This window comes from Sorex araneus, chromosome 5 (genome assembly GCF_027595985.1).
Source record: "Sorex araneus isolate mSorAra2 chromosome 5, mSorAra2.pri, whole genome shotgun sequence".
In the NCBI taxonomy this organism is placed as follows: domain Eukaryota; kingdom Metazoa; phylum Chordata; class Mammalia; order Eulipotyphla; family Soricidae; genus Sorex; species Sorex araneus.
The window spans coordinates 88,242,083-88,314,171 of record NC_073306.1 but is presented as its reverse complement, the minus strand read 5'-3'; the positions used below and the strand labels follow the sequence as shown (position 1 = coordinate 88,314,171).

Below are 72,089 nucleotides of genomic sequence, written 5' to 3'. Positions count from 1 at the left end.
CCAGTATCCCTCCCACCCCCCTATCCCGTCCCCCCCACCCCACTCCGCCTCTATGGCAAAGCATTCCAATTTGTTCTCTCTCTCTCCTTTTGGGTGTTGTGGTTTGCAATAGGGGTATTGAGTGGCCATCATGTACAGTCTCTAGTCTACTTTCAGCGTGCATCTCCCTCCCCGCGCAGGATTTCCAATCACATTTTACTTGGTGCTCCCTTCTCTATCTGGAATGACTTTCCTCCAGCATGTGAGGCTAGCTTCCAAGCTATGGAGCCAACCTCCTGGTATTATAAACTACTATTTTCGGGTATTAGTCTCCTACTGTGCCATCTTATATTCCACAGATGAATGCAATCTTTCTATGTCTGTCCCTCTCTTTCTGGCTCATTTCACTTAGCATGATACTTTCCATGTTGATCCACTTATATGCAAAGTTCATGACTTCATTTTTTATAACAGCTGCATAGTATTCCACTGGGTAGATGTACCAAAGTTTCTTTAAACAGTCATCTGTTCTTGGGCACTCGGGTTTTTTCCAGATTCTGGCTATTGTAAACAGTGCCATGATGAACATATAAGTGCAGATGTCATTTCGACTGTACTTTTTTGCCTCTCCAGGATATAGTCCCAGAAGTGGTATTGCTGGATCAAATGGAAGTTCAATTTCTAATTTTTTGAGGTGTCCATATTGTTTTCCAAAGGGGCTGGACCAGTCGGCATTCCCATCAGCAGTGTAGAAGGGTCCCTTTCTCTCTACATCCTCTCCAACAGCGGTTGCTTTTGTTCTTTTGGATGTGTGCCGATAAATGGCAATTTTATTTTATTTCTTCATCCTGATTTTTTTGTACATGTCCTCCCGCCCTAGCTTAATTTATTTTATAATTTAAAATATTTATTTTATTATTTATTTTATAATTTTATATGTTTTAACAAACATAATTTTATTATGTTTGTTTTTTCTTTGGGGGCCATACACAAGCCGTGCTCAGGGCTTACTCATGGCTCTTCACTTAGGGATCACTTCTGGCTGGCTCTGAGAATCATATGGAGTGCTAGGGATTAAACCAGGCTTGGCTATGTGCTAGATAAACATTACTCACTATACTATCTCTCTGGCCACTTATTTTGGAAGATTCATCTGGATTGGTTCTTTTTTTCCCCTTTGTTTTTGGGGCCATATTTAGTGGTGCTCAGGGATTACTCCTGACTGAGGAACCACTCCTGCCAGGGCTCAGGGATTATATGTCATACCAGGGATGAAACCTAGGTCTATCATGTGCAAGGCAAACATCATATCCTCTGTGTTATCTCATTGTTTTATGAAACTGCATATACATCATCCATATATGACACTCTATAACATTCTACTTCATGATTATGCTATGATTCATTTATTGGTTGGCACTTGAGTGGTTTGATATTTGATGATCAGGAGTAATATGAGAAAGATTGTTCTAGTTGTGACTTTCAATAATCCATGAAGAAGTTGCTTATCCATTGACCTTTCATATATTCAGCTTCAGTAACTGCTGACAAAAGTGGATATACCATTTGGCACCCCCACAATAGCACTGACACCATGTATTCTGTCTTTTGGCTATTAGATGTTTCAGCATGTGTATTATATTCTAGTTAGGTTTTAATTTAATTCTTAAAAGTGAGCTCCCAGAAGAGAGCGATGCAGAGTCTCTTGCCAGCACACCTGGCTGTCTTCCTCGGGGCCCCTCGGAGGGGATGGGCTCTCCAGCTTCCCTCCCCACCCCGTGCAGAGCTCCCACAGCCAAAGACCACCAGAACCTAACTACAGCCATGCTCGAGGCCCCTCTCCACATGTTCGGGCGGGCCTCATGCATGAAGGTACCGGCAGAGGAACCCAGGTGTGTGTAATCGCATCAACAGCCAACATCCAGAGACTTAAAAGCGAGCTCCAAGAAGTGTGTGGCAGTCTCGCAATATCTTGTAGCCTACTTCTCCCTCTGGGAGAAACTGGCAAGTTTCTGAGAGTTTCCTGCCCACATGGGACAGCCTTGCAAGCTTCCCATGGTGTATTCATGTGGGGTCCCCCCTGGGGGCATCATCCTGTCCCGCAGGGAGAACCTTTCGTGGGGCTAAGGAGGGGACGCAACCGAACGAAGAGACGCAGAGCCAGAAGGAGGAGGAGAGAGAGAGAGTTTATTCACAGCAGTTACAATCCTTATACCTCTTGGTGGGAGGGGGCGGTACGCATGCTTGGACCCCCATAGGAACAATAGTAAAATGCAGATCAGGCATGGGCGTTGGGCAGATCAGGCATGGGCGTTAGCTAGTGAGAGAGGGATGGTGAACTGATAAGATCAGTAAGGTCAGCAGTGGTGACCTTGTTACAGGAATCCCAAGTAAGCCTCTGCTTGACTAGAGGATAAGAGCCAGGCTTGTAAAATGGCTCCCTACAAATTGTTTTTCATTTTATAACACAGAGTTCACATATACAAAGTTTACACACATTAAGTAATATTTCAGTTCCAATCCTGGTTCAGAGACACTTGTCAACGAAGACCAATTAGTCTCTAAACAAAAACAACACTTTCGTGCCATTTCTGGATGAACTTCACAGTCTAGGTTTTTCCACAATCAGCAACTGCCGAAGCACTCCCGTTATCAGATTCTTCTCTCATGGACAAAGAAGAATCACCGGCATCCATAAGTAAAATTAGAAACTTCCTCCTTCTTAAACTTCATACATGTCCCAATAAAATATGCATGGAATATCATCCAGTCTTATATAATAAACCTGTTATCTCTTAGAACTTATGTTTAGAACTAAATCAATACCTGTCGAACCTACTTTTATATACAATTATTTCATTTCTCTTTTTAACAACTCAATATAATGCAGATACAAACAAAAATTATAATACAAATATTTAGAGAGGAAAATGTACTAACATAATGAAAACTTGTATCATTTTTACAAAGCATGAGCAAAACATCTTTTTAATTATTATAATAGTACTTGTACTTTAGATATTTAAAATCGTGTACCAATCTTTATACCAATCTATATACCAATATTTAACAGTTTTCAACTTGGTTTCATGCTCTAATTTTACAATTCCTAAAAAGCTCCAAAAAACACTCAAATTTTTAAATTTTTTTGGAGTACATATTACTAACCTTTGTGATGGGGCTGTTTGCCCAGTTACAAGGATTTCCACTTCTGATTTCAATCTGACTTCGATAAACACTTAACACAGACAGACATACAGAAAGAAAACAAAATCACATGCATGTGCAGTCATACATACCTGATCCATCGATCTGACCCTCCAAGAACCAAGGAAGAAAAACTGATGGACAGAGAAAGAAAAGTCAGGACCCAGGGTAAAAATTTCCTGTCGGCAAATTGGGATTATCCCCCTGTTTCTCAGTCCAACTAGCCTGTTTCCTGCTTGTTAAAATTGGGTCAAAAAGAAGAGAAGCGCTTCTTTTTTTTTTTTTTTTTTTGAGTTTTAATTTTTATTTTATTGAATCACAGTGAAAAAAGTTGCAAAGCTTTCAGTTTAAGTCTCAGTCATATAATGATCAAACCCCCATCCCTTCACCAGTGCACATGTTCCACCACCAAGAACCCGATTATACCCCCCTCCCACACCTCCCCCCACCTGAATGGATAATGAGATGCGGGCGACACATGTGCTCGGGCGACATATGTCCTCGGTCACGAGGGCGCAAGCAGCACATGGGCTCAGGCAGCATATGGGCGCCCTTCCTTTGTTCAAGGTGTCCTTTATAGGGTTTCTTCAGCCTGCCCCCACGTGGGGCTTCTTTCCAGGTCAAAGTCCGTTGCTAAGGAGGTTACCAGGGAGGTTGGGAGTGGGGATGGCCTTCTTTGGGGAACTTCCTAGGGAGGGGTCCATTATAGGGTCTGCTGATGGTTTCCTCTGGATCTTTTGTTTTCTTGAATCTGCAAGTCTTAAGAGTCTCCTTCCCAGAGACTCTGTTAAATCTCCATTTCATTGCCAAGGGCCTTTCCCTGTCTACCTGCCTACATCAACAGGACTCCACATGTCTCCCTCCCCTTGGGGCCTGGGCTGCCCTGGGCTGGGTGGGGTGGCTAGGGGGTCCCCGACCAGGACCAGATTCACCCGCACAGCCCGTGTGCTGGGACCCTCCATGCAGGGGACTCAGAGGGCCGGTGGGGGTCACTGAGGCCCGGACTGGGTTCTTGTCCACAGTCTGTGTGCAGGGGTGGGGCTGAGGCTCTGTGACTTCCAGGTCCTCCCAGGACCACAAGCTCCATCTGTGACTGTGAGGGCCCGTGGGGCGGTTCCTGCCCCCCGAGGGGGCCTGAGACAGGGGGTCTCAGAGCCCTTTGGTCCCCTCACTGCCCCCATGTTGCCCGCCCCTTCTGTTCTGCCCCAGGGAGCAGCACCTTGGAGTGCTGTGCTGTGGCTGCTTGTGCCCCCAAACTCCAGAAGGTCAGACAGTGAGCCAGAAGGAAGCTGCACAGAACATGTTTATTTGGTCACACGGGGGGTGGCTCCCTGCTGGAGACAGAGCAGGGTCGTGGGCCAGGGCTCCCCAGGGGGTGTCCAGGGGCTCTGAGGGAGCAGCCCCGTCCTGCCGTGGTCTCACTGCAGGCCCAGGGGTCCTGAGCAGGCTCTCCAGCCCCACGTGCAGACCCTAGGGGCCACGAAGGAGTTCTCCCTGGAGGAGGGGGCAGCGTGGTGTGTAGTGGAGGAGCTGGGCTGGAGTGTGGAGGTCAGCAGCAACAGGGAGGGGGCCCACAGGACATGGGCTTGCAGAGCAGGGTGGGTCCACTGGGTGAGCTGCATGGGGAGGGCGACTGGGAGGAGGGCATCATGACCATCATGGGCTGACAGCTCATGGGTGGGCTGCAGGGAGGGGGCCCGCAGGACACGGGCTTGCAAAGCAGGGTGAGTCCACTGGGTGGGCTGCCCGATGAAGACGACTGGGAGGAGGGCATCATGACCATCATGGGCTGGAAGGTCATGGGTGGGCTGCAGGGAGGGGGCCCGCTGGACACGGGCTTGCAAAGCAGGGTGAGTCCACTGGGTGGGCTGCCCGATGAAGACGACTGGGAGGAGGGCACCATGACGATCATGGGCTGGAAGGTCATGGGTGGGCTGCAGGGAGGGGGCCCGCTGGACACAGGCTTGCAAAGCAGGGTGAGTCCACTGGGTGAGCCGCCCGATGAAGACGACTGGGAGGAGGGCATCATGACCATCATGGGCTGGAAGGTCATGGGCGGCGGGCCACAGGGAGAGGACCCGAAGGACACGGGCTCGCAGAGCAGGGTGAGTCCACTGGGTTGGCTGCACGAGGAGGACGACTGGGAGGAGGGCATCATGACCATCATAGGCTGGCAGTTCATGGGTGGTGGGCAGCAGGGGGAGCAGCCTGAGGAGCAGCTGGTCTGGCACATGGTGGGTGCTGAGGGCGTGCGGGGTGGTGTGTGGGTGCTGGCGGAGGGTGGATGTCTGTGCTCCCTTCCCCGGCAGCCTTTATACCTGGCTGTGGGCGTCCAGTGACACGGAAGCTTCCCCCTGGACTTCCTCTTGGCTCGCCCGGCACTTCCCCGAATCCCCCCAGGACATGCGTCCCCAGGTCCGCACCCACAAACAAGCCTGGCTGCAGGGCCTTCTCCCCTGGAAACTGGAAGTTCCGGTTTGAGGTCCCGTGGCTCGGGTGGGTCTCAGGCCCCTCTGTGCTGGCCGCCTGCTGGACACGGTGCTTCCTGGTCCTGTTTCAGCCTCCGTGAAGACTCTGGCCGTCTTGTGATGGGGCCACAATTTTTCCCTGCACAGGAGCTGGCCACCCAGGCTGAGGAGAACTGCTCGAGCCACTGTCAACAGTCGGAGGGACGCAGCCCACTCCTGGGTCCCCCAACACCCAGCGCGGCTGTTCAGGGCAGTGTGGGTTAGGGGTCAGTGAGTGTAGACAGGGTAGTGTGGGTTAGGGGTCAGTGGGCGTAGATGGGCAGTGTGGGTTTGGGGTCAGTGGGTGTAGACGGGCAGTGCTGGGTTAGGGGTCAGTGGGTGTAGACGGGCAGTGTGGGTCAGAGATTAGTGGGTGTAGACAGGCAGTGCTGGGTTATGGGTCAGTGGGTGTAGACGGGCAGTGTGGATTAGGGGTTAGTGGGTGTAGATGGGCAGTTCTGGGTTAGGGGTCAGTGCGTGTAGACGGGTAGTATGGCTTAGGGGTCAGTGGGTGTAGACAGGGCAGTGCTAGCTGGCAGAGAAGGACCCCATCACAGAGGGTATGTGCCAGGTCAAACACCTGTGCCGAGTCATAGGTCACCCACAGTGGACGAGCCACTGCGCACACTGCTGCCACGGTTCTATGCCCAGTGGTGCTGCAACTTGGCCGGGGCCAGGGCAGGCAGTGATGCTGCAGCTGCCGCCACTGCGGTTTCTCCGTGCCTTGCCAACGCCATTTCTTCCAAATCTTGCACAACAGCTGGTGATGTCCGTCAGGAATCATGCGTAGAGTTCCACCAGTACATAAAATATGTACCGAGTATTTTTTATAGAAACGGAATTGAATCTGTGTACTGCTTTGAGCAAGATTTTCATTTTGACAATGTTAATCTTCCCAATCCATGGACCAGGATCTCTTGTTTTCCTTGTGTCCTCTAATTTTATTGCTTTTAGTTCTAATTTATTGTTTTCTTTTTACAAGTCTTTCTTTCCTTTTGTTAAGCTGATTTCTAGATTTTTTATTTTCTGAGGCACAATTGTGAATGGGATTGGTTTTGTTTGTTTGTTTGTTTGTTTGTTTTGGTTTAGGGCCACATGGCTTCCTGGCTCTGCACTCAGGAATTATTCCTGGCAGGGCTCAGGAGACCATATGGGATGCTGGGGACTGGATCCAGGTTGTTGGTGTGCAAGGTAAAGGTCCTACATGCTGTACTATCACTCCGACTCCAGGATTAGTTTTCTCTATCTCTGTCTCTCTCTGTCTCTCTCTCTTTTATTCTTTTGCTATTGCTCCAGCCCTCTTTGCATGCAGAAAAGCCTGGGTTTCTGTCCATTAATTTTGTAGCCTGTCACTGCAAAGTAAAAGTCTATTGTTCATAGGAGCTCTTCTGTAGACTCATTAGGATTTTCTACATATAATATGCCACCTGCGAATCGTGAGAGGTTGGCTTATCCTATCTGGATGCCCTCCTGTGCTCCAGACTGTCTCTTTTGGGGGTTTGCTCCACTGGGGCTCTCACTTCTGTTATGACATTTAATTTTGCAGAATTCGTTTCCTTATCTGAGCTGTCAGAGAATTTGCCTCATGGAATTTAATGCCCTCATTTCTCTCAGAGAATTATCAATTCCCCTCACCCCCACCCCCAGACACAGTGGCAGTGCTCAGGGGATGGTACGGGGTGCCAGGATCAGACCCAGGTCAGCCAGGTGCAAGATAGTGAGTATCCTCTCTGTATCATCCCCCCTAGCGCCTTTCAGTAATTTTTTTTTAAAAAAAGAAAATAAAAGTAGTGGAGTCTAGAATGAATTCTGACGGACTTCAGAAGTGGGTAAGCTTTTGTGCTGACCCACTATGCATCTGGCTTCCATCCCATAAGTTATTGAAGGTTTCTTTGTAGAGCATGCTTTCCTCCTACTCTGTGTGTGCTCTTGCCTGTGCTAGCACTTGTCTCCGTGTCTTAGGACACAGTGTTTTAGGGACATCTGACATAGAGACACGCCTGTGCCTCTATGGCCAGTAGATGGTGCTGCTGGGAAAGGAAAAGGAGTCTCCGCCCTTCATAAGACAAGTCTGTCATCTTACTACTGACTAGGGAGCAGCTCAAGTGGGGAAGTTCAAGTGAAACAAAGCATGACTGACTTTGCTTCAAGACCTTTACGGGCATGAGGGAACTGTCAGTGAGAGAAAGCAGAGTAGCAATGCGGGAGTCCAAACTCATTGGCGGAGATACTCGAAGGCTATGAGGGATAGAGAAGGGAGCATGAGAATGTTCCCACTTCACATCTCTGGACTAGTTCACTCTTATGTGGAGATAGCCTAGTCACCTGCCATTTATCTAATGTTGCCCCTCATATGCGCGCATGCACACACACACACACACACACACACACACACACACACACAATAGGGGCATTGAATAATGAAGGTAGACTGTGAGCATGTAGCTTTCCAATAAGGTCTTTCTCTTCTAGCACTGGGCTGCAATTCTCCAGCATAACATAGCTCATTGACTTTCCTTCAATACCCACATGTTTTATATGTGCAGGTCCACAATTAAGATGACTCTGATTTGTCTCCATTTGTCTGGGACTGTCTCAATGTCAGCACCAAAGATTTTGCCTCCTGGAAACTATCTCAGTACTAGGCAATCCAAAATGGTTAGTCATCTTGTTAATGAAAAAGATTTCTCAGGTGACCCATAGACCAGGATGCTTCTTATCCTTGCCTCAGAGGGCATGCTGTTTGACCAACCCTGAGAATGTCTCAGACATGCTGTGATTTATTCTGAAAAGATAGGTATAAGACATAGCAAGGCACAAGAGCTATGACATGACAATATACCTAGAAAACCCAAAAGATTCTACAAAAATGCTTCTATGGACATTAGATTGGATTTATTTTTGTTTAATTTCATTTTTTTAAATTGAGTCATCATGAGATACACAGTTACAAAATGTTCATAATTAGATTTTAGTAATACAATGATCCAACACTCTTCCCTCCACCAGTGTTCATTTTCTACCACCAATGACTCCTGTTTCCCTCCTATCACCCTCTTCCCCCAGCCTGACCCTATGGCTCTATGGCAGCACTTTCCTTCTCTCGCTCCCTTTCTCTCTCCCTCTCCCTCTCCCTCTCCCTCTCCCTCTCCCTCTCCCTCTCCTTTTCTCTCTCTCTCCATCTCCTCAAGCAAAAGAAGAAGAATAAACTTTTACAGTAAAGCAGCAGACTAAAAAATCAATGAACAAAAATCCATGGATTTTCTATATTCAAGTAATGAAATAGAAGAGAGGCCTTGGTGAGTTGTTATGTGTGTATGCATGTGGAACAGCAGACACTCTGGTAGGAGTCAGTGGAGTACCAGAAGTCAAGGACTTGAGAATATAGGGTAGGAAAGGGATTTAGTCCAGACCATGAAGATTGGAGTTGGAAGACAGTGACAAATGACTATAAAGTAGCACTAAAGACTTTATTAGTGGGTCTGAAATATATATCTGAGAGCTGTAGGTAAAAAAATTTCTTAAACTATTGAGAAAAATCAATATTAGAGAGCCACTTCTTATCACTTATCTGTCCTCTTGATGATGATGACCATGATGATGCTATGATGATGATGATGATGTGGGGGAAAACTCACTTTTGTTCAGGGATCTTGGGTTTGGTACTCAGGTAAAACTGAGTTTGATATTGTATAACCAGGGCTATACCCAGCAGGGTGGGGGGTAGGGAGGAGTGGTATATTCTGTGTGGGTGATAGGGAGGAGTGGGAGGTGTCATATGGTACCCGGATCAACCTTGAGACTTCATGTACCCAAGATTTGTTATACCTCTCTGAGCTTCACACAACCCTCTTCCTCCTTTTTAGCCTCATATATGGGTTAGATATGCTGCTAGACTCAGGAGATAAGGAACCCAAAGATGCTCCTGGGAATTTTCTAGGGGTCAGCAAAACAGAGAGAAAAACATGACCAGGAAGCTTTAAGTCTCTGCTGACATGAGGAAAATTTATGATCTGAGTTAACATCTTGGGAAATCAGGATCCTAGTTATGCAGGACTGTGTATTATGCCTTGAATTTGGTTGTGTAGCTGTGAGTGTTTTTTTAGAGGAATATTAGAACAATGACTTCCTGTTTTTAAAAAGTTGTCTGGTAGAACTCGTGCCATCAGACACATCCTTGGTAATACACATTCTGTCTCTGTCCAGAAGGTCATAGTACAAACAAAAACAGCTGAGGATAGCCCATTGCTTGGTCCAAATTGTGATTTGTCCTCAGATGAGTGTCAGTAGGATTCAGGCCCCTGGGTATGAGCACAGGCAGGGGTGGGGTCAGAGCTTTGAGCACATGAGGACAGTGTGCCAGTTCCCGTGACAGCTTGAAGTCTTGCTGGCTCCTGGATGTCTGCTCCTATCTGCAATCTGCAGGCCTGTCTTCTTCCATCTACTGAGGCATCCCTGTGATCAGTGGGTGCCCTTCCTCTGATGACTGGACTTTCCCTGCTGATCAGGTCAGCAAGCATGTCTTCTCAGCCTCTGAGCATCTTATCTGCGCTCCAATCTGTGCACGCATTTAGTGTCAGAGAACAAAGACATTCCCTGGACTTGAGCCAGACCAGGAAAGTGTTCCTGAGCATTTCTCTACCCAGTCAAAAATTTCACTGATGGAATGCCCAGATGATTTATTTTAAAGTGGGAAATTGAAGAGAAAACATATTCTAACAAGAAGGGAGGTGAAAGAACTGTAACCCATACATCTCAAGATATTCTGGGTCTTGAGAGAGCTAGGATACAAAGGAAAAGTCTCCTTGACATGTAGGGCCAGTGGGGAATGGATCTGCACAGGGACACCACTTACTTATTTACTACCTGACATAGGGCCTGGCACTGGGGGGTGACCAGTGAGTCCTTGTTAGATGGATGGATAGATGAATTAATACATGAGTGAATTTGAATGAAAATAAGACAATTTTTAGGAATCACATTTTAGGTCTGGAGAGATAATATAATAGGCAAGGCACTTGTCTTGCACATTACTGACCTAGGTTCAATTGCTGCCATCTTGTTTTGTTCATCCAAGCACCACAAGGAGTGATCCCTGAGCACAGAGCCAGGAGTAAGCTCTGAGTACTGCTGAGTGTGGCCCCAAAACAAAATAACAACAACAACAAAAAAAACAAAAATAAATCATGCCTTTGCACCTTGGGTTCTTTCCTCCGACAAGTCAGAGTTCTGATTGTTGGTTTAAGAGAAACAATAGTTCTTTTTTTTTTATTAGTTTATTTTTAATTAGAGCGTCATCGTGAGGGTACAGTTACAGATCCATACATCTTTGTGCTCATGTTTCCCCCATACAAAGTTCGATAACCCATCCCTTCACCAGTGCCCATTCTCCACCACCAGTAAACCCAACATCCCTCCCCCCCTCCCCAGTCCCGTCTCCCCCCACCCCACCCTGCCACTATGGCAGGGAATTCCCTTTTGTTCTCTCTCTCTGATTAGGTGTTGTGGTTTGCAATAAAGGTGTTGAGTGGCCATTGTGTTCAGTCTCTAGTCTGTATTCGGCCCGCATCACCCTTCCCCCACATGACCTCCAACCACATTTTACTTGGTGGTCCCTTCTCTGAGTTACCCAGAATGAGAGACCAGCCTTCAAGCCATGGAAACAATCTCCTGGTACTTATTTCTACTATTCTTGGGCGTTATTCTTATAGTCTATTATTCTATATTCCACAGATGAGTGCAATCTTTCTATGTCTGTCTCTCTCTTTCTGACTCATTTCACTTAGCATGATACTTTCCATGTTGATCCACTTATATGCAAACATCATGACCTCATTTTTTCTAACAGCTGCATAGTATTCCATTGTATAGATGTACCAGAGTTTCTTCAACCAGTCATCTGTTCTAGGGCACTCGGGTTTTTTCCAGATTCTGGCTATGAAACAATAGTTCTTGCTGTTGGAATTTTCATGGATCAAGAGGAATGATAGCTCCTGCTGCTGTTTTGTTTATCTGTGGAGAATGTCATAGAACTCATTCCCAGTGCACATCAGCTGGAAACTCAGTGAGTGTATGAGGGTTCTTATTTTTTTAATTTTTAAAAAAAATTTTATTGAATCACCGTGAGATAGTTACAAGCTTTCATGTTACGGTCTTACAATGATCAAACACCTATCCCTCCACCAGTGCACATTCTCCACCACCGATATCCTGGTTATAACTCCCCCCTTTCCCACCCTCCCCCTGCCTCTATGGCAGACAATATTCCCCATACTCTATACTTTTGGGCATTATAGCTTGCAACACAGACACTGAGAGGTCATCATGTTTGTTCCATCATCTACTTTCAGCATGCATCTCCCATCCCAACTGGTTCCTCCAGCCATCATTTTCTTAGTGATCCCTTCTCTATTCCATCTGCCTTCTCCCCTCTGCTCATGAAGTAGTCTTCCAGCTATGTATGGGGCAATCCGTATGAGGGTTCTTGTTGCCTCTTGAAATCTCCCCCATATCATATCTCTGTTGTGTTTTTCATTAGATAATCTCTCATGCTGAGTAAAATGAATCAGAAGGAGAGGGGCAGACATAGAATGAGTGCATTCATTTGTGGGATATAAAAAAAACATAGTATGAGATTAACACTCAAGGACTAACACCCAAGGACCAGAAGTACTGGCCCACTGTTGAAAGCTTGACACAAGTGGCAAGGAGAGGGCAGTTAGAATAGAGAAGGGACCACTATGATAATGATAGTTGGAAATGATCACTCTGGACAAGAACTGATTGCTGAAAGTAGATAAACAGATATACATGATGACTTTTCAGTACCTGTATTGCAAACCATAATGCCTAAAAGGAGAGGGAGAGAGACAGAGACAGAGAGATAGAGAAAGGGAGGGAGGGAGGGAGGGAGGGAGGGAGGGAGGGAGGGAGGGAGGGAGGGAGGGAGAGAGAGAGAGAGAGAGAGAGAGAGGAAGAAGAAAAGTGCTTGCCATAGAGGAAGGCAAGGTGGTGGTAGCAGGAGGGTAATTGGGGAAATTGGTGGTGGGAAATGTACACTGGTGAAGGGATGGGTATTGAAACATTGTATGACTGAAACTCAATTATGAACATTTTGTACCTGTGTATCTCACAGTGATTCATTTTTTAAATTTTTAGTGATTCAATTTTTAAAATAGAAAAAGTCAATAATTTTTTTAAAATGAAAATCTCTCATAGTGAGAGATGGGTGGTCAGGAATCTAAGTGGATATCTCAGGCTCTGCATTGCCTTCAGGGAGATGCTGTCTGGGCCTATAAGATTCCAACCACATAGGTTGAGTAGAAGGGAAGCCCAAAGAATGAATAAGGAGGCTTTAACCTCTCATGAGACTGGTCCTTGACATAACTAGCTTGGGGCAGGTTACACATCAGGACCAGTTGAGGAAGCTTCCATTGCTTCTTTTCTGTGAGTGTGATACCTCTCCAACCTATTCATGCAGCTCCAGAGTCTATGGATTTGTGGACTAGGCTGTTTGACTTTACTAAAGTCTTGCCAAATGGGTGGGGTAGAGAATTTTGGCCCTTGAGTTCTTAGAGTCATGCTCAGCTCATCCTCTAACAGGGATTCTTGTGGTTTTCATGAATTGGCTGGAAACCCTTTCTTCCTTGTGATCCCCCTCTCCCTCATATTAGTCCTTTGTGGAAAGAATACAAGGCCTGGAGTTTTAAGTATGGGGCGGTCCCAGCTCCTGCTGGGTTTTCTCACATGTAAAGCATATGTTGAGTGAGCATATGATGTATTGTAGAAGGGAATGTGGTGGGCTATGTGCTCTCAGAAGTTCTCTCTCAGTTTTGTTGTTTTCAGCTTTGCTGTGAGATCTGCATTTTATTCCTACCCTAGATTCTTCAAGAATAAGAGAATACCAACATCACAATGAAAACAGAGGACTGGGTAGTTGAAAGAAAAAGTATACATCACATCAAGTATTATTCTTGGGATGAGTTTTATTTGGTAATTTACATTTTCTAGGGAGAAGAAGGCAAAGAAAATGGAGAGCAGACCAGTCTGAGCCATTTGAACATAAATTACATCTCAAGAACATACATGGTAGGAGTTCAGGTGTCAATTTAGGCTAACAGTGAAAATACTATGACCCCAAACATTATAGCTCATCTTTTCTTATTAGCTTTTTAGAATTAGTAATTTACATACTTTTGTTCAATTTTTGAAAGCTTAACTTGCTCTTTTCTTTTAGGCTGCAAAAAATATTACCCAATTAAAAATATTTGTAAGACCACCACTGTTTCTTCCATTCCTCTGGTGGTGGTGGTGGTGGTCAGTGGTGGTGAGAGCAAAGTACATCAAAATTGAGCTTGTACTAAGACTTGAATGACAGAACTGGACACTCTGAAAGATGAATAGAGGCATTCTTGACTGTTTCACACTCAGAGGTGGATGAATGTCTGCTCCAAGGAAGCTATGCTAGGAATCTACAAACTTCCTTGATAACCACACCATTCCAGCAGCTTAAATACTCGACTTAGACTTATGAGAACCATGCTATTCACAAAGTTTCATGAAATACAGAGATTGCTTATAGAAACACAAACCAAGTTCTGAAATACTGGGGAAACCAGGTGGCAAGAACAGTGTGCTCACAGAAGTACCCACATGGAAGAAGATCACCATAGTAGACCAGGGCTGGGTTTTCATCCTCTGGCAGGCTTCTTGACCTCAGATGGCATTATGACCAGCTACTTTCCCTTGCCAGGAGGTAAACACTTCTCCTGAGATTTCTGTGGGCAAACCTCTACACATTTGGACTGGGATAACTCCTGGCATGGCTCCGTACACTGAGATGGAACTTGGTCTTGGCATGGAGTCAGGCATGGATCTTGGCATTGCTGTGGACAGGGTTCTTGATTTAACTCCTGGCACTGAGGAGCACACACCTCCTGGACTTTTACCACGCATTTGTCTTGACAAGGATCCTGGCATGAAGGGACGCACACCTCCTCAGCCTTTGCCTGACACGACTCTTGGGTCTTTTGAAGACATGGAGGAATTGCACATGGCTGCTTGCACTGTTGCTCACTGAAGGACATCTTGAGGTAATTTGCAGAACTTGAAAAAGAAACACCAAATTTGAGATATCTCATTAGAAGTTCAGTTGGGAGCTGAGAGATGAAATGTTGATAGAGAGGAATAAAGCTTGAATGATGACGAACATTTAGAGCTCATTTCTATGATACTTTTTATTCTTTTCTCTTTCCTATACTTTTAGTCTCTGACACACAACTCCTAGGTGAGAATATTCTTATGTTTTTTTAAATTGATATTTGTAACCCCAAACCATCATTTTCGCACAAGTCTTTTCATTCTCTTTGATTTGACAGTTTTTTAAGCAAGTGGAAGAGGTAGAATACATAGGATGATTTGGAGCTTTAGAGACTTTAGAAAAGGCAAACCACCTCAAAAGTAGAAGGCAGAGTTCAGGGGAGTAAGAGAATAATAGCCTCCCAGAGACAGAGAGCTGTGGGGAGAGAGGCACAGACATGTACTTACCTGATCCACAGCAAAGCTCAGCGGAGGATGTGGGTTGTGGCGCACAGCAAGAAAGGGGCTTTTATATAGGTTTTAGCACAGCCTCCTACGGGACTGACTTAACCACGTGGGACAAGTTCCTAATTGTGGAGTCACAATAATGAGCTTCCTCTGAAATTGCTCCTGGTTTGAGTCACTGCTTGGGATGCCTGTTAATCAGCCTCCATTCTGGCCTCTGGGTCCTCACCAGACCTCAACAGGGAGGGGTTCTTCTCACCTCACTCATTAGAGGGAGCTGCAAAAGAATGTTCATAAAACGTTATCTCAGTGTGGTAACTAGGATTGGGTTCCTTGTCTGCCCAAACAGGTTCCAGGTGTAGAGAGAGATAAGCTCCACCTTGCTCATCTATCTCATCTTCACCAATAGGTAGACTTCTTGGCTGAGACTTGGGATCTGTCTGGGTCAAGGGTACATATGGTTTGGTTCATACATTTTATAGGATGCTTCTTTACCTAGTCTGGAAAATCACACTTACAGACAAAAAGATGGTTTGTCCTGTTGTCTCAAGGAACCAAAGAACCTACAGTCTCCTATAGAGTAAATTTCTTGCATAAAGGTGCTCAGGGAAGTTGGAAGCCTTTGTTGCTTTTAAAATATGGAATAGGGTGCAGGAGAGAAGGAAGAAAGTAGGCAACTGTCATCTCATTCATGATTTATGACACTTCTAAGGGTAAAATTACTCACAGTGTCTTTATAATGTCCCCCAAAACAGGGAACAACAAGGTTAGTTTGTCACCTCTTATTCCGGAAATCGTTTCTGAGAACTCAAGTCAATAAAAGTCATAAGGATGAAACACAAAGTGTAATGCAAACACACCCAGTTTTCTCCAACTCTCTGTTGGGGCTCTCACTTCTCTCAGTGTGTCCTCCCTTTCTGGGTCTGTACTAATCCTAGCATTTGCCAAGGGCCCATGCATATCTACCATACAGAATCATTCTTGATTAAATCATAAATTTATTCATTTTTTTATGAATTCTGAGAGTATATTTGATTTGTGATGGTTATATATTTGCTCTTGTTACTAGGAATTTGAATTAATTATGTAAGTAAGATATTATTAGTATCCTGGTGATATACTTCCAGAAGTTAGAGACTGTGCTGTAGACATAGAAAATGGAAAATAGATGGTTCATTTACTTTTTATTTTGAGCTGCCCTCTAAATCAGGTACTCAGGGGGCCTGGAACCCATTTCCAGTGATTCTCAGCCAACCAGGCCTAGGATTGAGTCCTGGGGTCTGAGGATGTGGTGCTTTTCAGATGCTGTAGTGCCAGGAATCACCAAAGTTACCTGGTAATTCTTGGGAGGCCTCTAGGTCTATGGTGTTCAGGGTGCCATGTGGTAACTGGGGAATAAAACTGGAATCTGGCAAATGTCTAGCATACTATACTATACTATCTCATGGCTCTGGAAGATGATTATTGATGAAGTACATGCATTCATGAAGAATTGAAGAGGGTGAAAGGGAAACAATTGGGAGCAGAGAAAGATCTTATGATTGGAAAACATGATACTTATGAGAGAAGAACCTCAAGCTAGACCAGTTTTCCCCTGGGGGTATGAGTAGCCTAGGGTGCAACTGAGGAGAACTTTCTATTCGTTCCCTTAAGGAAGGTAGATGTCCAAGGGATGATGGTTAATATTTTCCTGCTATGAAAAGGAGCAATAAGCCAAATAAGTTTAGGAACCTCAGCTCTAAAATGACGAAGGCTTTGGCCTTGTTCACTAAAGCTGAACAGATAATAAGATTTTTTGATTGTTTTGCTTTGGGATCACATCCAGGAGTGCTCAGGGCCTACTCTACCATTAGGGATCACTCCTGCTGGGGATAGGAGAACCATATGAAGTGCTGGGGATCAAATCCAGGTCAACCAGCTATAAGGCAAGTGCCCAGCCTGTTGTATTATTTCTCTGGCTCCAAATTCTAAGGATTTTAAATATGATGATGGCCTCCTTAATTTGAATAGGTTTATTTTGATGCTTATTTTTTTTTAAATGGGTGGTTAAATATAAGAACCCAAGGATATGTTGCTACTCAAAGCTTGTGGTGGCAGGAATTACCTGGATCAATAGGTTCAAAGGCCTTGAGGGCCACACCAGGAGTGCAAGAAGGCTTCTATGCCATATCTGATGGTGCTTAGGGAGCCCTCTGGTACTCAAGGTAGAACCCAGATCAGCCATATTCAAGACATTTGTCTTAACCCCTGTATTATCTCTGTGGTTCTGGATACTTTCTCAAAAGACATTTGTTTAAAATCAGAAATGCCTTCAAAGTCCATATAGTTTGGGGATGCCTTATCCCTAAAGAGAATTTAAAAGTTGTGCTGATAATGGGTAGATCAGGTGCCCTTTGCCTCAAGACTTGCATATTGAAGACTGATGTAGCATTGGGGTGGTGTTGCCCTGCACCCACCTGCCTTAGTGTCCTGGACAGATATAGGTGACTAAGTGAGGATGGATTAGGAATAAACCAGAGGAATTGAGCTGATATTCCTGTGAAAGGCATAATATTCTGGAGGCTCAAGTAAGTGAAGGCTATGTGGGAGGAAGGAGAAGGATTTGGACTGTGAGCCATGGGAGCATTAAAGAGATGACTCATTTGGGGAATCTTGAAATGGGGTGATTAGAATCAGAATGAGGAATGTTTTATTCTTTTAATTTTTCTCTTATTTTATCTCCTTTCATTTATTTCCCCAATTTCATCGAGAGAGAGAGGGAGAGAGAGAGAGTGTGTTATATTATCTAAGAGACAAAGCAACACTCCAGATTCCTAGGAGAGTCTTGACTAGGAGCAAGGGATTCCTCCATTCCTGAGTTCATTCATTTATTCTTCGGTGACTCATGGCCTCTACACTAAGGGGCTCACAATCTTATGCAGAAGAGGCAAGTCTTCCCAATCGAGAAGGTCCCTTTATTAGCCTTGAGTGGGAAATCCTGGGAGACTCCTAGAAGAGGCAATATATAGTGCTTTAGTTGACAGTTAAAGGGGTAGTACAAAACTTTTCTAGGAAGTTTTGAAAAAGAATTCCTGGGGGCTAGAGCAATAGCACAGTGAGTAGGGTGTTTGCCTTGCATGCAGCCAACTCGTGTTCAATCCCTGGCATCCCATATGGTTCCTCTGAGCACTGCCAGGAGTAATTCCTGGGTGTAGATCCAGGAGTACCCCTGTTGTGACCTCAAAAGCCAAATATACACTTGTACATTTATTATACACACACATACATACATATATACATATGAAAAAGTATTCCTTGTCAGAAAAATATTGAGATGGCAAAAAATCCCAAGGCTGTTTATGGAAGAGGTGGGTGGGCCATCAAGAATGGAGACATGATTGGCTAGAATATCCCAGGTTTTATTGCAACAGATACTTGTGATCAATTTGCTATCCCCCATATATTTCTGTGTCTTTGGTAGAGCCTAAGAGATCAAATAAGAGTGCAAATAACAATGGAGAAACCAGTCCTGTTTTCAAGGAGGGTGTAAATGTTGGTTAATGTGCTTAGGGAGAGACAGGAATTCAACTTTCTTCCAAGGACTCTTTGTGAGCCCAATGTCATCATAGGCCTTTAGTGTGGAAAAGGCACAGGTTCAATATCAGAGAGACTGAGCTGAGAAACCTTGACTACCCATTGCTCATATTGACAATGGAAAGAATGTAGAAAATTCCTAGAAGTCAAAAAAGGCAAGGAAATAGATTTCTCCACTAGAACCATTTAAAAAACTAGTTAGCCCTATTGTCACTTACTTTATCCAATAGCGTCTTGTGTCAGATTTGTTTTTTGGGGGGCCACATCCAGTGATTCTCAGGGCTTGCTTCTGGTTCTGCATTCAGGAATTACTCCTGTCAGTGCTCAATAAACCATAGAGGATGAAGGAGGTGGAACCCAGGACTGCTGAAAGCAAGCAAATGCCCTACCCATTATACAGTCCCAGATTTTTATTTCTAGAATTGAAAGATAATGTATGTTGTCTGAAGCCAATAAAGTAATAACTTACTCCAGGAGCCATAGGAAACCAGTGTCTGAAGCTTTTGAAAACTCTAGAAGATCAAAATCTTCAATAAAGAAGTCAAGTTCCAGCTTAGTGTCTCCTCACTTGTCTTTTGTTGTTTGTCACGTGAGTCCCTTTTAATCAGAGACTATTAGCTTTTGGTAAGACATGAAGAACAAAATGAACTCAGGATGATACTGACTTGAGATTCACCCAAGTGCATGGAGTCTATCATATAGGATATGGAACCTCTCAGAACTCTGCTTTCCTATTGTTGAGAAGTAATGATTCTGTTTCATAGATTTCTTATAAAGAATAAATTATAGTCCATATATATACTCATGGGGCTGGAGCAATAGCATAGCGGGTATGGCGTTTGCCTTGCACTTGGAGGACCCAGGTTCGATTCCTTCGCCCCTCTCGGAGAGCCCCGCAAGCTACTGAGAGTATCTCACCAATGCGACATAGCCTAGCAAGCTACCCATGGGGTATTTGATATGCCAAAAACAGTAGCAACAAGTCTCACAACGGAGATGTTACTGGTGCCCACTCGAGCAAACTGATGAGCAACGGGATGACAGTGATACATGACAGTGATACAGTGGCATATACTCATACTCAAAACCATAAAGTTGCTTAGAGAGAATAAAATCAAGTCTGTTCAGGACTCAACTTCTTCTGGAAGCCTTGTGGCTCTTTGCTGTCCCATCTTCTTTACTCCATCCCCCCAGTACTTAACATTTAACTTGTACTTCTCTCTTTCCTCTGTTACTGTAGGCAATGTACTATACAGAGGCTCAGGAGACCTGGCTCTGTTCCGGATCAGATGTTACAGCCTCTGACCCTCTTTTGCTTTAGTTTATTACATTTAAAATAGGAAAGTTAAAATAGGTATTAACTGGGGCTATTTCAACTCTGACTTCATGTAATGCCATTAATATATAATATACATAATATATATATATACATATATATGGTCATAAATGATTAGCCTGGAAACCTATGTAACTTTGTAAGTATGTGGATGGTGTGTGTGTGTGTGTGTGTGTGTGTGTGTGTGTGTGTGTGTGTGTGTGTGTGTGTGAACTTTTCCTTATAACCCACCCATGCCAAGACCTTTATCTTCTGGTGTGGCATTGGCCCAGCCAGGATAGACCTTAGCAAGCTGTCTTCTTCTAAGTGCAGAGTGAAAATACTTCAGAGCCCTCAAAAAATCAACCTTGGTGGCCCAGTACATGTGGCTGTGACTTGAATAGCTTTGGGGAGACCGTTCCACCCCACATTCTAAGATTAGGTGACTGGTTTCTCTAGTCATCCCCAGCCCTCCAGCAAGGCAAGGGCTAATCTGATGGAATGTCATCTGAATTGAAGATTTTAGATTTCTGTAGCTGTAATTATTGGGAGCCAGGGTATAATTACACGGAGTCTGCCAAAGGGAGTCAGGAGGTGTTAGGTATTGCTTTTTCTTCCTCTCCATTGACCATTTCATTCCTCACAAATAACTATCTCCTTGTTTAGATCATAGAAGTTTTCAAAGTCCTCTGATTCACTTGGCTGGTCCTCTCTGCATATTACAGGGCACTGGCTCCTGATATAGCTTATTGGTTTAGAATGTGGCTTGCCCCATTTCCTGGGAGCATGTGTCTCTGGATAACTTGCCCAGCTTCTGGGTCCCTGGGGAAGAGTCTGCCAGTCTTCTCACTTCCCTCCTGTGGTTCTACCCACACAGGGAGGCTGAGTTAGAGCACATGGAAGTGTATGTCAAGGATCGCTGCACCTAAAGAGGACAAGTGGCCACATGATTCCACCTCCTGATTTAGCCCCACATGAGCATTAAACAGGAGACACAGATTTATTGTCTTCTTTATTTTGGTGATGATATTGAGTGCCAACAATGTGAAGGCCTTGCTCAAGGTGATGCAGTAAACACGTGTTGGGACTAGGCATCGGTTCAAGGACCAGCATTCAGCAGATCACTGGACATCCTTTTTTGAAATAACACGTTTGTCCAAGAAGTAAAGGAAGGGGAAATGTTGACTGGTTCAGCATTTGGCAAAATAATATGGACACTCCTCAAAAAACTAGGATTTGATCTTTCACATGACCCAAGAACTCCACTTCTTAGAATATACATCCAAGGGTCCAAAAACAAAGCAGAAAAGACATTTGCACTCCTGTGTTGGATTCAATATTATTCACAATAGCCAAAATCTGAAAACTATCCAAGAACAGATAACTGGATAAAGAAACTATGATACATATACACAATGAAAAACTACTTGGTTATCTCTTTAGTCTTTGAGATTCTTTTTTTATACTTTAGAGAGAGAAGCAGGGAACTCAGCAGACCCAATAGCTTCACACAAACCAGAAATTTGCAATTGTATCTATATTTGCATTTCCATGACTTCTAGATTAAATAACACTGAACATAACAATAAGGGGAAGTATAGTTCCCAAATTGTTTAGGTTTGAAGTTGGTCTTCTATCCTTTGGACTTGAGTCATGGTTCCTTGTGGCCTAAATTGTGGTTAGAAGTGCTCTACAGAGGGGGCGGGGGAGGTGAGAGAGAGACAGAGAGACAGAGACAGAGAGACAGAGAAGAAAAGCGCCTGTCATAGAGGCAGGCTGGGGGTGGGAGGCGGAGGGGTGATGGGAAGGAAACTGGGGAACTGGTGCTGGGAAATGTACACTGGTGGAGAGATGGGTGTTGGAATACTGTATGACTGAAACCTAATCATGAACAGCTTTGTAAGGGTCTATCTCACAGTGATTCAATTTTAAAAAATTAAATTAAATTTAAAAAGTACTCTACTCATCCACCAACTCACTGTGACTTTGGTTAAGTCATTTCCCTCTCTGGAATTTACTTTGCTCATGTGGACATGGAAGGTGTATTAAATGCATTTCCATATCTTGTATTCAGTGATGCAAAAGCCTCTTTCAGTTTCCTCTTGTTCCTCCTGCCCAGCATGGGACTGGGGTGGAAAGCATGATCCCCTAACTATATTTGCCTTCCTTTCCTAAAGCTCATCTTCCTCCCTCACTTCAGGGTCCAGGCATGGAGCTCTGATGTAGCAGATGATGGGTGGAGAGCCAACTGAAGTTCTGTTGACTCTGGGCTTTTTCTCTATTCAATTGATTACCAGACTAGGAGCTTCGCCTCCCTCATCTCCCTTCATCACTCCTCTCCTAAACCTTAAGACTTTTCTTTTTTCCTGCAGGTTGGGAAATAGACCCCTTCTCCCAGTGAGGTGAAATAACATCCCAGGATTATACAGCTGAGAGTGTTACACTCACTTAGAATCCACATCTGTGTGATGACCAGTCCTTTCTCTTCCCCATGCTCCCTTCCAAGGTGAGAAATCTGCCTGGGGCAAGATCTGGCCCTGTGGCTTAAGGGGAAAGTGATCAAAGCCAGGATTACCATGCTCTCAGCTTCCTTTGCCTACGTCATCCACCTGTCATTTCCTGTCTTTGAATTCTGGGAAAGATACCATGTGACTTAGTTAAGGAGCACAGTGAAAGGATCTCAACCCTCGAGCAACCCTGTCCTTTTACAAAAATTTTATTTTATTTTTTATTAAGACACGAGTATTTACAAAGCTGCTTTTCATATGTTTCAAGCCTATAATGTAGAGTTTCAAGCCTATAATGTTCCAACCAAGTCCACCACCAATCAACTTTCCTACACCAATGCCTCCAGGTTCTCTCACCACCATCACCATGCACCCCCATATCCTCCTCTGCCTCGTATAACACACATTTGTAAGTTTGCTTATTATAGTTTGGACCTCATGCTTATAGCAATGTGGTGCTGTGGTTTAGGTAAATATACATATACCACACCTCTAGACCAGCCTGAGACCCCTAACCTCTGCTCCCATTACCTCCCATCCTCCACTCCTTTCCCCAACTTCCCTTTTTTCCTGTTCTTCTCATTTATTTCTATAAAGTAGGATTAAGGATAATCTATATATCCTCCTTGGATATCTTGTATTCCCTTATCCAATTATTTTATATACCAAAGATAAGTGAGATCAAATAGTGTTTCTTCTTCTGACTAACTTCACTTAACACAATATCCTCCAGTTCCATCCAAGTTGTAGCAAATTGCATGATTTCATTATTTCATCAGCAGCATAGTATTCGATTGTGTAGCTATACCACACCTTTATTATCCAGTTATCTGTTGTTGGGCACCTCCAATTTGTCCTCTTTGGAAAGTTTCTCCAAAGATGCCGGTTCCATGCATTTGTTATTAGTCAGCCATATGTGCCAGGCAGTCTCGGCACTCAAAAACTTGTGGTCCAGGGTAAGTGATGACCTGAATATAGTTATTAGCACTCTAGAGAGGAATGTTTGGATGCTCTGAGGCCATATCAAACTAGCTTGTGGGTGAGAGATGGATGTGTAATCACCGCACAGCTAGGAAAGCCCCTGTCTCTCTCTCACTGCCTGCGTTAGGTGGTCTCGAGCCGCTTCCCCACCCAGGAAGGCCGATGCCATGGGTAGATGATGGAGGAGATGAGGGCCAAGCTGGCTGGTGGTCAGTTACCATTTATTCCATTCTCCCCACGTGCCTGTTCCAATGTCACTAAGTCCCTCCTTCTAGTCTCACGCTGCCCCTCATTCCTGTCTCCTGTCTCTCCTGCTCATCTCTCTTCTCTCCATCTCGCAGTTTGGTCTCTAGTCTCTCTCCAACTCCCTGCATTGGGGTTGCCACCAACCTCACCTTGTAGCAAAATTAGCGTATCAAAAGCCCTTTCTGAGCGGTGATTGGGCTCAAAGGTGGAAGTACCATTTAGGGGTGTTTCTCCTTTCCTTAGTCCAATAAACTAATTATCATCTTAATTTTACTACCTAAGCAGCCTGAGAGTGCACAGGGCACTGGAGCTGAGACATTTGCTGTTTCATGTACCTGGAAAAAAGGTGAAGTCAAAAATATCCTGGTATGCATATTTATGATTAAGTTGTATCTTAGGATCCCTTTATATGTTTCGCAAATGACTCACTGTACTTATCAATCTGCTCATTTGCCGAGCATTCACAGCATCTGTGACATAGCAGCAGTTAGGACATGTCGTCCCCGAGAGAGTCTCCCGGGAAGTGCCTGTGTTTATGTCCCTGGATGAGAAGTTCAGCCATGAGAAAACAGGGCAGAAAAAAAAATAGAGTAGATTTGGTGACTGGCAGGTTGCAAGTCCTTTTTTTCCGTCCCTTTTCTTCCAAGGCTGGTTGTGGGGTCTGTGGTAGAGCATCTTCTTGGTATTATTCTAACAGACCCTCAGAAATACTTTTCCATGAAGGGAATCTACCTCATCACATTATCTGTGAGCCATGAAACCTGCACTGCACAGATTCTTGTGGTGCCACTCTTCAGATGTTATTTATTTTTAGAGCTCTCCACCATTTGGAGTAGGGCCCCGGTCATTGCCGCTGGGGCCTGAGATAATTATGGTTTTCTACAGGGAAGTGGCACATTAATCAAGTTCTAGCCATCTTCCTTGGAATTGCCTTTGATCCAGCTCTTTGCTGGAAAGCAGCCATTAAGAGATGTCTATCTTTAGTTTCATTTACATGGGAGAAAAGGGAACAAAATTGGCAAATAGATGGTTTCATGTTCTCAGTGTTCGCATCTACACTTTGAGGCCAGAGTCCTCAGAGCACCTGAGAACAGCAGCTCTTGACTCACACTTGGAACCACCAGAATTTGAGGGTTGAGAGGTCTACCTCAATGAGTGCCTTCTGTACATGTGATCAAATATAAGTTCTTTTTTCCTTCCCCTCCCCATTTTTTTTTCATGCACTGAACAATTAAAGGTACTCTGAGGCAATGTATCTTTGAAGTATTTTTTCATTCTTTTCCATTACCAAAGAAATTAATGAACATCCAGAAACTAGTAAGGTGATCAAGAGATAGTACAATGTAAGGTTCTTTCCTTTCATGTGTTCAAAACTGGTTTGATCCTCAGCATTGCTTATGGTCCCTTGAGCACTACCAGGAGTTACTGAGCACAGAGCCAGTAGTAAGTCCTGAGCATCACTGAATATGGCCCCAGCCCCCCTCCCCCACCAATATAGACAAGCTATCAAGTCACCATTGTCCTAAAATGACTATAATGTTCACAAATTTTTTCTTATCATTATTAGTTTGGTGAAATAGTTGCTTTATATTGTCCTTTCCTCTGAAGCCTTTTTTTTTCTCTTTGGACACTTTAATAACTGACGTTCCATTAACATTGGCCCAGATTCATCAACATTTCTGAGATTTAAACTATGTACATATCAAACTAAATCAAACTGTATAAAGTGAAATCTTTATGAAATGAGTCAAAATCACAGGCTTTGATAGTTGTGTGGTTTTGACATATACTCTTCAATTTATTTCTTAAGCTATCTTTGTCTATAGTGGAATACTCTTTAGCACCAGGATTCTGATTATTTTTTTTTATTGGGGGGGTCACACCTGGTGATGCACAGGGTTTACTCCTGGCTTATGCACTCAAGAATTACTCCTGGCATGCTCGGGGGACCATATGGAATGCTGGGAATCAAACCCAGGTTGGCCGCATGCAAGGCAAACACTAGACCTGCTGTGCTATTGCTCTAGCCCCCGATTATTATTTTTTAATTCCATAATATATTAAATAGGTGTCACATTATTTCTGTTTCAATCCCCACATTCTACTTCCTCCCTCCCTTTATATTCTAGTGAGGCAAAATATTTACCTACCTCTTACTATAGTTGATCATAAGCTCCCTAATTTCCTAATCTAAGCTTCCAGAAGTTACTAGTGTCTGTTTAGTTCCTCTCTGCAGAATCCTAAGGTGCCAGTAACCTCTATGACTCCAATGCCCCCTCGTGATAAAGTGTTTTTGCATTCAGAAATAGAGATTGAATCCATGCAGCTCATGTCCTTTGTTTCTGCAACTATCTGACTACATGAGCCCAGTTTTGGGGGGATTTTAGGTGTCTGGACTTGGGCAGATGTTGGACTTTGTTTCACAGCTCCATATGGAGTCCCAGATTCAAATATTCAAATCCAAATCTCATTTCTGACTATGACAGCTGAAATGCTAATCCCACTGCCATTTAAGTGATGAGGCCTGTTAATGATGTATTACCTGTGTGTCAAAGGCATTCCATCAACTTTGTCCAGTGGTAGGCTCATGTCCTCCTTAGCAATCAGGTTCCTCTTCTTGAATTAAAAATGAATGCTGACAAAGAGTAGGAATATGCCTGGAAGAGCTCATTTCCATAGTTCTTTCTTTAATTTTTCTACCCAGTCCCATTTTTATATACTTTCCAGAAATCTGAACCAATAAGTACACTTTGTGAATCAAACAAGTGAATTTAGTGTGAACTTTTTAGCCATGTAGAAATAATGTCCACAAACCTATCTGTTGTAAATATTTTTCCTATTAATTTCCTAATTGAAGTCCTCTGGAATTATCTATTTATATATTACATTAATATAGTTTGCTTTTGAAATTTTATTGGTTCACAGAAGTTTGCAAAAACTGGTCCCATGTACCCTTTCATGGAATGCTCTTAATAGCAATGTTACATAATCACAGGTTAGGGTCAAAGCTGGAACTGACAATGGTGTAATCTAAATCTCTTTTTCAATTTTTTGTTTAACAGTGCTTTGTAGGCTTACAGATATGTCAGAACTTGATTTCTGTGCTGAGGAGACTTACAGCCTGACAACAAAGAGATACCAGGGCAACGGACTTCAGAGGACCAGACACAACTGCACAGGTGTGCCACATTACCCTAATGACTGCTCACATTTGCTCTATCCTGGTAAATCAGCCATTTGGTCTGTATCAACTTCTTGACTGTGAAAATGTTCTAGCACCAATACTATTGGCATCATCATTTCTTTTACAGAGAGATGGAAACTAGGATCAGAGAAATGACTTGCTCAAAGTCACAGAGATATAAGGGAACAGTAAAGTTAAATCATAGATAGTAGACTTAGTAGGGAGAAGTAGAATTTCAATCATACAACCTATTTCAGAGCAATATTCTCATGCACCAGGAATAAGAACAAAGGGGGAGGTATTCTTTTCCAGAACCTTCCTGTCTCCTTCCTTAATGTCCACCCTGACTGACCTTTACCCCCTCCATGCTCACTGGGGAACTTGGGGTTGGCCACACCAGTCCAATTTATGGTGTTCTCAGATATGGTCCTCTATGAACCATGTTGGAGGGGTGGTCACCTTTAAAGGTTATTATGGTGGAGGCGTGAAGTCATGATCTTACTGTCTAGAGAGTTCTGCTTCGCGATTTGGTGCTGGGAAATAACAAAAAACTATGTCCCTACCCCCCCAAAAAAAACCAAAAACCAATAGGGAGAAGAAAGTCTTGCCAGCAGAGGAACACATTTACTTGTCAGTTCATGGCTTCAGTTCTCAGCCCCCTGGTGATGAGCATGGTGGAGAGGAGGCAGTAGGTTTGATGTGCCCAATTTGCCTCACTTTTGATTTGAGCATGGTGGCGGGCATGGTGGGCATGGTGGCGGGCATGGCGTTTTTTCTGGTGGATCTGGTGGGCATGGCACACATTTAGAACAGGGTTTTTTACAGCAGGGGGGTGGGCATGGGGGAGGGCATGGGGGAGGGCATGGGGGAGGGCATGGACATGGTGGGCATGGAGAACACTTTGGTGGTGGTGGACATGGATCCCATGTGGCCCATTGCAGCAGCTTTCTTAAACCGCTAGGTGGGCTGTTGACTTCACAGGGATCACAGCAGTTCTTGGAGTCACTTGACATTCTTCAGTGATTTTCTGGGTCCTGCAAAGATATAGGAACAGGTTGAACATAGGAGGCTACAATGAACATAGGAAAGATATGACTTGTACAACCTTCTGCACTGTCCTTCCTTCTGTGTATCCTGTTCTTAATGAAACCTTCTCCCAAAGTGTGTGTAGGTCAAATTTTCATCATAGGCTTTTTTTTTCTTTGTGGTAGTTTGATTGTGAGCCTTCCTGGTCTCTTCTCTGGCTTTTACTTTTCACTTACTATTATTTCCATTTCATAACCCCTAGTAAAATTTAATCTAGGCTCCTCATACTCTTCCCAACTGTAAAAACTATTCTTACCATATACTTCTCTCATGGTTTGTATCTTCTATAACCTCGTGTATTTTATTTTATTTAAAAATGTTCTGACCCAACCTTATCATAAGATGATTGAGGAGGAAAAAACTCTTGGTTGCCTCCTTCTGAGATTTTAGCACATTGATACTAAATTTGGATTATTAGACACAGAAAATGACATAAAACCCTAAAAAATATTCCAGAGCTAGGGATATAAAAATAGTATCCTAGATGAATTGGAGGAAGACACCTGCACCAAGAAATGAATCCCACTGGGGGGCAGTAGACTGAATCGGGAAGAGATCCTCTAAGATTTTTACTCGATTGGGGCTTGCACTATAAAGTCAGTCTCTTCAAAGAATGATCCACTCACTTATGGGATATAAAAACATAGTATGAGACTAATACCCAGGGTCAGTAGAAACAAGGCCCAGAGGATTGGTCCACAGTTGGAAGCCTGTTTCAAGTGCTAGAGAAGGCAGTCGAAATAGAGAAGTGACCTTTATGGGACCAAGACAGTTGGATAAGAACTCTGGATAAGAACTGTGTGCTAAAAGTAGGTAAAAGAACAAACATAACTTCCCAGTATCTGTATTCCAAACTATAATGCCCAAAAGGGGTGGGGGAAAGGGAGAGAGGAAGAGACAGAGACAGAGAAACAGAGGAAAGTGCCTGTTTTAGAGAGAGGTTGGGATGGTGGGGAGGTGGCAGGAAGGAAACTGGTAACATTGGTGGTGGGAAAGGTACACTGGTGGAGAGATGGGTGTTGGAACATTATATGACTGAAACCTGATGATGAACAGCCTTATCACTGTGTATATCATGGTGATTCAATTTAAATAAATAAATAAATAAATAGAGTCTCGGGAAGTTCAAGCGTCTGCATAGTGCCTTCCATTGGGATATTTTATTTAATAGAGTGGTCAATAAGATATTTAGGTATAGTTCATACACAAATTATTATAAAACATTCGCATCATGCTTGCATTCTAGCTTTTAAATTACTGAAGTACTCTACTGATTTCTCTCAAACTTTCTTCTGGTTTTCAACAATCAAGAAGACATTATTTTTTTTCTATTGGAATTTTGGCCGCTCTATGTGCTAAATGTGTCCTGTCCTTGGGCCAGGAACTATAAAATGCAAAACCCATCAGTATCACTTCCCATTTTAAGTCTTGACATCCTTTTCAAATTTGACTACATTATGTTTACTCCAGATACTTAAGATGCAGTTTTTAAATTTATATTTTCTATAGTTTATAGTTGTTCTGTGAGAGTATAATGCAACAGGAACTTATATGACCATAGAGGTGGCGATCAACTAAACTACAAATCCTGTCTTGCATGCAGCTGACCCTGGTTTGGTTTCAATACCCCATATGGTCCCCTGAGCTCACCAGAAGTGATCCCTGAGTGCAGAAACAAGAGTAAACCCTGAGCAACACCATATGTACCCCCCAAAAATATTAAAAATGAAAAATAATAGAAAAATAAAAAAGTAAAATAGATTTTTATATAACATGTAAGAACTGTCAAAATCTTACCCCTGCCTACCTCTCATAATATATTTGCTCCATTTCCATTTGCTCATAATTTACTAACTACACTTGCCTTCCACAAACATTCCAAACTAGTTCTCCTTTAGGTTCAGCAAACTTTTTTGTTGCTTTTACCTCCCGCTATCCTATTTCTTATCCTATTTATATAGTTGTTAATTTTCATTTACATTTCATAGACCAAAAGATAAAAATCTAAAGGCATTTATCTAAGGGCACATAAGTTTGACCAGGCATCCACAGGGGCCAGGGAGATCGCTGTGCATTCTGGAAGCATGGAATTGATCAATGGCACCACAGGAGTTGTGATCTGAGTACTGGGCTTGTTCAGTACTGAGTACTGAACACTGCTGGATCTGATCCAAAAAGTAAGACGAAACAAAACAAAACAAAGAAAATGGCTTCCATAGTGGAGTTCCAAAGAACTCCTGAATGGACTGGGCACCTCTCCATCCCTCTGGGGAGAGAATGGGACAGTAGAGCGGGAGTGGGTATCCAGGACTTTTGTCAATCTTGTGTCCTGCACAAGTCCTTCAAATTTTGAGGAATGGCTATTCACTAAAGGACTGGAAGATGAAAGGTTGATGAACCCACTATCTAACCCTCCAGTGATCAGGGTAAGGGAAGAAATCAGAAGACGAGATGGAATGGGAAATTCTAATTTATCTGAAGTATATGTTCAGAGGGTTAATAATAATAATAAATAAATTAAAAATAAATAATAAAATAAAATAATTAAAATAAAAAATAATTAATAAATAAATATTAAAATAGTGAATATCTGTATTCCAGTATCTGTATTCTGATGAGATTTGAAAATAAACAGACCAGAAGGAGCATAGGGACTTTGGCAAAGGGTATCGGACACTTTGGTGAGGGGTGCAATAACTTTTTACTTTACTACCATAAACATTAATGCTAGTATGCCCACATTACCTAAAATATAAAGTTACTAATAAGTGCTTCAAAATAAAAATTGAGATTTTAAGTGTCAGCTCCCATATAAGAAATATGTAGAAATTCATTAATATGTGGTGTGAATACTTCTAAGAAACTTCATAGATGTAGAGTATATGTTATCTTTGTACTAATGGTGAAATATTATAACCTACCACTTTGAGATTTGGAATGACAGGATGCCCATTCTACTGTTATTCTCATTGTCCTGGAGGTGCTAACAAGCAGACTGAGGGAAGCAAACAGTATTTGAGATTGGGCTGACCACTGAGTATAGTGGGTGACGCACTTGACTTGCACAGCGCCAACCCCATATGGTCCCCCAATCACAGCACGAGTAGTAGGGTCTGAGCACCACTGGGTGTCATCGAAACACAAAAAAATAATTTAGGTGAATAAAGGAAAATAAAATTGTCATTATTTATGTAAAATAATTATATCCATGAAAATAAAAATTTTCATATATATACTTGAAATAAGAGTTTAGCAAAGTTGCTGAGTAAAAGAGCAATAAGTAGACTCTCATTTTCTATGTGTATGCTTTTGTGGGGGGAGAGTGTTTTTCCCTGGGACCACACCTTGCTGTTCTTAGGGGCTTTTTGGGGTAATGCTCTCAGCGGTGCTCAGAGGCCATGAAGTGCCTGACTAAAATGGATTTTTTAAAACATGCTGTTTACTCCGTGCCATACTGGACTCCGAGTCAGGCTGTTTTCACTCGGGGCACCCCAGAGTGGGGTGGGTGAGAGCCCTCCCCGCCCCAAGGGACACAGCCCCAGCAGCTGACCTTTACTACCCAACTGCTGCCAAGCTCTAGGCTGCTTTTTGGACCGTGCAACCACTTCAATATATTATAAGACACTTCCTACCCATTTTCCATAAATTACCACACCATATTTGACAGAGTTCAGATAGTAGGCAACAAATTATAGAAAGTAATATATATGTATATGTGTATACATATATATATATATATATATCACTGTATCACTGTCATCCTATTGCTCATCAATTTGCTTGAGCGGGCACCAGTAATGTCTCCTTTGTGAGGCTTGTTGTTACTGTTTTTGGCATATCGAATATACCACGGATAGCTTGCCAGGCTCTGCCGTGTGGGCGAAATACTCTCCGTAGGTTGCAGGCTCTCCAAGAGGGACGAAGAAATTGAACCCGGGTCGGCCATGTGCAAGGCAAATGCCCTACCTGCTGCGCTATCGCTACACATACACACACACACACACACACACACATATATACACACATATATAAATATATATATACATATATACATATATATATATATATATATGCAGAGAGTCTCTTAACCCTGTGCCTGGCTGTCTTCACCGGGGCCCCTCGAGGGAGTGGGTTTCAGTTTTCCTCCCCACTCTGAGCAGAGCCCCTGCAGCCAAAGACCTCTGGAGCCTAGCCACAGCCATGCTCAAGGCCCCTCTCCACATGTTCGGATGAGCCTCATGCATGAAGGAACTGGCAGAGGACCCAGGGGTGTGGGACCTGGGGCTGAGATCTCCAAGCTTTCTTGTATCAGGACTGGGCCTCTTCTGCCCAGATTCCCCATTTTCCAGTAGCTAGGCGGTCACACCCAGGGACTGCCCCCGAAGCCGTGTAATCCCACTAAAGACCAACATCCAGAGACTATAAAACCAAGCTCCTGGAAGTGCGACATCTTATAGCCTAGTTCTCCCTCTGGAGAACCTGGCAAGCTACCGAGAGTTTCCTGCCCCCATGGGAGAGCCTCTCAAATTCCCTGTGGCATATTCATATGCCAAAACCAGAAACTATGGGTCTCATTCCCGACCCTGAAAGAGCCTCCAGTGCGGCACCATTGGAAAGGACGAGTAAAGGGAGTCTTCTAAAATCTCAGGGCTGGGACGAATGGAGACGTTACGCTCGAGTAATTCAACAAACAATCAAAGGGATGATGATGATAATGATGATGATCACATACACATACACACACACACACACACACACACACACACACACACACACACACACACACACACACACACACACACACACACACACCCCTCGGAGAGCCCAGCAAGCTACAGAGTATCACGCCTGTATGGGAAGAGTCTGGCAAGCTACCCGTGGCGTATTGGATATACCCAAAACAATAATGATAGGTCTCATTCCCTGAGCGAGAAAGAGCCTCCAACAATTGGGAAAGACAAGTGAGAAGAAGTTGCTGAAATCTCAGGACTGGGAGGAATAGAGATGTTATTGGTGCCTGCTCGAGTAAATTGACAAGGAATGGGATGACAGTGATACAGTGGTACAGTGATATGTTCAGAGCAATGAATACTATTTAAATATCATTTAAAGAAGGAATTACTTTCTCCCCGCCACACTCCCACTGCAAAATATTTTACTGAACTAGGTACTCCATGACGGACTTCTGGAAGCAGACAGGGCTTATCAATTCCTGGCAATTCTCTTAAGTTTTATCTAATTGACAATTTTAATTTTCCTTAACAATAGACAAAGGACGTATATCTAATATATTTTCTTTTATATCATTTTTTTCTTTTCTTATTTTTTATTTTGTTTGGTTTGGGGGCTAGTCACATGTTTCTCAGGGATTTCTTTTGACTCTGTACTCTGGAATCACTCCTGGAGGTAATTCAGTTCTGAAACCACTGGAAATGCTAGGGATCAAAACCAGGTCAGCCACATACAAAGCAAGCACACTACCTGCTGTACTATCTCTCAGACCCTAATGTAGTTTTAAAATAATTATTTGAAATTATTTATTTTTATTGTTGACTCGCAATATGAGAGATAAGTCAAAAGGCTATAATGTATGCCTGGTGTCCAGAGGTTGAAAATTTAATATTCAGTACTATATGGTACCCTGGGAACTACCAGTGTGGCTCTGAAAGTTACCAGATTGTTTGACTGAGCAGCATCATATTGTCTGGTTCTAATATTGAATGATTTGGCCCTGCACAACCAGATTATCACTAGGATTGGCCCCATGACCGTTGAACACTGCTTAGAAATCTCCCTAACAAAATTATTAGTAAGCTCTGGAAAGGCAGATCATTAAATTGAACTCCAGAATTGTTTATACTCTCTTTTCTATGATATATCTCAGTTCTTGATGGCTGTAATGAGAGGAAACTTTTAGAAAAATATAAACATCCTCTAGACTCAGGATGTGTCTATAAGTCAATCCAGGAAAGGAAAGGTAAAAGAAAGTGTTCCCAGTTATTCAAATTCAACTTACCCCTTTGTGTTTGTAGTGAACTTGACAAGTATATAAGCAAGTTGGATGACTGTGCTTGGGAAGGTAGCTTTCCCTCTGGTTCCTCTGCTTGGTTCTGAGAAAGCAAAGGGTTGAAGAGAGGGGACCCCTACTTGTGATGTCATTATTGCATCATTGAGAAGCGATTGTTGTATGACTCTCTCAACTCACAGCTTTGAATAGGTGAATAGATTATGACAAATTATTTCCTTTTCTTTCCCCTCCTGAACTATACTATAGGAAAGTTTATTGGTGGAAAAATTCTCTGTATGCAATCTTCTTTCTCACTCATTCAATCTTTATTCCATTGAGTTTATCACCCACACTCTCTAGACCACCAAGACATGAATCACTTTTAACTTTATTAAAAATAAAGTTTATTTTATTAATTTAAACAAATTAATATTTTAATTATTAGTCAAAAATTTAAATTGTTAATTTAAATTAATTAGAGGGGGAACATATGATGATGTTTAGGTATATTCCTGATTTTGTGCTCAGGGGTCAGACGGGGTGTTCAGGGGTTCACATATATTTCCAGTAATTGAACTAGTTTTCATTGCATATAATGCTATAGCCTAAACTCTTGTCCTATCTCTTGAGCCTTTTATAGCCTATTTTCTTTTTTTTTTAAAACTAATCAAGCCAAAATTTATTTCTTATTGAACTATATTTCCAGAACGCAAAGAATCTAGGTACTAAAGAAAGCAAAATGTACTGTATACAAACACATTGCATATAAATAAAAATGAGATATATAGAAACTTTAATAACTATTTGTTCCTATGTTGAGTTAATGACTTAATGGGATACTGTCCAGTAAGTATCTTGCCTGCTTAGTTCATATTAAAATGGGATTTTTAAGGTTTTAGTAACTGAAAGTAAAAGTGTTATAGCCTATTTTATTCATAGTTTCTCTGTCTTTAATAGTTTTGTTGGGTTCCACTACTTTTTCAATAGGTGCTTGGCCTACCTTTTTTTTTTTTTTTGCTTTTTGGGTCTCGCCCGGCAATGCACAGGGGCTATTCCTGGCTCTGCACTCAGGAATTACCCCTGGCACGGTGCTCAGGGGATCATATGGGATGCTGGGATTCGAACCCAGGTTGGCTGTGTGCAAGACAAATGCCCTACCCACTGTGCTATCGCTCCAGCCCCGCTTGGCCTAACCCTTGAGATACACGCACCTGTTGTAAATAATTCAGTTAGAAGACCCTGACCATTACTAATCTACTAGGTTAATCCCAGATCCTTCCTTAGAGAGGAAAGAATTTGCTCTGAGGAAACTTCTTCCTAACCTTTTAAAAGCATGACCTTTGTGATCATTGTGGTTGGAATAAGTGTGTAATGGGGTTGTCATAGGAGGTTGGTATGGGAATGGCAAGAGGAGTTCAGAAATAGGAACCTTGAATTCAGTTCTAATAAGTTCATCTTGGCAGTCATTTACTGGTGCAATGAGTTTTTTTCTAATTAAAACTGTGATGTTATTTCAGGTGTTGAAAGGTATTATTTGACAGGAATACCTGGGATCGATTGAAGGATGGAATGGTGGACAGACTCCTCTGAATCTGAAGGAAGACAGTGATGGTAGGAAAAGGGTTTTAACAAGAGTAACACCTTCATTGAGTCAAATTTATGAAATTTGGATAGTAACTTGATGTTGACGATTAAGAGAATTAACAAAATACAGAAAGGTAACTCCTTGGGCATTAATGGACATGAAGGAAACAGGAGAATAGGTTTGTGTTAGAAAACGATGAGTTTGTCTCAGATAGAGTTTGAATCTGAAAAACCAATAGTGGAACCCAACAAAACTAATGCAGAGAAATTGTGAAGAAAAAGGCCATGAAAGTCTCAAGATGTAGGATAGGAGTTAAGGCACTTTTAGTGTGGTTGCAGGGGAGCACAGTGAATGTTCTTGAATAAACAGCCCTGGCCCCTGTGCCATTAATTTCCACTGAGTTAAAGTCTCTTGTTCATATACAAACCTGATATCCAATTCACTTCATTTCTACACTTTACTTGTAAGTAGATGAGAGTGATCTGGTCCAGAGAGAAGATTAAAGAATAGAGAAAGGGTTGGGAGAAAATGGGGAGTCCCAAACAGGTTGTATTTAGTAATCACGAAGGATAAGCTATTTTATGTAAAACCAAAACCCAAATGAAGTTAAGTAAAAAATGGAGGTGAGAATTTAAATCCCTACTATGGGGATAACTGGCAAAGTCTCACTGTCTTTGAGCAGGATACTCTCTTTACTTGTTTCCTTTCCTCTATAAATTTTTCCTCTGTAATTTTGTTCCATACTTCAAAACTGTTGAGAAGCAGTTTTGATATTCATCTAAGCAGACCTCACTCTGTAGCACCAAAGCTACAGATCTAGATATGAAAAAAGCAGTCACTTGTGACAATTATCGTGTGATTTTAACTGGCATTGTTACTTGTCTCTTCTAATTTTCCCCTCCTATAAATTTATAGTTATGCTTCACTTAATAAAGTGTATGGTCTCAGAATACAACTGTCATCTAACATTATTACACAAACCTACGTGGAGTAGCCTTGGCTAAATGATGCAATTTATTGGGTCACCATTGTTTAAGATGACACATGTTAATTTTTCATTGATTCAAATATTAACTCATGAGAGCAATAGCACAGCGGGTAGGGCGTTTGCCTTGCACACGGCCGACCCGGATTCGAATCCCAGCATCCCATATGGTCCCCTGAGCACCGCCAGGAGTAATTCTTGAGTGCATGAGCCAGGAGTAACCCCTGTGTATCGCCGGGTGTGACCCAAAAACCAAAAAAAAAAAAATTAACACATGACTGTACTTAGCCTTTCTAAACCTGTTTCCTCAGTATGAAATGTAATAAATAATAGTAACATCTATCTTAGACTAAAATATAATGTGTAGAATATTTACACTCTGCCAGACATATTTCCAAATGCAAAGTCTACTCCATCAGCTATCACAGTGCCTCACTATATTCAGAAATTCTTGTGAAGATTAAATGAAATTCTCTATATAAAAAGTCCCCCAACAAAAGTTTGCTCTCCATAGAGTTATATTTGTTAGTCTTTCTTGGCATCTTCCTCTCTGGTTTTCTTTGTCTCTCCCTCACCTTTCCCTCTTTTAACCCATATTGGCTGTTTGCAAGGCAAAGACCCTACCTGCTGTACTATCTCTCTGGTACCCAAGGTCAGACTATTTTGGAAACTGCAAGCATTTAGCTCCAAAACTCACTGATGAAAGTAAAATGAGGGCTGGAACAATACCACAGCAGGTAGGGCGTTTGCCTTGCACACAGCTGACCCGGGTTCAATTCCCAGCATCCCATATGGTTCCCTGAACACCGCCGGGAATGATTCCTGAGTGCAGAGCCAGGAGTAACACCTGTGCATCGCCGGGTGTGACCCAAAAAATAAAAAAAAGAAAGAAATAAAGTAAAATGAGCTGAAAGAATCTTATGATTTAAGAAAACCTTAGCCCACTTCTCAAATGTGTTTTTGGAGAAAAATGTATGTTTGATCAACGTTGCAACAATGTTGCAATTTTACCGGAGAGTCAGAGGCACTTTACTCCTAGAAGAAATATACATTTTTGGGGGAGGATCACAGGACTGCCTCGGGAGGTTTTGTGTTATGGCCTGCCCGAGAGCAGCCTGTTCAACCTCCTTTTATTTATTAAATTAACATACAAACCAATCATATTCAGCCACATAGGCGAATATGCAAATCAACCAACGGAAACAGTAACCGCCATTTAAAGTTACAGTAACCAAAACATAAACCGTTTACATCCAGGCCTAGCTAGGCCTGAGATTATGAGATGTTGTATACCAACAATCAAATTCATTGTGACTGTGCTGTAGAGTATGAATTAGACTTGGGGCACTTTCAGAGAAAAATGACAGTGACAAACTCAGTGAAGTCTACAGCAGTGGCAGTAAGCACGAGGGGGACGAAGTGGAGAGACGCTTTCACAGGGACATTCACAGGGACTTCCAGATCGCAGTATGAGACAGGAGCCTGTAGTTCAGGGCCCAGGAATAGCATTGCACATATGGTATGGGGTGGAGTGGAAGGCCGAAATCAGGATGACACCAGGTTTCTGGCTTGGAACACCAAATATTGATTTGAAAAGATGCAAGCATACCTATGTTTATTATAGAAGAATATCCCGTTGCTCATCGATTTGTTTGAGCGGGCACCAGTAACGTCTGGTAATGTAAAGGCCATTGTATACTCGGTTAAAAAAAAAGTCTTTTCTGCAAGTCATGTCTTTACTCCACTAATTTGTTTTAACAGTATTTTTATTTTTTAACTGAATCACTATGAAATAAGTTACAAAGTAGTTCATTATTTAGTTTCAGTCATACAATGTTCTAATTATCTTTTCACTAATGTACATTTCCTACCAGGAATGTCCTCAGTTTCTCTTCTGCCACACACTCACACTGCCCACTGGCCTGTCTATGACAGGCACTTTTTTTGTTCTCTCTCACTTTCTCTCTCTCCTACTGTATACTATCTATGGGTATGTAAGAGAGCCAGTATATATCAATGGATGTTTGGGAAATAAATGACTGGATGTAAAAATAAAATGTCAGGATAGTTAAGAACAAAGCGAGCTATCTGCAAAAGAAGAAGACCTTTACAGAGTTGGAGATGATAGTGAAAGCGCTATCTCTGGGGATAAGTCTGTATCATCAATGTATCTCTCTTGGATCCAGAGTTCCCAAGAGTCAGTTACCTACAATAGATATTATGGTCTGGTGTAGGATGACATTACTTTGTCCTTTCCCTCCTTGCCACAAGTAGCTTGTCCCGGTTTTACCCAGAGTTTAGGCTTACCCCAGTCACACCCATCAAGGTGTTCCCGAATCTCTCCCATCCCTTTGTTTAGCTATAATCACTTCTCCATGCTCTCTTCCCCAAAAGAGTTAATCCTCGGCTTTCCCTTAATCCGACTCTGCAAATTTGAAAGGTCAGACCTTCCTAGGATACTGAATTTATATTATATAAGTTAATATTGCCTTTCTCTTCTTCTTGTGCCTTTTGAATAATTTACTTTAAAGCTATGACTGTTTTGTATAGACACAAGAAGACAATATTATGTTTTTATAACTTGGGAATTAATTGGCCTCGAATATTCCCTCCCGGGCCTCTGCTTTCTCCACTTAAGCCTCAGTTGCCCTCAGTTCCTAGCACCCCAAAGTAGGGTCCCCGACGTGGGACGGGAAGGATCCAGGGCAAGCGGTGAGTTATGTGCTACCCTGGCATCGAGATGGGCCTGGCCAAAGTGCCTAATTCTTAACTATAAGTTAAGAGCTTGATCATAGACAAATGCTGTCATGATCCAATAGTAATTATGAGACTGGGACCCTGCCAGGGATAGGAAAGACTGATCTGGCCTGAGCACTGTAGTCTGAGATTGAGATGGCCCCAGGAGAGCAATTCTATAAGCTTTAATGCATCTCTTATTGTGTCCATACAAAATAATTAATATTATGAATTCTTATATGTTTGCTGGCTGAGGAGAAGAGAAACACATTCATGGGACTCCGCCCTTGGGTGGATCCTCCTGCTGAAAGAGAATTAAGTCCTAGGAGAAGCATCCCCTAAGGGAAAGGAACCTTACCCTATTGATGGTGACCACACCTACGTGTAGGCCCCAACCCCCAGATGCTGTGGAGATTTAACTAGGCTGTGAGAGTGGGTTGGGGGGCCAGATCCACGGGGCAGATCCACGGGGCAGATCCACGGGGAGAGACCCAGGAGAGCGGGAGAGAAGCGGAGGGAGAGAATGAAATAAACGGATCGAGTAACCAGTTTGGCCTTCTTCCTTCTTCCTTCCGTCGCCTGCCCTCGACCGACGGCACACACAGCGGTTCCTGGGCACCGAACGAGGGCGGTGAGACAGAGCCGCCCGGAGAGCCCGCGAGTGCACGCGCCCCCTCGGCGAGCTTTAGTTTTTTACAGTCTGGAAATCTAGATTGACCAGATTTTCTGGAAAAACATATATACCATTTAAAAACAAAAACAAGAACAAAGAAAACCTACCCCAACACGTCTGTTCTAATAGCGTAGGTAGGGAAGGGATTACACCTCTGTGTCCAGCCAGTCCTCTGTCAGCACCTTGCATCCGCCTTGCGCTGAACCCTGTTTTTGTTCCCTAATATACAAATCGCTGCCTCTTGAGGCCTTCTCAGGAAGGGACTTGGAAGGGACTCAACGGCGCACACGGTTGTGAGGTGGGAACTCACTGGATCTAAGGGAGTCATTCTCCTGAGTAGAATCCCTAATCTTCCTCCCTTGAATCCATCATCCCCCTGACATCACCCCCCTCAGGGCTCTTCCTGCGGCTTCTCCACCAGCTTGTGTTTGGTGAGTGTTTCCTGTAACTGAATGTTCCCAAGTTCCTGCAAGTGGGCATAGACTGAAGGTATTCACTGGGGGAAACGTTTACACAGTGGGGCTGAAGAGAATACCCCTCTGCCTGCTGGAAGTGGATTCCGGGAACTGTATGCCATGGAGTAATAACCCTGCTTATAATCACAGACTGGAGGCCCACTTCTTAATATAAATGTAAGATGGCAGACTTAGGAAATTCTGGGGGAACTTTGAGGTGATTTAAGGAATTTCTTATCAAAGTCTGAAGCAGCAGTGTCTTCCTGGTATATTTTAATGGGTGGGAGAAGGCAGAACTCCATTTCCCCAATGCACTTCCTCTGCCAGCAGGGGGCAGCATGGCTTTGCTTCAGCAGCAGGGAGGACCAGTCCTGTAGCAGAGGACCCAGGAGCAGGAAGTGTGAGCAAAGACCCCATGAATCTCCTTCTCATCCCTGCTGTTCCCTGGAAGTATCTGGAAAGTCATTTAGCCATCATAGAATCCACTGGACTGTAAACTCTTAGTCCCTGGACGGACAGCTCAGAGATGAAATGCTGTGGGGTTATAGGTTTTATCATGCAGGGTAAAGGGAGGAAGCACGTGAGGCAGCTCTCAGGGCTGGATTTGGGTAGTGGTGCCCACAGAAGCTGTTGGTATGAACCAGAGGGCAGGCCTTCTGGCAGGAGGGTGCTGCCATGGGGTAGCCACTCTGCAGTGAAGGGTGGACCAGTCTTAGTAGGATCTATCTATCCATTCTTCAAGAGCCTTGTAAGAAACATAAGCCTTTTATTTGTAGGTAAAGAAACTATAATCCAACAAAACCCACTGGGGGATTGAGGCCAAGAGGGGAGGGAGATGGGAAGCAGACAGGTCATACCTTTGTTTCCCTCCTGTGATAGTATCCACCTTTAATTCCAGCACTAGCCATAGCCAGTGAAAACTCTGGGCAGGAAGTACCTCTTATCTCCCCTCCTCTCCGTGTTGGTCTTCTTGGGTTCACCCTATTTTCTTATCATCTTTGTGCAAGTGATGAAGAATGTAGTGATGCAAAACATATAAAGCCTCCTACATATATCTTGGGCCGGAGCAATAATATAGCAATAGGGTATTTGCTTTGCACACAGTCAAGCCAGGTTTGATAACCTTGGTACCCCATATGGTCCCTAGCATCATAAGGAGTTATCCCTGAGATCACAGCCAGAAGTAAGGCCTGAGAACCACCATACATGGCACATAAAAAGTATAGCTCCTATAAACAGGGGCCACAGTTGTATATGTGACAAGTTTTCATAAAACATCATTAAATAACCCATCTCTCTAAGAAGCATGTTGCTAGTTTGAAGTGTCTCAAGATAAGGGAGAAGAAGATGGGGCAGAACCTTGTCATCAAACCATGTAGAAAATACTTAAGATTAAAAGGATTGGTGGAGACAGGCCCTCCGGCTGAGATATGTGTAGCACACTGACTGACTGTGACCTAGAGAAGGCTGCCAAGGATGTCTTCAACAAAGGATATGGCTTTGGTATGGTCAAAATAGATCTGAAAACCAAGTCTTGTAGTGGAGTGGAATTTTCTACTTCTGGTCATGCCTACACTGATACAGGGAAAGCGACAGGCAACCTAGAGACCAAATACAAGGTCTGTAACTATGGACTTACCTTTGTCCAAAAATGGAACACAGACAATACACTTGGAATGGAAATCTCTTGGGAGAATAAGTTGGCTGATGGGTTGAAGCTGACTCTTGATACCATATTTGTACCGAACACAGGAAAGAAGAGGGGGAAATTGAAGGCCTCCTATAGGCGGGAATGTTTCAGTCTTGGCAGTAGTGTTGATATAGATTTTTCTGAACCAACCATCTATGGCTGGGCTGTGTTGACCTTTGAAGGTTGGCTTGCTGGTTATCAGATGCGTTTTGATACAGCAAAATCCAAACTGTGTCAGAATAATTTTGCCCTGGGCTACAAGGCTGCAGACTTCCAGCTGTATACTTATGTGAATGATGGCACTGAATTTGGAGGATCTATCTACCAGAAGGTTACTGACAAGGTTGAAACATCAATAAACCTTGCTTGGACAGCTGGCAGTAACAACACTCGTTTTGGCATCACTGCTAAATACAGGCTGGATTGTAGAACTTCTCTATCTGCTAAAGTAAATAATGCCAGTCTGATTGGACTGGGTTATACTCAGACCCTTCGACCAGGAGTCAAACTAACCTTATCAGCTTTAGTTGATGGAAAGAACTTCAATGCAGGTGGTCACAAGGTTGGACTGGGATTTGAACTAGAAGCTTAATGTGATTTTGAGTGAAGCATCAGATTTTCACCTGGAGGTGAAGAGATATAAACCTACTATGCTTTGGCCTTAAAATTCTGTGAAATTTCAAAAGTGTGAACTTTTTATTCTTCCAAAGAATTGTAATCCTCCCCACACTGAAGTCTATAGAGATCGCAGGTCCATTCTAAGGGAGGTGCTTGAAGGCATGCCTGGGAGTTGACATGTTCTGTGCCACATTTCAATTCAGTTTTGCAGTGTTATCTTAACCATTTTTCCTCAGCAACAATGTAGTGTCATGTTACACGGGAATGACCTGATTCTCCAGTTTGTGCATCACGTCCTGCATGTCCCACATCACTTTTTCATGACCTTTTAATATATTGGTCTCTGTGCTATAGTGGAATCTTTGGTTTTGCATCACAGTAAAATAAAATAAACCCATTACATTTGAAACATAAAAAAAAAATTAAAAGGATTGGGAAGATTAGCCTAGGAAGAATACTGGGGGAGGTAGTCAGAGAAGGTTACTTTTCATAGAAGTCATATTCTTTTCCTATTGTTGCATCACAAATCATACAAGTTTAGCAGCTTAAACAGCATATTACACCAAGGTTTCTATGGGTCAGGAGTGTGACAGGTTTCAGCCACCTGGGGAGGGGCTGTCAGGGGTCTTTGCATTGTTGCTGCTGTTGATAGGACACCTTTCCTCTACTTCAGATAATCTTTAAGAAACAGTAGATGTCTTTTGTTTCTTTGTTCTGTTGGTAACTTCTCAATTTGATCACCATGTCCCTCCCACTCTCTCGAAGACAACATTCTCATCAGGATCACTGGCATAGTCTAGGCCATAGGACCATTGCAGCAGGTGCTGGATCTAGAAACACTTGACAACTGTAGGAATGTTTTCACTCTCATATGCCACTCTCAGTGGTATATCCTGGTCTCTCATCCCTAAGGTACCCACTCAGCACAGAAGGGGACCAGCAGATCCAGCCTTAGTGAGCTAAGTGTGGAGGACAAGGGAAAGTGGTCTTTGGGGAGATTTCACCATTGGTGCCTGTCTCAATATTCCTTGTGACATTAGCTGTGTGAAGAGAAGCAAAGCAATCATTGTTGTTATAGTTCACTTTCCCCCTGAAATGGGGGTAGCAGATGCACCACCCTAAAATGCTGTAGGAATTAGTGAAATCTTATAGAGACGCAGATGCCCAGTGGGCGCTGCATTTCTGGTTCAAAAGAAAAGAATAAGAAAAGAGGAAGAAGCTGTATCATGAAGGATAATAGGAGCACAGCATTAGGCAGAGAAGAATGTAGGGGGTCAATGTAGGGGGTCAATGTAGGGGGTCAATGTAGGAGGTCAAAACAATACACTTTAAGGACACTCCACTGAAAAGGGGTGTGTGTGTATTTCCAACAGAACTATTCCAGCAATCACATTATATAGGAGTGGAAATGTCCTCTGAATATTTGCTCTGGTTGTGTGTCTTTAGTGATCTCTAAGGATACAGATATCCTGATAGATGTGCTTTCAACTGCATGCTTCCTTCTCATGTGGCTGAGGAGGAAGGTTGGGACATTGCCCTCTGTTTCCAACCTTGCCTGCTGCTCAGGTTGTGCCCAGTCTTTTACATCAAAGACTGACCTCAGGATATGTTTTACTCATGCCCACCACAGGTGCCTGAACCCTGTCCTCCACCTCCCAGTCAGCAGAAATATCCCCATGTGCAACCTCTCCTAGGCCAGTAGAAATATACTTCAAAGCAAAGGTGATTCCTGATTCTATCCTCTGCCCCCACCCTGGCATGTAGCTACTGCCCACACTCTGTCCACCCAAGACTCCTTCCTTCCAGCAGTCACAGGGAACAACACGTTCCCAGGAGACTCTACCTTGCAGATGACTGGAGTAATGTCATCTCTGTTCATCATCATCATCATCATCATCATCATCATCATCATCATCACTAATCATCGATTTTCTCGAGTGGTCTCAGTAACATCTCCATTCGTCCTAGCCCTGAGTTTTTAGCAGCCTCTCTACTCGTCCTTCCCAACAGTGCCGCATTAGAGGCTCTTTCAGGGTTAGGGGAATGAGATCCATCATTGCTACTGGTTTTGGCATATGAATACATCATGGGGAGTTTGACAGGCTCTCCCCATGATGTATGCAGGAAACTCTCGTTAGCTTGCCAGGTTCTCCAAGAGGGAGAACTAGGCTATAAGATATCGCACGGCCGACACCTCTCTGTTCACCACTTCATTGTCAACAGTGGCTTCTTCCTGCAATCATCCAACAAATTCCTCTGAGCTTCAAACTCTAGAATCCAGCGGTAATAGTGTAGAGTGCTGAGCTAGCAGAGCCTTCTCTGGAATCACCATGTGGATTTGCTGAGGACGAGGAAGACCAGTGCCTTGACTTGCTGCCTTGGCATCCTTGCTGTCACTGTTGGTCCGAGAATCTCATTGGAGTAGAGAAAAGTCTTCCTATCACTGTGGCTTCAAATTTTTTTCAGATAATTTGGAAGTTTTCAGTGGGAAAACCTCCTGGCTTCTTCCCTCCCTACCTATTTCAGTGTTGAAATGAAGTCTTTGGCTTTGATTGACAGCTGACTTTCTCTCTGAGTCTTGAAACTCCAATCTGTGACACTGGGACCTCCTCCATTCTTCTCTTTCAATAAATGCAATTGCTCCTTCAAAATGGCTCAGAGTGTATGCATTGCTTGGCACTGGAAAGCAAGAGAATGTAAATATTGTGGATGGGAATGAGGGTCTTGGATAGAGCAAGAGCCAGGAATGGGGGTGCTGGAGCAATAGCACAGTGGGTAGGGCGTTTGCCTTGCACGCGGCCGACCCGGGTTCTATTTCCAGCATCCCATATGGTCCCCTGAGCACCGCCAGGAGTAATTCCTGAGTGCAGAGCCAGGAGTAACCCCTGTGCATTGCCGGGTGTGACCCAAATAGCAAAAAAAAAAAAAAAAAAAAAAAAAAAAAGAGCCAGGAATGGGTGGGGGCTAGAAAGGCCAGCAGGGGGCGATCAAGAGTTTACGAGACAGAAATGGTGGTTTTTCTGGAACTGGTGATTCCAGGATTTCTTCTTCTTTTTTTCTTCTTCTTCTTTTTTCAATATGCAATCTCATTCTGGTATTCATTCCCTGCATAAAGCCCTAGTTTTCTGATGAACTTGAAACTTTCACTTTTCGTCAGGGCAGATGGGATGTTGGGTGCTGGATATGCCAGTATCAGGGAACACTACACTGAATGGGAGATGGTGTTTTCAGGGCTCTAGAGAGGTTGAACACTGGAGCTAGAATCTCAAACATTCATTTGACCTTGACTGTCAAGAGAGGCACTATGGATCCAAGCCTCAGTGCTCTTTGCTATAACAGGCACCTTCATGCCCAGGATTCAAGACTAAGGTAATTCTGGAATTTTCCACTGGAAATATGAAAACTGCATCTTCCTTTAATGGGTGGACTTATGTATTTCTGTGAATCTATTTCTAGTCTTCTCTAAAATTTCCAGGGAACCAATAACCACCTATTGTGAACCTTTTATGGCCCAGACCCTGAACCTCATCTTAGGGACACTAGCAAAACACTGACCTTTTACTTGGGGCTCATTCAGTAAAGGGAGAGCAGATCAGCATATAGGTATATAGATCTTTGTTGAGACTTGTATCAGGAAGTGTGAAAGAAGGGGCTGGAGTGATAGCACAGTGGGTAGGGTGTTTGCCTTGTACACGGCCAACCCGGGTTCGAATCTCAGCATCCCATATAGCCCCCTGAGCATCGCCAGGAGTAATTCCTGAGTGTAGAGCCAGGAGTAACCCCTGTGCATCGCTGGTGTGACCCAAAAAGCAAAAAAAAAAAAGTGAAAGAAGACAAATCATAGTACAGAGGGTAGGGCATGTGCATTACACACATTTTCCCTGAGTTCAATTCCCAGCACCACCTATGGCCCCTCGAACCCCACCAAGTATGATCTGTGAACACAGAGCAAGGAGTAAGTAAGGTCTGAACACTCCTGGGTGTGGGCCAAAACAACAGCAACAAAATAATTTAAAAATGTTTTTCAAAGAAAGAAAAAGGAAAAAAGTGATCTTTTATGATCAAATACACTGCATAAATGTCTTTCACAAAATGAACTTTTTGTTTGCATGTGTCCATTTGCAGTACCAAAATCTCGGGAGCTACAAAATCTACCAAAGAAATAAACACAGATAACTAATTTGCAGAATGCTACCTGGAATGGTGGAAATACAGAAAATTAGCATGTCTATAGGATGACAGTAACCCAAAAACAGGCCATGGGGATTGTGAGACAAGTGGTAGCTAAAGGAGGTAAGAAGGGGCACAAGTTGAGCCTAGAAAAGTGAAGGGAATTTGAAGAATGCACATAGAATCAACTGAAAGGAGCAGACTCTTGAGCAGTGAATCTGAAGATCAAATTTCCCCTGAATGAGCCTGCTCATCTACCACAGAAGAGCCACAGGGTGGAGCCTGGTGATTGAAACTGGTGCTTTCTCCTGGATATGCTAGAAATCACCAGGTCCCTGAGGAGCCTTGACTGGGAGCTCTGCTCCTCTCCCCAAGACCTTTGAGATCTTTGAGCTGACCTCACACAGATGCCCCCAAATAAGTCTGGGCTTAAGGGAAAAATGATACCTTTAGATGGGTTGGAGATGCCCCATAAATTACACTGCAAAAAAAGTAGAAGCTCATGAGCTAGAGCAGTGGAACATGGGTAAGGTTCAATTCCTGGTCCTACAAATGGACCTGAAGCCCTGCCAGGACTGATCACTGAGAACAGAGCCAGGAAAAAGCCCTGAGCAACACAAGGTATGACTCAAATGCCAAAAAATAAAATAAAAAGGAGAAGCTTATTTTATTTAATTAATTTATTTATTTTTTTGCTTTTTGGGTCACACCAAGCAATGCACAAGGGTTACTCCTGGCTCATTCACTCAGGAATTACTCCTGGCAGTGCTCAGGGGACCATATGGGATGCTGGGAATCGAACCCAGGTCGGCTGAGTGCAAGGCGAATGCCCTACCCGTTGTGCTATTGCTCCAGCCCCGAGAAGATTATTTTTAATCATATTGTTCATTAAAAAAATTACTTGTTTTTCAATAGCTATTTCTACAATGTGCCCATCCCAGCTATTATCCAGTATATATAAATTACTCATCCCATTCACTGAAAAATGAGAACACAGTGCATGCATGAATAGCCAGAAGGATTTGAAAGGGCCCAACATTTTAAAAGATATGCAAATGGCCAATAAAATATACAAAGATTAAAAAGAATAATATATACACTAGCAGAATGATGAAATTTCAAACTGTTGGAAATATTAAATACATATAAATGGTGGATAAATGGAAATAGAATGTACTTGTCATGGAAGGAAAAGCAATGACTGCAAAATTTTCTGACAGTTTCTACCCCTTCACCAAGAAATTCTACCTTAGCCCTATATATTCAGAAGAAATCAACACATGTATCTACATACATACAAAAATTCTTCAAGAATATTCTACTTTTTGCATAAACCATAGTAAATCTTTCCATCATCAGGAAAAAAAATTTATAGGCTTTACAGTAGCACAATAGAGCATTTCTTGGCAAACACAAAAATACAATCAGTCAGAAAAACAAATTACTGGCATAAAAATGCTGTCTGGAATTCAAAATCCAAACCGAATGTTGAATAAAAGAAGTCAAAGAATATGTAGGATGATTTTATTTGTATGTTGCACAAGAGTAGGGGAAAATTAATGTTGTGGAGAGATCTCTGAATGCAGTCATTATTTGGAGGACAGATGGCACCCTCAAGGAGCATAAGTGGGGGCTGGAGCAATAGCACAGCGGGTAGGGCGTTTGCCTTGCACTCAGCCGACCTGGGTTTGATTCCCAGCATCCCATATGGTCCCCTGAGCACTGCCAGAAGTAATTCCTGAGTGCATGAGCCAGGAGTAACCCTTGTGCATTGCTTGGTGTGACCCAAAAAGCAAAAAAATAAAAAAGGAGCATAAGTGAAATTCCAGAGATGCCAGAATTGTTTGCTCCTTTTTTCTGACTTGCTTTAACATCAAACACATGTGCTAATTTGTTCACACATATTGTTAATTCAAATAGACCATTCCTTAAAGTTGACCTTAATAGTTTGCATATTTCTCTGTAAATTCCATTCAAAAGGAGTAACAAATAGTCAAGACAAGAGGAGTAACAAATAGTCAAGTGGGAATTTGAAGATACCTATGTCAAAGGAACAGAACAAGAAATATTCAATACAGCTAAACAAGGAAACGGAAGTTAAAATTCAATATGAAATTGAAAAAGAGTTTTCCTGGGCCGGAGTGATAGCACAGCGGGTAGGGCGTTTGCCTTGCACGCGGCCGACCTGGGTTCGATCCCCGGCATCCCATATGGTCCCCCAAGCACCGCCAGGAGTAATTCCTGAGTGAAAAGCCAGGAGTAACCTCTGTGCATTGCTGGGTGTGATTCAAAAAGCAAAAAAAAAAAAAAAAAAAGAGTTTTCCTGAGAAAGTCCACTGAAATAACAAACAACAATGTATAATCACAAAAAAAGAAAAAGATGAAGATCCTGGTGTGGCTGCAGCTGCTGCTGGACACATGTGTTCGGTAGCCCTGAGCCGCCTCCCCACCTCCCCAATGCCCCCCAACAGAGACACAGAGAGATGGGGAGACAGGGAGGCTGGGGACCACAGTCAGATGGTGAAAATGGCCCGTTTAATGCAGAGTTGCTAGCATACTTATAGAACATCTGAAGGGGGGGTTGAGGTAAGGACAGGTGTGCTGGTCATTTACATAGATAAATATTTGGCAGAGGAAATTCTCTTAGGGACATCAACTCAAGGAGACACTCTGTCTCCCAGGGACAACTGCATTGCTTTTATGTTTCCTTCTAATTGTATAAGTTATCGATACTAGCAGTTGTTTGGATAAACACAGTAAGAGACAAAGATCCCAACACTTAGTTCTCTGGGCTGAGAGCAAACAAGGCTTTAAACACTTGGTTGTCTGGGCTCTGAGTGCAGGCAAGGCTTTTACCGTAAATCCCAGACTAAGTCCTCAGGCCAGTTCAGCTAGTCCTTCCCTAGGGGGGTCCTGTCTCTTAAATTGTAATAGTTTGCATGAAAACCATGCATTTATGCTTTCTAGAATGTCCCATTTTGCTGCTGGGTCGTTTTTCAACTCGCCCCAGGTCCATCCCAGTCCCACGGTGGGACCTCCCCTTTGGGGTGTCAGGAACTACAGAAACTGAAGCCTGAGTCAAGTAGTTATGATCAAGTAATTATGCCCAGGAGCAGATATATTTCAGAGTCAATCAACTCCCAAATATTAGGAGCATAGCAGTAATGGTCTTTCTGTATTTAACCAAAGAACATTGCTCTATGGTAACGTATAAAAAGGCTAGAGGGGAAACAGAAAAGCAAGTACAAATATACAGCACTTCAAATACAAAGCAGTATCAATACAAGTTTAGAATTACCAGAAAGTTTTATTTTATAAGCAATCGAGATTGACATGGGGGACTGTGACAATGGGAAGTAAAATACAAGGGAAAGATTACAAATAAACTTTAACTAAGTTAGGGATGCTAGTAAGGGTAATATAAATTCCTCTAGGAGTAGGAAAGGAGACAATACACTGATAAAGCCTAAAGCACTTAGGGTTAATATCCAACAAACAAGACCTTAGTCTGTTTCATGATTTAAAAGTGTACTTTTCAAACATTAAACGGAGAACTGAGAGATAGTACAGCAGGTAAGGCACTTACCTTGCTTGCAGCAGACCATGGTTCAGTTCCTGGATGCCACGGCCCTCGAAGCCAACTTGAACCTTGGCCGGAGAGAGGGAATGAGAGTTGAGTGGGCTAGGGAGGACTGCATGCAATATACGGCATACAGCAAGTTTACTGAAATCCAAGTGGGTTTATATAGTCTTATTTTTAGCAATGATCAGCAGGTTACATAAGTGGCATAAACATTATTAATCAAGTGGTGCAAGCAACTTTATTTTTGCCAATATTACTTGTTTTTCAGTTCCTTCTCTCAGCCTTAAGAAACATGGGAAAGCAGATGTGGCCTTGAGCATGGCTGAGGCGGATGCCAGTCAATCTTCCCTTCAGCCTCCTTTCGAGTCCCGCTGCCAGAGCATGGTGGCCTTCAACTTTTCTCTCGAGGCAGGTCGCCAGAGCATGATGGCCCTTCGATCCCCTTTCCAGGCTGGCCGCCAGAACATGGTGGCCCTTCGGCTGCCTGTCCAGGTCGACTGTTAGGAGATGACTTGCCCTCACACCAAGTTTCTCCATACTCGTTCCTATTTATAGGAACTAAGGTAGGGAGTGCCTAGGCCTTCTCCTCACCCAGTCCCTGTTTACAGAGACAGAGGCAGGGGGTGCCTAGGCCCGTCCCCAAAACCTGGAGCTACATATGGGCCTCTGAGCACAGAGCCACAAATAAAACCCGAACAGAGCCCAGACCCTATACTTCTCCCCGCCCATCCTCTCCCATAAATTAACCACTAAAGGTAATGAAATAGGACATTTGAACAAGCGATACAGAACTTTAGCACAACTTTTATAGCAGGACACTCTATGCCCAACCACCAATATCAGCAGCCAAGTTCTCTTTTGTCCTCACAGTCCATCTGTCTGTATTTGGTACTTTTCTCTGCCTCTTTCAACAATGTGCACTCCTTTCCTTTACCTCAAAACAGATCGAGGTCTGGTCCTGTCTCTGAGTGACAAGCAGTGTGTGTCTGTCAACAGTCTCATCCTGCCAATGGCTGGTCCCCTTGCTTCCCCTCCTTTACTGTGCAGATAGTCCTAGATCGCCCGCAGCCCCCACAAGGTTCTCAGGAGTAATCATGGGCCAATTGACTTAAAATTGGTCTCAATACAATACAATTTTATTGCATTGTAATACAAGGTTTCTCTGAGCAACCTTGTATTACCTATCTGTCATAATATATTTTTTTCCTTCTGGGTCTATGCTTAGAAAATGGAGGCCCATTCTCCATGGTTCCCAGCTAAGAGAACTGGGGTTCAAAGGAGAGCCTGGGAATGGGATGCTACAAGGGTCTGGGGTGTCAGAGATGACCTGACCACCACACATGGTGGATGTGGGGTGTAAAAGGACTCCAGTTATTCCACTGGAGATACTCAGGGAACCACGCGGTGCAGAGCAGAGTGAGGGCTCAGCAGACATGCAAGGCACATGCCTTAGCCTCTGGGCCACCTCAGTGCCCCGGAGCAAACATGTAAAGTCCCCAAACTGCGAACAGTCAAACTCACGATGCTGACGTGTGATGATGATGATAACTATGGGCAGAGCACAAGCACACTATTCAAGCACTAGAATTAAGTCTGGGCCAGCCCGAGCATCATCAGCCCAGGCCGGCCTGAACCCCCAGCCCAGGGAACCACCTGAAGCATCACCCCGGCACAGGACTCTCGCGAGAACGGGGCTCCCAACGCCTCTCTGGAGCCTGCTTAGCCCTGGGCGGCCACTGGTCTCTGGGACCCGCCTCCGAGGCGTCGAGGGCCAAAGGTGAGTCCCTGGGACGGGCCAGAGGGGCCACCACGGTTTGCTGGGCGCACGGACACGGGAACTCGGGCCCTCTGCTCCCGAGACTGCCTTCAGGGTGAGCCCCCGGCCGCCCGGGCCTCAGTCCCGGGTCCTAGTTTCCGTTGGCTCGTCGCGCGCTGCTCTGGGTCCCCAGGCCTGGCGCTGTGGGAGTGACAGGAAGGGACAGTAGCCGCGCTGCCCCCACACCCCACACACAGGGGCGCCCGGGGCTTGACTCTCAGTTGCTTCCGTTGCAGCCCCACTGGGGGCGAGTCCGGCCCGAGTGCGCCCCCTGGCGGTCCAGCCTGGCGAGCACCGGTCTAAGCGCGGGAGGACACAGAAGCTCCCTGAGACCAGTGCTCGGACCTAGAGAAACCTCAGTGCGAGGGTGCACAGGGCCTCTGTTGCGAGCTGACTTGCTCTGATGGCAAATCCAGTCTTACACACTCCAAATAAAATTGTGTTGGGTGATGGGGCCGGAGGGATAGTCCAGCAGGTAGGGCACTGGCCATGCAGGCAGGGCACCTGCCCACTGGCTAGGAACAAGTGCAGGAAAGCGGTATTATGGTTGTGATTGAGAGTGTCAGTCCTGGGCAGGATCCGTGACAGGTAGTCTCTGGCAGTGCTGGCCACCTGCTGATGGCATTTGGTTTAGTATGTCAATGGCTCGTGAAGGTGGACACAGCATTGCTGGGCAGAGCTCCTCTTCCGTGATAGAAATTGGTCTTGGATTATCTTGAATCCCTGGTTCATGTGTGACAAGGTGCACCTCTTGTGCAGTGGGCTCAGCTGATTAGTTAAATGAGGGACACATGGGGGGCATGGATGTCCTGCCTCAGTGATGCTGCTTCTCAAAGGCTGAGGTTCAGGCAATGAAACAATCCTGAAAGGAATAAGTTTCTGAGACATTTCTTACTTTCTTCACCTGTGCAGTTGACTGGATCCGTAGGAAGGTACCAGAGAGTGAAGTGACCCCATTGGAAGGTGGAAACACAAACTTCTGAGATCCAACAGTGCCACTCTATTGGTCCCATTTTAGGTTGTCATTTGTATATTGCTGCTGAATAACAGGACACTAAAAAATTCATATGTGTGTTTTTTGAAGTCATCACATAAATTCTGTATGTTCATTAAATTTCCCAGTAAGATGTCATCTCTTCCCTTCACCAAAAATAGAGAGTTTATGCCACTGATGCCCAACTTGCTCAGCAACTTTCCATCCCAATTCCCATCTTTTCTTGTAAGGATAGAGTTGGTCTCATTAAACATCATTTCTTTCATTGCCCTTCTTTCTGGAACAGTAATGGAACTATTCCTGACACTGTTCCTCTTTGCACAGTTGAAATATTATTCTGTATCTCCTGGCTTGAGAAAGGCTGTTATTGAAAATAGAGATCCTGCAGTGCACGTGTGTGAATAAGTAATTGGCAAAGCATATCTTGGTTTCTGAGCAAAATTTGCTTTCAGTAAAGGAAGTGTCTTCAGCTTCTCTTTAGTGCCTTTAAGTTGGGGTCAGAAATCTGGGGTCACAACCAATGATACCGGGCCTGGATGTGCAGAGAGACAGTTCAGTACTCGGTCCTGATGTTAAGATGCTGCTCCTATCAGTAGTGCTGGGGAAGTCAAATGACTCTTAGAGTGATCAGGGGCCACCAGAATAAACCCACTGATGCTTATTTGACTGTGTTTGTTGGGATAATACTTGGGACTTCATGTATACAAGGCATGGGCTCCAGTCCTTATGGTTATCTCTCGAGATCTGCAAAGGATCTCAAAAATTTAAGCTATCAGAGGGTGAGGGAAAGGGCAATTGCCTTGCTTGTAGATGACAAGGGGTTGATACCTGGAACCCCATATAGTACCCTGAGCCCCACCAGTAGTGATACCTGAGTCCAGAGTCAAGCCCTGACCATCAACGTGTGACCCAAAACCCAGATATCCATGTAAAGTTTAAAACCTAAGCTATCAAATAATTTCAGCTAATCTAGAATGAATGAGTTATAGAATGTCCTGAGGATACATTGGAATGTACTAAGATGCTCATCTTGTCCAACTGTCTCATCTAGACTGCCTCTAACCTTAAGCCAAAGTTTCTTAAATAGTTTTCATTGTCTTCCACTTTTCTCCTAAAAAACGAAATATGAGCAAGTGCTTCTAGAAACTCCTCTATGCATTACATGATTGACTGAATCAATATTTGGTTTTTATGTGTCCAGAACCCTTTATGGTTTCCAAGTTTCTTGCACCCCCCACATTCATTTCCACTTACCCACATGCTGTTGGAACCCAGAGATTAAGAAGCTAGACCCCTCAAGGACTGGAGTGATAGTACAGGGGGTAGAGCGTTCGCCTTAGGCACAGCCAACCTGGTAGCCAATCTAGGTTCAATCCCCGACATCTACTATGATCCCCCGGGCACCACCAGAAGTAATTTCTGAGTACAGAGTCAGGAGTAGGCCCTGAGCATTGCCAGGTGTGACCCATAAAGCAAAAAAATAAATACATTTAAAGAAATTTTAAAAAAGAAGCTAGACCCTAAAGAAGAGAAAAAATAAGTTTAGGGTATGGACATACTGGTGAGAGGGTGGAGAGGAGTGAAAAGTAAAATAGATTCTGAGAGATAAAGTAGCAGATGGAGCAAAATATGTTGAAAATAGAAAGCACAGTGAAAAGAGGGATGAGAGGAAAAGATATGAGTGAATGGAGGGAAACAGGAAGAGAATGACTGAGGGAGAGAGAGACAGAGAGAAATTGAGGCAAAGGAGCAAATGAGGAAGGGAGGGAGGAATTTTGTTCGTAGCATTGAATAAGTCATGCAGTGTCTTCAGTAACAAATTATGTGATGGATATCCATAGAATCATTAAAATTTAATCAAAATAATCGGACTGTTGTTATGAGATATTGATACTTAATTATTTGGTACTATGCTGGGCCTTTTACTTGGAAAGGTATGAAAGTATACTCACTCCTAAAATTGATTCAATCTTGCAAACTAATGTTCTATCAATATATCCAATTCAGACCAAAAGAGTGTCCTCTGAGGTATATAGAATGTGAAACGAAACTAGGGAATGGGCAGAACTGAGCAATGACAAACTCTTGGTCTTGGATCACAGAATTGAGATTACCAAGCAGTGTGAGTAGGACCAGGGGGAATGAAGAGGTGGACTAGACATTGGCAATGGGTCTTGGGGGTCTTTGTTGATTGTGATATATAGTAGATATCAACATCAAATTGCTAAGTATTAGCACTATTCTAACCCTCTGCCCTAAATATAATAATAAAATGGATAAGAAAGGGTGTATAGGGAATATCCTAAGTACAAATGCAAAGCAGATAGTTAAATCATCAGGAATATGATTAAAGAATAGCAAAATAGTTACAAAAAAGTTTATTTTGAAATTGTATATTAAACAATACCAAACTATCACTAAATTTCTTACTAATTCTATGATAAGTCATCTTCAGAGAGACACCACCTATGTTTCAGACTTCTTGACATCTAAAAGGGAGAGTGAGAAAAGAAATCAAATGTTAGTCTTTCAGGTGCTGATAGCTGAGTCTGGAAGGCTGGTTAAGTGGAGGGGTTGCTAGATAGAGAATGAGTCAGGTGATACTTTTTGAATTTTTATTTTTTATAAAGTTGTTCACAGTAATTTATTATATTCAATATTCCAGCACCAATCGCACCACTATTGCACATTCCCACCACAAATATTTAGAATTTGAGTCAGGAGATAATGATTCAAGTTTTTCTTGAGGAAGAGCTGATGGGGTTTCTCCAGGTTGACTGAGGAGAAAGTCACGTAGAAGAAACACCTCTGGAACCTACAAAGACCCTCAGGGAGAGGAGCTAGACACATGATCTTGACATCAACCCATTGATACTCCAAAGGAAAAATACTACAGAGCTTTTGGCCATCATTTGTTCATTATGTTACTTAGATAACAGAGGTATGACTACAGATTCTTGAGTGGGTCTCACACACATTTTTAGAACATAGATACATGTACTACATGAATATATATATACGAACATTTATGTATATATATATGTTTGTGTATATATATACACACACAAACATATGTATATATAATTTAGGTGACAGGACTACAGTGGTATTCAAGATCCGGGTATGAGTGTGCTGATACAGTGCTCAGACCTGCCACCATGGTGCTCATTTCCCTACATCCATGTCTCAGCCCACTCCTGTCTGATGCTTCATCCCCACCTTCATTCACTGATAGTAATGGATTTGGTGTAAGCTCTTCATTTGGATCTTGCAGAATCCTCTGTTCAAACACAAGCAACTACTTAGTTCACAGATAATTAGAATAAAGGTCTTGGATGGTTTCATTAAGAAAGCTTTGAATTTTCTTCCCCTGTGGAAGCTGTTCACGCTATTGACAGCAGAGAACCCCATAGTCAATGTATGCACTGTCGAATGAAGACATTTCTGCTACTCATCTTAGCACATCCATGTAGATGAATGTGGCCTTTCCTGTCATGTTTGCATGATGAATGGAAACTCTGTGCCTTATGGCATCTGTGGCTTTCCTGACTCACCTCTCTGACCATTTCTGAATCATCTAGAGGTGTTTCTATGACAGAACATTTTCCAGAGGCACCAGGAAAGTGAATAGAAGGCCCTTATGTGCTAGTTAGAGGAAGGTCCTCTGTAGGCTAATGCAGGCTCTGGTGAAGGAACCAGGGAGCTGATCTTGCAGTCACCCACTAGCAGAAGGCCATGCTGCTACAGACATTTCCCAGATCCCTGACACTCTTTCCTCAGCATGCACTTCCCTCTGTCTGTATTCTGGTGGATTTTCTCACACTTATCCAGGGTGAGTAACTTGGTATCTATATCTAAGAATTTGTTTTCCTGTGACTTTGAGGAAAGATGAGAGGGAATGAGGTCAATAGCAGGTACACAGCAGAGTTCAGGGAACAAAAATAGAAACAGAAATAGTTGGGAGTCTTGGCAGGATATCAGCCATGTGGGAAACAGAGGTCAGACCAGAAAGAGGCAGCAGCAGCTGTTGGAGCGAATAGACCCAAACAAGGGAAAAACTGTGATAAACGTAAATTTTTAAAAGGCTGCTTAAAGAGATAATTCATCTAAGAGCCCTAGTCTTTGAGTCTTTCTTACCCAAAATCTGGAAGCCTGGAAATCAGCAGGCTAGTCTCCAGTTACTAGAGTGAAGTTTTCTTTCCATGGTCTTCCTTTTTGTGGAACCAAAAGCAATGCTTTCCTCACCGAGTTGGCAGGTAGACTTACTGGAGAATAAATCTGCAAATTCCAGGTCGGAATGAGGGGTGATGTGCTGATAGTGACTTCGAAAGCCCCTGCTGAAAATAAAATAACAACTTAGTTGTGGTTTTCCACACTTACTGATCTACTCCTGAGTGACCTCAAGGAAAAATACAGGAAAATCAATCTCTTAAGTCCATGTGTGAGGTGAATCGGATAGACACACTTTGTTCCTTTCTTTCGAATGGTCTTCCTGACACTGCCTTTTTTTTTCCTAGAATGGGGCTGGAAACAGTACAAGCAGCAGGGCATTTGCCTGGCATGGGGCCAATGCAGCTACAGTTACTGCCACCGCATATGATTCCCAAGTTCAGCAGAAGTGGTCCCTTCTGATCCCAAATAGCCCTGAGCACTACTGCATGTGGCAAAAAGCAAAGACAGATAGATATACATGTTGCCAGGAACAATTGTTGAATGTCAAGAACAGTAAACATAACAAACTAATATTTTAATAATAATAGAACTATCATTTTAATAATCAGATGGAGGGGCCAGAGTGACAGTCTGTCAGGAAGAGCATGATACGCAACCAACCTGGATTTGATCCCCTGTTATGTCATGTAGTCCCCCAAGTGCTGCCAGGAGTAATTGCTGAGTGCAGAGTCAGAAGTAATCCCTGAGCATCGCTGGGTATGACCCAAAAAGCCAAAACAAAAAAAAAAAAACCAAAAAAAACCAGATGGACAAGACTGTATATATATATATATGTGTGTATATATATATATATAAATTATATGTCCTATCTGCCTTTGCCTGCTTTATCTATTCAAAGAGGCTAGAGAGCACAGACTTCGTCCCTTTCTCTTCTACTGAATCAATTTTTTCAGTTGGGTAGATAGGCCACATGCCACTGTGGTCAGGGTTAAGTGTTGACCCTGCATTCAGGGGACCATATGGAATGCCTGCCATCTAACCCAGTTCAGCCCCGTGAAAGGCAACCACCTACCTGCTGTACTGTCACTCCAGCCCATGCACCTATAGTTCTAATTAAATCATGTTCAATTACAACCATCTTGTGGTTGGAGATAGTACAGTGGTACGGAGCTTGCATTGTGCTGTCCATGGCACCCCAGAGGGTCTCCTGAGTTCAGCAGGAGTAATTCCTGAGCACAGAGACAAGATAGCCCCTGAGAATCACTGTGTGTGGCAAAAAACCTTTTTTTATAATAGTACATCTCTCACTCAATGTATAGAGAACTTGTGGCAATAGCAAGTTTTCAACATCTTAGTCTATGCTGAGCTTTGTCCCTACCCACCATTTCACTATCTAGCCTTAACAGTTACCTCCAGCTTGCACTGAAGAGACAAGTTTTCTCAAACTAGTGTAGCCTGAGATAGATCTTTGTCTGATCTCCATTCTGACTTGTAAACATTAGACCAGGAATTTAATTTCACCCAGTAGGATTCTATGTATGTTTTGCAGCTCTAGCTGCTAAAGTTTGTGAGACAAAAAGAAAAGAGGCTCTGAGAACTTCATTCAGCAGGAGCTTATAGGTCCTTTGAGGTGGTTTTGCTCACCCTGTCTGTTGACTGTTGAAAAGACTTCCCATTCATAACATCTCTCTATAGTATATGTATGATTTATAGGGAGCTGAGAGGTCATAATTTTCAGGAGGCATAAGGTAGGCTAAATCAAGCCTGTATGTTATATCTTCATTATCTTCTTCATCACTCAACTTGCTTTTGCCCATCGTGGATAATGGAGGACTGGTGCAAAAACCAACAAACAAACATGGATGGAATTAGCAAACAGAGCAGTAGGTCAGTTGATGGAAAATTAAGTATAAAATCATCATAATAAATTATCTTAAATAGATATTTAATATTTTTGCTTTACTTTGCTCTAGTTGAGTCCTGCAATGAGAGAGGGATTAAGGGTGTGTAAGCACCATGGAGTTGCTGAGGGCACAGAGAAGCGCATTTCTGATGCAGCAACCTGTTTCATCTCATCTCAAATTTGTGACTATATGGACCCCCGCAGAAAACTGTTGGTGTACAACATCTCACAATCTCAGGCATAGCTAGGCTTGAATTTAAAAATCTTTTTTCTATTACTGTTACTGTAACTGATTATGCTTCCGGTTATATAACTGAGTTTGATACGGTTTGTGTTGACTAAGTTAATTTGCATATTCTGCCTATGTGGCTGAATATCATTGGTTAGAACATTAAGCTAGTTAATAAAAGGGGCTGAACAGTCTGCTCTGGGTTACAACAACACCAGAGATAGTTTTGTGATCTTCCATAAATTATTTCTTTTGCGTGTATATCTCAATACCTCAGACCGCCTAACCAAACCTTACTGCAACAAAACTGCAAGATTACTTTGAAACTTTTCAACAGTTATTTGAAATGTTCATGCAGCAACCACATGAGCATCACCTTGGTTAAACGTTACACCTGGATCTTTTTGGTCTTCAGAGTACATTTTTCTCTGTGAGATATTTGAGTGAATTTCTATTCCCATTCTTTTGCACACCCAAGTTGACAATATAAAACAGAATTCAAAGAAAATAAGCCTAATGCAGTGACTTTTAGAAAAACAGTAGTATACTATAATGACCAACCTCCTGTGACACATCAGCACTGCTGCAACAGCTGAAAACATGTCAGTAAGTCATGCAATGGTCTATGGTAGGGTTCTATGAAAATTGTCACTCCTAACTCACAATTCATAAGTTGGGTTAATGTTTAGGAATATTCAGCACTGATTGCTAGAACTCTGGATAGCAGTGGTAACACTGGATAAATTCAGTGATTCTTCTCTTAATTAAAAATCCATTTTTCTTCATACTAAACCTGTCACAGAATAATTCTTCATTTCTTTTCTCAGGATAAGTGTCATTTCTATAAGTGTCATTTCTGAAGGTTAATAAATGACACTGCTCATATAAAATCAGATACCTTTTATCAATTAAAATTTTTGTGTCTATATATATCACAAGAACACCTTCACTGAGATAACAGGATATTGTAAGAGCAGGAGGCAATAAGGTATTTTAAGAGTCAGATAAGTGTGAAAACTCACTTGGTTGTCTAGAGGATACAGCCAGTGAAATGATAGTGCTAAAAATAGGAAATTGTCCACCATGCTGGCTAATCTTACAACTAAATGTCCAATTCTCCAGTTTGGTGAAATAGCAAACGTTTCCAAAATCCACGAGCAATAGTTCTCCTGTATATAATGAATTTTTGTAATTCTATAATGTTTTACATTTCACATATGCTAGCATGGATAGTGTAGGAGAACTTACAGTCTGAACAGTCTGGTGGGTATGTATGCAGAAAGCCTAGACAAAATGAAGTTTTGCTGTTCCATAGAAATACTGCCATTCATTGTAGGAGGGAAACCTTAGCTTTGCTTCATGGAAGATCTTGAGCAAAGTAATGGTGTACATAAAGGTGTCTGGATACTAGATTATTCCTTCTGGACCAAGCTAGGAGATAGAGCCACTGAAGATGACAGTGCTAAGAATAGGAAACAACCAATGCAGAGGTAAATTAACACTTAGACAATCTGGCAACACCTTGGAAAGGCATATAGTTCCCAGGGATAATGTTGAGATACGAAAGTTTGAGGTTGAAAGAGACATTTAGAGTTGAAATAGACATTTATAGGAAATTGGAGTTAGAGTCAGGGATATCCACACCTGTGCTACAGAAATGAGTGTCTGTGTCTTATCACCTGCCTTTGGTTCAATGTCTTGGTATTTAGGTGAACTTAATAGAGGCCCTTAGGAAATGGATGAATTAAGTTCACCAAATTATGTCTCTCCTTACAAACATGGATCCTTTTGGTCTCATGCTCTCTCAAATGCCTCACACTATCCACGAAGAACTTTGTGATCAAAGTGCCAAAACAAAGTGTGCAATGGCTGCTGAACCCAAACTTAGCATGGCAACATACCAACCAAGTCCATGAGCCTCAGTTGTAACAACAAAGATCATAAGTTAAACAGGGGCTAAGGTCATCTAGAGACAGGTGTTAGTCAGTACCCCCAAAAAGAACTTACATGTGTGCTACTTTGTCATAGCACTTCTGGTAAAATGTGATTAAAAAAATGGAATATTTAAAATGCACACAACTTTCGGCTTGGAATACAAAAGAGGTTAAAGAGCAGAAGATGGAATTGAGTTGGGGAAGAACACTAGACTAAACGGGCAGGGGATAGTGGTGGAAGATTGTAGTCACTGTAGTAAAGGGGATGTTTGATACTCAGGTACTTCTACATAGGATTGTTTTAGTAGATATGAACTCTGGTTGATGTAAATAAACTGAGCAGGTAGTATGTTCACATTCTGAAGAGGCTGCATATCTTTAAATAAACAAATGTAAGGGACAAATTTCAGATTAGAAGAAAATTAGAGCATACATGGTAGATGAATACTTCATTCAAGAGAAGAGTTCAGGGAAATGTGTTTTCTGCCTGAGTGAAAGAAGTATGTGTGAGTGTGTCCATGTATTCCAGATATCTTCACTGTGCCAGTGGGACCAATAAAAGAGGGGTGTGACCTTAGACTAGGATTTCAACAAATACACTGACATTTGTCAATCCAAGACACTGGTTCAAATTTACATGGTAGTATTGAATCTAACCATAAGGGTAGGCTTTACCTTGCTCCTTTTATGCTGTAGGAAACAAGAATTTTTAGCTACCTGAAAGCACAGTTGTATTTTCTGCAGTTGTGAATTCCTCCTTGATGTTGGGCTGTTCACAGAGTGAAGATGTTTCCACAATATTCGCCAACATCACAACATCTTCTTCACTCTCTACTTCCATTTTCTTCTCCTCCATATCCATACACTGCCTATGGAAGAGACAAAAGTGCACCCCAGGTATCTCATCACTTAATGTCCTTGCTTGTTAAGATGGGAGCCTTAAATCACAGAGATCTTGGAAATCACAGTGGTTCTGCCTGAAGTGTACTCCTATCAAAGTGACATAGTTGGGGTGTCAGTGTTCATGAGAAAAAGATGCATGAGAAGAGGAGAGTAGATACCAGGTTCACTAATTCCATGACTTCTCTTGAGAAGTTAGACTTAAGTATCCAGTATGGTGCAACCAGACACATACTACACATGGATACCCATCCCTGGTTTTGCCACTGTCTACATTATTTTGGACAGAAGATTCAATTAACTAGATCAAGCAACTTATGAGCCATAGTAGACTGCAAGTGATATTGTGATTCCTGTGCCTCTCTTATTGTTATCACAGAGAAGTCATCTGCTGCAAATGGATTCATCATTTTTTCACAGATTCTTTGCTAGTTAAGGTCACATACAAAGAGGATTGCCCCATAGCTGGAAGACTGCTTCATGAGCGGAGGGAAGAAAGGAGACGGGATAGCGAAGGGATCACTAAGAAAATGATGTCTGGAGGAATCAGTCGGAATGGGAGATGCATGTCGAAAGTATATAATGAACCAAACATGATCACCTCTCATGCTCATCGTGTTTGGTTCATTATCTACTTTTTGGTTCCACGTTAAAAAAAAAGATTTTGGTTCCACGTTAAAAAAAAAGAAATGTCACACGAAAGACTGAGTGGAATAGAGAAGGGATCACTAAGAAAATGATGGCTGGAGGAATCAGTTGGAATGGGAGATGCGTGCTGAAAGTAGATAATGAACCAAACACAATGACCTCTCAGTGTCTGTGTTGCAAGCCATAATGCCCCAAAGTAGAGAGAGAGTATGGGGAATATTGTCTGCCATAGAGACGGGGGGAGGGTTTAAATGGGGGGGTATACTGGGGATATTGGTGGTGTGGAATGTGCACTGGTGGAGGGATGGGTGTTCCGACCATTGTGTACTTTTAACCCAAATAAGAAAGCTTGTAACTATCTCACAGTGAGTTAAGAAAATTTTTTAAAATTAAAAAAAAATCATGTTAAAAAGAAAAGGTCACACAAAAGACTGAGTCTACTGTGTAGAAAGCAGATCTGCCTCTTACCCTGGTGATTATTTATTGGAGACAATAAGTACTTTTGTTGTGTGCAGAAAAATAGCAGCTCCTTAGAGAGGTGCTTCTGCCTGGGTTATAAATACATGTATAGTATTGGAGAGTTGGTGCTTCAATACCATATAGAGATGTACTGCAGTTTTTTTTTTTTTTTGGTGGGATGGAGAGCGGCAGTGGATTGTTGAGGTGTGGTGTGTGGTGTGTGGTGCCACAGATCCAACCCAGGTTAGCCCTGTCCCCTGTACGCCATGGCTCCTACCACAGACTCCACCAGCTTTGATTTTTTTTTTGTTCTTTTAAACGCCACCAGCTTTGACAGTGGAGAGGCAGAGAAGGGGTTTCACTGAGGGTTTTTCATTTCTACCACCGTTTCCACTAGTCTGGAGTGCGCTTTCCCTCCAATTGTTTGACTCTGTTTCCATGTTTCAAAACCTTCACTGCGTTAGAAGCTGTGGCTCTGCTTCTTATTCCCATTATTGCTATGTCCTCTCACACTTGGTGTGTGTTTCCAATCCCTGGTCTATCACTATTGCTTTTGCTTATGATTGTACAATGTAGAAACCGGAGTGATACTACAATGATTAGGCCTTGTGCCTTGCACCTTACCAACCTGGGGTCGATCCTGGGCATGCCATATGGCCCCAAGCAGCACCAGGGGGGTTTCCTGAGTGCAATGCAATGAATAACCCTTGAGCATTGCTGACTCTGACCCCAAAAAAAAGCCAAAAAAAATAGACTGCCCAGTGTTTGATAAGAGCTTAAACTGCTAAGAAGTTTGACTCTTTTGTGGTCAGATTATCATTTCTTGCTCTACATCCAGATATCCACGCCAGGGACATCATATTCTTTAGGATGTCTCGTCCAGTTGCCCTGGCCTGCATCTATGGCTGCTGGATTCTTTCAACATTTGCATGCCTGCTGGTGTCACTATGGACCTCCAATGTACAGAACTTACAGTGGAAGAGGCACAAGTCCATAGGTCATCCCTCTCCTCACAGCACCCAAAATCTCGGATGAGAAACAAGACAGTATACTTATGCTGTGTGTGTGCTGTCCTCTTCCTCTGACTGCTTTGCAGATGGCTTCTATTTCCCTTGATATGTGGCTGCTTTATGATGGGACAAGTTGCGGTTTTCCACATAGGCTACTAGGCAGGCATCACTGTGGGGCAGTGCAGGGTGCTGGAATCCATCTGAAACTTCCCTCGTGCCAGAGGGAAATGAGGTCAGAGACCCGAGAGAGCCTAAGGGGTCCCAGGAGAGGAACGGTGGACTCCAGTTCTGGTTTGGAGCAAACTGACAGAGGAGGAGAGTCACAGCAGCTGAGCATAGGTGGGTGTGTTTGGAGTGTGTGTGTATGTGTGTGTGTGCACTCGTGTGTGCATGTCCAGCAAATGAGAAGTTCAGTGCAGGACAATGTTCAGTGGTGTCTATAGGTTTTAGATTATTCCACGAGCACCACCAGGATTATTCCTAGTGCAGAGCCAAGAGTGACCCTTGAGCATAGGCAGGTGTGACCCAATGACAAAAAGAGAGAAGGACAGGAAGAAACATGGGAGGGAGGATTTTGTTCTCTAAAGATTGTTCCTATCATCTTTTGAGGCCAATTACAGATATTATTTCTTCAACGAACCCACAAGGTTTGTCTTAATGGCCATGAATGAATTGATCTCAAGACCCCCTCCTTGAGATTTATTTATTTGCTAGAGCTGCACAGACATTTGGAAACAGCTGTCCTCCCTTTCCCCTGGGCATCATCTCCAACACTCCCAGTGGATGTAGAGGCTGCATATATTATTGTACATACAGTGTGCTAGCTATCTGTACATATAGGTGATAAAATTAAATTTCTAAATTAAAGACTGATTGATTAGAACAATGTTAAAGTGAATCGTAGCAAATTACTTTAATTACTGTAAATAATTACTTTAATTGCTATTGCAAATTACTTTGATATTGGGACATACCAACCGTCACTCAATCATTAGCACAGACTGTAGTATACAGGTAAATGTGTTCAGATGTTTGGATACCCTCCCTCTAACTATCATGTCGGAATTCACTCACCTTCATATGATGTTCTAGGATAAAATACCTAATTGTGAAAGTCAATGAGATGAATGACAACAGACATTTGAAGAAGTTGATGAAGGAATTTGTCGTTTTTATTGTTTTTGATAAACATTTTATTGGTATTGAAGAGAATGGAATGTTTCTTTCCATAGCACAATGCTGGCACATTCAATACAGGGCATGGGGAATAAGGAGTTTCCTATGTACAGATGCAAGTCAGATACTTAAAATATCAGGGTATCACTAAAGAACGGCAAACTGGTTTCAAAAAGTTTAATTAGAAAGTGTATATTCAAACAATATCGAACTAACTGTCACTAAATTTCTTAGCACTTCTATGATAAGGTGTGTTCGGAGAGACACCACGATTCATTTCAGACATCTTGTCATCTAAAAGAAGGAGAGAAAGAAATCAAATATTAGTCTTTTAGGTGCTTCTTATTGCTGAGTCTGGAAGGATGGCTAAGGGGAGGCATGGCTAAGTGTAGAATGAGTCAGGAGACATTTTTTCTCGAGGAAAGGCTGAAGGGGTTTTGCGGTGGGCAAAGGTGAAAGTCAGGTAGAAGAAATACCTCTGGATCCTAAAAAGACCCACAGGAAGTGGAACTAGACGCCTCACAATGGCTTCAATCCATTGTTACTCCAAAGGAAAAGGGCTGCTACAGAGCCTTTAACAAAGGCATCAGGGAAGTGAACAGAAAGCCCTTATGCACTAGATAGAAGAAGGTCCTCTGTAAGCTGCATGCAGGCTCTAGTGTAGAAACTAGGGAGCTGATCTTGTCATCTCCCACTAGTAGGAAGCCATGCTGCTACAGAGATTTCCCAGATCCCTACATTCTCTCCTCAGTATGCACGTGTCTTTCTTTGTCTGCACTATGGAGGATTTTCTCACACCTATCCAGGAGTCAGTAATTTGGCATCTATATGTAAAAATGTACTTTCATGTGATTGTGAGGAAAAATGAGAGGGAATGAGGACAATAGCAGGTATACAGCATAGTTCAGGGTGCAAAGAAGAGATTTGGAAGAGGGTTGGAAGACTTGGCAGGGGGTCAACTGTGTGGGAAACACTAGTAAGACCAGAAAGAAGCAGCAATAGCTGTGGAATCAAGAGACCGAAAGAAAGGAAAAAGTCTGATCAACTTAAATTTCCAAAACGCAGCTATAAGAAATAATCCATCTATGAGCACTTGTCTTAGAGTCTTCCTTACCCTAAGTTTGGAGGCCTGGGAATCGGCAGCCTAGTCTCCGTTTACTAGAGCGAAATTTTCTTTTCATTTCCTTCCATTTCATGGAACCAAAAGCGGTGCTTTCCTCACTGAGTTGGCAGGTAGACTTGCTGGCAAACATATCTGCAATTTCCAGCCTGGGATCAGGGTTTAGTGTGCTGACGCTGACTTCAAAGACCACTGCTGAAAATAAAATGACAACTTCATTGTGGTCTTACAGTCTTACTGATTTATTCATGAGTGCCCTCAAGTAATAATATAAGAAAATCAATCTCTATGTCCATGGGTGAGGTGAAACAGATAGAGACACTTTTGTCATTTTACATCTGAATGTCTTTCACACACTGCCTTCTTTATAAATAATGCCAGCATTGGGCTATAGGGTGTACTGGAGAAGGAAAATTGCCTTAACTGGAGGCTTCAATGTCTAGCACCACATACGATCCTAAGGCTCAGCAGAAGTGATCCCCGAACAAACAGCCAGGAGCACCACTGCATGTGGCAAAAAAGCAATACAATGAAAGATAGACAGATAGACAGAACAGATAGATAGACATACTTGTTTCCAGGACCAACTGATTGAACGTCAAGACAATAAATATAAAAACCATTATTTTATTAATAATAAAATGAATATTTAAAAATCCAGATGGAGAGGAACATATACCTAAATTATTTGTCTCTATGTGCCTTTGCTTAATTTTTCCACTCTGCACAGGCTGGGGAACACATACTTCCTTCCTTTCTCTTTTCTTGATTCAATACTTTTCAGTTTTCTTGGGTAGTCAGGCCACATCTCACTGTGCTTAGGGCTACCATCTGACTCAGCTTTCAGGGGGCAATATGGAATGCCTGGCATCCAACCCTATTCATCCCTGTAAAAGGCTAGTGTCAGCCTATTGTACTGTCACTCCAGACGTCCTCCCAAATTGTAATTAAGTCATGTTCAATAACAATCATACTGTGACTGGAGATAGTAAGTCAATGTGTAGCTATCATTGAGCCAGTCTGACGGATATTCATCCATGGAATCCCAGAGGGATTTTCCAGCTCACCAGGAGTAATTGCTAAGAGAGAGTCGAGAGTAATCCCTGAGCATTGCTGGGGTTATGGCAAAAAAAAAAACTTTTTAAAGAAGTACATCTTTCACTCACTGTATAGAGAAGTTGTGGCAAGTAGCAAATTTTCAACATCTTTGCCTCCACTGAGCTATGTTTTTAGACACCATTTTACTATAAAGCCTTAACAGTTACCAACCCCTGCACTTGAGTAATGGGGTTTCACAAAATAGAGTAGCCTCAGATAAGAATTTATCTGATGTATGTTCTGACTTATAAATGTTATACCAGGAATGTAATTTCACCCAGTAGGGCAGGAGCGATAGCACAGTGGGTAGGGCGTTTGCCTTGGATGCTGCCGACCCGGGTCTGATTCCTTCGTCCCTCTCAGAGAGACAGGCAAGCTACTGAGAGTATCTCACCCACATGGCAGAGCCTGGCAAGTTACCTGTGGCGTATTTGATATGCCAAAAACAGTAGCAACAAGTCTCACAATGAAGACGTTACTGGTGCCCACTTGAGCAAATCAATGAGCAACCGGATGACAGTGACAGTGATACAGTGACAGGAAACTACTATGTATGTTATCAGAGTTGCAGCTCTAGGTGCTAAAGTTTGTAGTAGTGAAAGAAAAGAGGCTCTGAGAAATTCAGCAGGAGCTTTAAGGTGGTTTTCCTCACCTTGTCTCTTTACTCATAAAAAGATTTCCCGTTCATAACATGTCTCTCTAGAGTATTTGTGAGGCTTATAGGGAAGTAAGTGGTCATAATTATCAGAAGGCATGAGGTAGCCTTCGTCAAGCCTGTATTTTGTATCTTCATTGTCTTCTTCATCATTCAACTTGCTTTTGTCTATTATAGATAATGGAGGACTGGTGCCAAAAAAAAAATAAGAGAGAATGGAATTAGTAAACAGAACAATAGGTCAGTTTGGTGGAAGGTTAAGTACATAATGATAATGTAAATTCTCTTAATAGACATTTAATATTTTCCACTTTACCGTGCTCAATTTGGGTTCTGTGATGAGAGAGGAACAAAGGATATATAAGCAACATGGAGGAGCTGAGTGCACAGAGAAGAAATGGATTTTCTGAGGAATCAGCCTGTTTCAGCTAATCTCAGAATTGTGTTTACATGGACTCCAGCAGAAAACTGCAAGAGACTTTTAAACACTATTTTTGAATGTTCACACCGGAACTACAAGAACATCCCCTTGGTTTAAAGTTACAACTGGGATTCTTTGGGTCTTCCAAGTAACAGTTTTCCCTGTGACATATATGAATTAATTTCTGGTCCCATCCTTTACCACACCTACGTGGACAACACAAAACTGGCCTCAAAGAAAGTAAGCCGAGTGCAGTGAGTTTTTGAAAAACAGTAGTACAGCGCCCAAACTCCTGTGACACATCAGCACTGCTGCAGTAGCTGAGGACATGTCGCTAAGTCATGTAATGGTCTATGCTAGGGTTACATAAATATTATCACTCCTAACTCACATTCATACTTGGTTAATGACTAGGAATATTCAGCATAGATGCTTAGAACTCAGGATAGCAGTGTTACCATTGTATACATTCAGTGATTCTTCCTTTGATTTTCAGACCCATATTCTTCATAGTTACCTGGCATAGAATTGTTCTTCATCTCTTTTCTCAAGATAAGTGTCTTTTCCTAAAATTGAATAAATGTCACTGGTCATATAAAGTTAGATATCTTTTATAAATTAAAATTTTTGTGTCTCTATGATCACAGAGATCCCTTCAATGAGAGAACAATATATTATAAGAGCATGATACAATAAGATATTGTAAGAGTCAGGGAGATGTGAAAACTCACCTGGTTTGCTTTCCAGAACGTTGGGAAGTATCTGCCATGCTGGCTAACCCAGCAACACAATATCCATTCTCAATTTTGGTGAAATAGTAAAACTCTTTCCAAAATTCATGAGCAATAGTTCTCCTGTATTTATATGAATTTTGGCAGTACTAAACTGTTTCACATTGGATATGCTAGCTATGGATAGTGTAGCAGAACTTACCATCAGATAAGACTAATGAATGGGTTTTCAGAAAGCCCAGAATAAAAAGGAATACATTTTTGCTGCTCCACAGAAACTGGCCATTCATGGTATGAAGTAGGTCAGAGCATTGCTTAATGGAAAATCTTGAGCAAATAATGGCTTATATAGTAGTTCCTGGACACTAGATTACTCCTTCTGGACCAAATTCGAGGATATACACACTGAAGATGGTTGTGCTAAGAATAGGACACAACTAATGCAGAGGTAGAGTAACACTTAGACAATCTGGCAGTCCCAGGAAAAGGCATAAACTTCCCAGGAATAATGTGGAGGTACCAAACTTTGAGGTTGAAAGAGACAGCTAGAGTTGAGAGAGATATATTGGAAATCAGGATTGGAGACAGGGATATCCCCACCTCTGCTACAGAGATGAGTGTCAGCTTCTTTTCACCTGCCTTTGGTTCAATGGCTTGGTATGTAGGCAGAAGGCTCAACTTTAAACAACATGTTAGGAATCTCTCATAGAAGGGCTTAATGGCCCCTCATCGAAATACAATAATCTTCACACCCTTTCCTCTAAGGAAACTTTTTAAAACATTATCAGCGGCATTTTATAACAAACAATACAAAAGATATTATTTTGGTTCTGCTTTGGGGCAGGCATTGGGGTTCTGGATGGAAACATCTGAAATATGGTGGTGAGAAGGTGTAATGATGGTGGGATTGGTGTGTGAATATTGAATGTATTCAAATATTGTGTACTACTTTATAAAATAAATTTAAAATAAAGCAGGGGTAAAGGACAAAAGTCAGATCAAAGTGGATTAAAGACTTCAATATCAGAGTGAATCCATAAGATACATGGAGAGAAATGTAGACAGAACCTTCCATAACCTTGAAGTTAAAGGCATCTTTAAGGATGAAACACCAGGGACCAAGCAAGTAGAAACAAACATAAGCAAATGGGATTACATTAAATTAAGAAGCTTCTGCACCACAGAAGAAACAGTGACCAAAATACACACAGAGAAAGATTGGGGGCTCACATGATGGGGAGAGGGTACCTCAGATAAAGAAGGAACACAAACTAAAGTGTAGTGGAGGATCCACTCGAGATAGGAGAGGTGGGTTGAAAGCAGACTATAGATTGAATACAATAGCCACCCAGTATCTCCATTGCAAACCATAACACCCAAAAGGAGAGAGAGAACAATAAGAATTCCCTGTCACGGGGGGGGGGGGGGGGGCGGGGGGCGCCCTGGGGCCATCAGTGGAGGAGAATGGGCACTGGTGGAGGGATGGATACAGTTACACATTATTGTATAACTGTACAGGCATGAAACTCTGTAACTGCACCCTCACGGTTACTCATTAATTAAAAAAAAATAATAAAAATAAAAAAATAAAGCCATGACTAAGACTGGAAGATAAAAGACTGTCAGCAAAAAAAAAAAAAAGATAGAAAGAAAGATTGAGGGTGGAGCAATAGTACAGCGGGAAAGGTGACTGTCTTACAAGCGGCTGGCTGAGTTCAATCTCCAGCACCCCATAAAGTCCCCTGAGCATTGCCAGGAGTGATTACTGAGTGCCGAGTCAGGTATAACCCCTGAGCATCACCAGTGTAACAAAAAAAAAAGCCAAAAATAAGAGTGAAAATAAAATACAGAGAAAGTCCACGGAATGGAAAAAATTATTTACCCAATATATATCAGATATGGGGTTAATATCCAGTATATACAAGACAAGAGTAGCAAGAAAAAAGGAAACCAAACCCATCAACAAATAGGGAGAAAAAATGAATAGAAATATCCTCAAAATAGAAATGCAATGGCAAAACAGCACATGAAAAAAATGTTGTACACCACTAATCATCAGGGAGATGCAAATCAAAACAAATGAAAAATCATCTTGCACTACAGAGACTGGCACTTATCACAAAGAACAAGAGCAGTAATGCTGGCTTGGATGAAGCGAGAATGAGACTCTCTATCATTGTTGGTGGGAATGC

The 72,089-nt window shown here is 42.7% G+C and overlaps 3 protein-coding genes across 3 annotated transcripts; 1 reads left to right on the top strand and 2 right to left on the bottom strand.

Moving 5' to 3' along the window:
• Positions 1 to 4,735: 4,735 nt before the first annotated feature.
• Positions 4,736 to 5,419, bottom strand: LOC129404971 (keratin-associated protein 10-8-like). Its single transcript, XM_055139918.1, has one exon. The coding sequence runs from the start codon at positions 5,417 to 5,419 to the stop codon at positions 4,736 to 4,738; it is 684 nt and encodes a 227-aa protein (XP_054995893.1).
• Positions 5,420 to 14,428: 9,009 nt separating this feature from the next.
• LOC101554261 (proline-rich protein 9) lies at positions 14,429 to 14,779 on the bottom strand. Its single transcript, XM_004620099.1, has one exon. It carries the CDS (start codon positions 14,777 to 14,779, stop codon positions 14,429 to 14,431), a length of 351 nt encoding a protein of 116 aa, XP_004620156.1.
• A 27,202-nt stretch (positions 14,780 to 41,981) lies between these two features.
• On the top strand, positions 41,982 to 43,305 carry LOC101554524 (voltage-dependent anion-selective channel protein 3-like). The gene has a single exon (XM_055139462.1). It carries the CDS (start codon positions 42,000 to 42,002, stop codon positions 42,849 to 42,851), a length of 852 nt encoding a protein of 283 aa, XP_054995437.1. The 5' UTR covers positions 41,982 to 41,999; the 3' UTR covers positions 42,852 to 43,305.
• Positions 43,306 to 72,089: the final 28,784 nt, after the last annotated feature.

What these genes read in the sequence shown, in the direction of transcription:
- LOC101554524 (XM_055139462.1), top strand. Translation starts at nt 42,000, where the DNA reads ATGTGTAGCACACTGACTGACTGTGACCTAGAGAAGGCTGCCAAGGAT.
- LOC101554261 (XM_004620099.1), bottom strand. Translation starts at nt 14,779, where the DNA reads ATGTCCTTCAGTGAGCAACAGTGCAAGCAGCCATGTGCAATTCCTCCA.
- LOC129404971 (XM_055139918.1), bottom strand. Translation starts at nt 5,419, where the DNA reads ATGTGCCAGACCAGCTGCTCCTCAGGCTGCTCCCCCTGCTGCCCACCA.